At 42.5% G+C, this 67,734-nt stretch overlaps 5 protein-coding genes and 2 pseudogenes across 7 annotated transcripts in view; 6 read left to right on the forward strand and 1 right to left on the reverse strand.

Annotated features, from left to right (window-relative positions):
- Positions 1-5,583, forward strand: part of glg1a (golgi glycoprotein 1a) — a 41,660-nt gene extending 36,077 nt beyond the window's left edge. For all 3 annotated transcript variants that reach the window (XM_030425100.1, XM_030425101.1, XM_030425099.1), the window contains 2 exons: positions 1,122-1,228; positions 2,130-5,583. In XM_030425100.1, the coding sequence (XP_030280960.1) occupies positions 1,122-1,228; positions 2,130-2,297 (275 nt within the window). In that variant the 3' untranslated portion in view covers positions 2,298-5,583. The remainder of the gene's footprint in view (positions 1-1,121; positions 1,229-2,129) is intronic.
- A 1,561-nt stretch (positions 5,584-7,144) lies between these two features.
- Positions 7,145-15,373, reverse strand: LOC115586216 (fibulin-7-like). The gene is made up of 7 exons (XM_030425050.1): positions 15,231-15,373; positions 12,273-12,426; positions 11,599-11,769; positions 11,261-11,512; positions 11,056-11,193; positions 10,831-10,966; positions 7,145-8,657 (listed from the first exon to the last, which is right to left on the reverse strand). Exons 1-7 carry the CDS (start codon positions 15,318-15,320, stop codon positions 8,297-8,299), a joined length of 1,302 nt encoding a protein of 433 aa, XP_030280910.1. The 5' UTR covers positions 15,321-15,373; the 3' UTR covers positions 7,145-8,296.
- A 1,707-nt stretch (positions 15,374-17,080) lies between these two features.
- On the forward strand, positions 17,081-24,447 carry LOC115586548 (tripartite motif-containing protein 35-like; annotated as a pseudogene).
- Positions 24,448-28,701: 4,254 nt separating this feature from the next.
- On the forward strand, positions 28,702-30,911 carry LOC115586061 (nuclear factor 7, brain-like). Its single transcript, XM_030424822.1, has 2 exons — positions 28,702-28,985; positions 29,081-30,911. Exon 2 carries the CDS (start codon positions 29,098-29,100, stop codon positions 30,490-30,492), a length of 1,395 nt encoding a protein of 464 aa, XP_030280682.1. The 5' UTR covers positions 28,702-28,985; positions 29,081-29,097; the 3' UTR covers positions 30,493-30,911.
- Positions 30,912-37,579: 6,668 nt separating this feature from the next.
- On the forward strand, positions 37,580-39,952 carry LOC115586062 (nuclear factor 7, brain-like). The gene is made up of 2 exons (XM_030424823.1): positions 37,580-37,720; positions 37,817-39,952. The coding sequence occupies exon 2, from the start codon at positions 37,834-37,836 to the stop codon at positions 39,226-39,228; it is 1,395 nt and encodes a 464-aa protein (XP_030280683.1). The 5' UTR covers positions 37,580-37,720; positions 37,817-37,833; the 3' UTR covers positions 39,229-39,952.
- Positions 39,953-46,984: 7,032 nt separating this feature from the next.
- Positions 46,985-48,673, forward strand: LOC115586063 (nuclear factor 7, brain-like; annotated as a pseudogene).
- A 3,872-nt stretch (positions 48,674-52,545) lies between these two features.
- Positions 52,546-55,544, forward strand: LOC115586145 (tripartite motif-containing protein 35-like). The gene is made up of 2 exons (XM_030424940.1): positions 52,546-52,720; positions 52,816-55,544. Exon 2 carries the CDS (start codon positions 52,833-52,835, stop codon positions 54,219-54,221), a length of 1,389 nt encoding a protein of 462 aa, XP_030280800.1. The 5' UTR covers positions 52,546-52,720; positions 52,816-52,832; the 3' UTR covers positions 54,222-55,544.
- The last annotated feature ends 12,190 nt before the right edge of the window (positions 55,545-67,734 follow it).

Raw genomic sequence — 67,734 nt, forward strand, 5'->3', positions numbered from 1 at the left:
CCAGTTGAGGTCAACAGCTCCCCACCTCCACTGTAAACGGTGTTGATGGAGGACTGCTTCCCCTTCTGAGGCGCTGGATGGTTTGCCAGAATTTCTTCGAGGCCGACCGGTAGTCCTCCTCCATGGCCTCCCCAAACTTTTCCCAGACCGGAGTTTTTGCTTCCGCAACTGCCCGTGCTGCCGCCCGCTTGGCCTGCTGGTACCCATCAGCTGCCTCAGGAGTCCCCCGTGCCAGCCAGGCCCGGTAGGACTCCTTCTTCAGCTTGACAGCATCCCTTACTTCCGGGGTCCACCACCAGGTTCGGGGATTGCCGCCACGACGGGCACCGGAGACCTTACGGCCACAGCTCCGGACAGCCGCGTCAACAATGGAATTGGAGAACATGGTCCATTCGGACTCAATGTCCCCAACCTCCCTCGGGATCTGGTCAAAGCTCTCTTGGAGGTGGGAGTTAAAGATCTCCCTGACAGAGGGTTCCGCCAGACGTTCCCAGCAGACCCTCACAATACGTTTGGATCTGCCAGGTCTGTTCAGCTTCCTCCCCTGCCAGCGGATCCGACTCACCACCAGGTGGTGATCAGTTGACAGCTCAGCCCCTCTCTCCCCGCCCGGCCGGGTTCCATGGGCAAAGACCTGGCCACCAGGCGCTCGCCTGCGAGCCCCAACCCCAGGCCTGGCTCCAGGGTGGGGCCCCAGTGACGCCAATCTGGGGGGACGTAAACTTCCTTGGTGTTCCATCTTTCATTAGGGGCTTTTGAACCGATCTTAGTCTGACCCGTCACGTAGGACCTGCCTTGGGAGACCCTACCAGGGGAATTAAGCCCCGGACAACATAGCTCCTAGGATCATTCAGGTGCTCAAACCCCTCCATCACGATAAGGTGCTGGTTCAAGGAGGAGCTTTTAACCCCTGAATAATAAAGTGCAATAGAGAAATGATGATATAAAATGAAAATCTTTCTTTGACGGATGAATTTGTAGATCCTCCATAGAAAACATTTGGCATGAAACGTGGCAGCTTAATTAGTTTAAATAAAACCTATGTGTTTATTGAGGGCAGCGTCAGTGTTAAACAGACTAAATGTCTCACAGCCTCGTTTGTGTTCCTGTTGCTTCCTCAGAGATGTCGTGCCTGATGGAGGCGCTGCAGGACAAACGTGTTCGTCTGCAGCCGGAGTGCAAGAAGAGACTTCAGGATCGCATCGACATGTGGAGCTACGCTGCCAAGGTACATGAACCCTTCACCCTTCACCCTGTCAGTAGAAACCCTCTGAACACTGTGAAAACACAGCTGGAGGTGATGTGACAGAGAGGAGACACACTGAGCGCTTCACACCACAGAACCAACTCAACCACTCACCTCAACCTGTAGACGAGTCCTGCAGGTGACCAGCTGAGGAGGCCGGACGTGTTTCCTAAAAATGTTGCTTAACTTTAACAAACATCACTGAACTGTGAACAACTGATTCATACATGTGTTTTTTAAAACGATTTACAGTCAATGAGTGAGAGTTGTTTCTATGAGCTCGAACAATGACAAAACTTTAACCTCAAAATCTGTTTTTTTCTCCTTCTTGTTAAAAAAATCCTTTCATCGTTTTTATTTATTGATCAAAAATTTGTTCCTAAAATCCAGTTTAAATCTTTTTTACTTTTAAGTTGGAGACATGAGATAAATCAAATTGGTTTATTTTGTCATTTATTTGAAAGAGTGAAGCTTTGCTAAATATTTTAAATTTGTAAAAGAAAAGTTTAAAAGAGATCCTTTTATTTTGAAATGGATTTAATAAGCTGCAGGAAATCTGATTTAAAGGTTACTTTCAATTTGAAATGGATGGAATGAGCACCAAACGTCATGTCATAATTTTAGTTTTATTTTGAAAGTGATTCATTGAGCTTGTTTGTACAGTCAATTAATTGAGATCTGTTTAAAATGGTCCTTTATTTTGAAATTGGTCAGTTGTACTTAAATTTAAAAACCTTTTATTTTTCATTGTTTAATGAGCCACATTAAACAGTTAAGCTGTGTAATATCTGCTTTAAAGGGGCTTTTATTTTGTAATTCATTAAGTATGCTACATAAAGTATAATAATGTGACTCACTGCATCCCGTCCTCACTTCCTGTCAGGTGGCTCCTGCTGATGGTTTCTCAGACCTGGCCATGCAGGTGATGACATCACCATCCAAGAACTACATCCTGACTGTGATTGGTGCAGGCGTGGCGCTGCTCTTCCTGATGGGCCTGCTCTGTGGAAGGTTCACCAAACGCGTCACTCAGGAGCTGAAGGACAGGTAGACCCCGCCCACTCTGGGGTCAGGACACACCCACAGGAGAAAAACGACCACGACTGAATAGAACCTCCACCTTCATTTACTCCCTCTCTTTACGGCCCTGAGAGCTCCACCCGCCTCCTCCCATTCGCCACTTCAGTTCTCCTCACCCTTCTTCTCCCATTACTGGAATGACATTACCCACAATCCTACTGCAGAAAGTGGGCTTGATCAGTGACTCACCTGCTCTACTTCTACATGAGGCCGGCCCACTCTCCCAGAGGCCACGCCCACTGTCGCCTCCTCTTCTTCATGTTCTTCTTCTCTTCCTGAGCTTCATTACAGAGCACCGGGTCCTCCTGCAGTTTAACCCCGCTCTCACCTGATGTAGATGCAGATGCAGTATTACACCACTTTATTTCCCCTCCCCCTTTTTGTGGTAGGGTGAGGAGAGGGAGGGGGGTTGTTATGATACGGGGTCAGAGGTCAAGATGTTGGAGCGAGGGAGGCGAATGAAATCATGTTAAGTGTAAATGTGTAGAAAGCGGGACGGGAAATGCTCATGTATAGAGCGGTTTAATGACTCCAGTATTTTAATGACTACAGCTCGTGTGTGTGTGAGAGGGGTGTGTGTGTGAGGTGTGTGTGTGTGAGGGGTGTGTGTGTGAGAGGAGTGTGTGTGTGTGTGTGTGTGAGAGAGAAACTGTCTTTCTACCACCATATTGTTCTAGTTTGTCCGCCTGCTAAGGGTCTTTGGGGTTGTTTGGCTCTGGATTTTTTTTTTCTTTTCTTTCGTGTGTGTTAGTTAGATTTTATTGCCATGGGACTGCCAGGCGGGCGGTGCCAACCAGCCAGCCCTCGACCGAGCCACAGATGAGATGAAGGGGGAGGGGCTAACGCATCACAAACACTCCCAGCCGTCTCGCTCAAATCTCTTCTCCTACAACAGGATTTATTTGTGGTTATTTTATCTTTTTATTTAAAAAAAAAAAAAAGGCAGACCTGGCAACCTCAGCTCTCTCCTAATGCAGTCCGATTCTTTTTCTTTCTTTCTTTCTTTCTTTTTTCCCAGCCCTACCTGTGCCATAAACGCACCACGTCCCCCTGCTGCTCCCAGCCACCAGCAGCAGCAGGTTGGGACGTGTTTTTGGCGTCTCGCCTGCCGCCTGGCGCCGCTGTGACCCAGTGATCCCAGTCTGAAGCAGGACTGGGTGTGGAGCAGACAGACTGGATGAACTGGCTCTTTTTTATTTTTTCCCAGTCATGAGCTGGCAGGGCGGCTGCTGCTGTCGCACTGGTTGGTACGGAGAAGCTGAGAGCAATGCAGGAAAAAAAAAAACAGAATAAAGAGATGAAAAGATTCTAGATTATTATAGAGATGTGAACATTTTGTGTAAAGATGATACTGGAATCATTGCACATTTTTCTTTCTTTTTATATCTATAAATATATATATATTGTTTTGTCATAGCCTTATTTATTTGTTTACTAATGGTCAAAGTTTTTGTTTCTTTTTTTTCTATGATTTGAATGTTCTCCTGTTGCCTTTTCTTGCGAGCGTCCCTCCTTCCTGCAGGGGGGGAGGAGGGAGGGAGGGAGGGAGGATATGGGGGAGGATGCAGGTGGTGAAGGTTTGGCTTCTTCTGAGCATCAACCTACTGCAGCAGCTAGCTGATTTTTAACGTATGGCAGTGAACGCCTCTCTGGGGCTCATGATAAACCGGACCTGATGAGCAGCTGTTAAACTCTGAATGTTCAGATCAGAACCTGGGCGACCCGGGCGATGAGGAGGAACATCCTTATCGTTAATGTGATGATACTTTGGGACGACCACTGGTGCTTTCAGACCCGATCAGTGATATGGATGTGAAGTTCAGACTGTTTGATCGCAGTGTGACGCAGCCTATGAAGACTTTCCTTTATCATGATTATAAGTGTAGTCAGCTCGGCTTCAAAGCTGTCGCTTGACCTCCAACAGTTAACTTTCATGACAGACAAAAAGCAGCAAATTTGTTTCTTTTATCACAATATTGTTTATTTGAAAGATTTATTGGCCACAACCCTCCGGACTGAAATGTGAAAGTCATGGATGATGCCTATCTTATTCATGTAAGATCATCTGGTTACCGTGGTGATGTGTAAGCGCGTCATCGTGAGTTCAGGGAAGAGAAAGCAGCTCAAACAGAAGTGTTGTGAATTTTAGCAGTCGAAACGGATGAGACGTATCGACTGAAGAGTTCCCCCGTAACATGACGTTACTGAATGTCCGCAATCGTTTCATTATAACTTCAAACTGAATCGACACATCAGGTTCAGTAAAGTCCTGCATTAGTTTATAATAATCAGGTGTGAACATGAGAGTTTTCAGAAGGCAGCGATGGATCTCATCGCAGCATGACGTCCCTGTTCAGAGTGAATCTTCTTGGAGCAAAGAGATGAACCAGATTCATGCAAAAGCGAACAAAAGTTAAAAAAATATGATTTAACAAATCATTACGGCTCAAAGGTCCACTTCCTGTCTGCTGCAGCTGACGGCCTTCTTCATGAACGGTTCCGTCGAGGTCTCGGTGTAATCGGACGTCAGAGTCGCGGTGTCGTCGAGCTTTTTGGTCTCGGTGTGACAACAGATAAGTCTTGTTTGAAAAGGTGTTGATGTAAAAACACTGAGACGGTCTCTCTCCCAGCTCGAGTCGATCATGTGTACATGTGTACTATACTGAGTGATGACATACTGTAAACTACGTACCGTGCAGTTAGCCTGTACTCTGGATTTCTTTTCTAACTGTTGAAGCTTGCTGTGGTGAGCGCTGCCCTCCTGCTTGTAAATGAGACGTCCTGATTCGTTGAACTGCCTTCACTTTTTTCTCCATCTGACGTCGGTTTTATCGAAGCGTGCCTACTCACCGTCCCGCCGAGGGATCCCGCTGTACAGAACATCCCAGAAGCCCCTGCAGCACCCAGCAGAGGAGCATGTGGGCGTGTGTGTGTGTGAGATGGACGAGGTGTGTTTGTGTGTGTGTTTGAGTGTGTGTTGCCCACAGACTTTGTGTCGCTGGACGCTGTGTGATCTCCGGTCGGCTCCTCGCTGTTCTCGTTGTCCCGAGCGCTGATGACTAGAACATTTTGTTTTTAAGTTTGTGATGATGAAGATCTTTTTGTAAACAATGTTTTGTGTCTGAATCCATGGAGCTTCTGATCATCTGATTGATTTGATCCCTGTCCACTTTTCTGTTCTCTTTCGGTTTCTTTTTGTTCTGTACAGATGAAAATTGGACAGTTTGTTAATAATAATAAAGTCTGCAAGGTTTCTATTCTGTTGTCTGGTCTGTTTATCCCACAAACATCTTTAAAAACCTGAGAAAAACCTGAGGTAAAGTCTTTAATTCTTATTATCCAGCTTTGTATCCTGGAGGTCCAAAGCTTCTAGCTACAGAATGCACAGAAACCTTATAAAACACAGATTTAAGATGATTATGAGGCTGTTATTTTTGAAGGTCTGTGGAGCAAATGTTGTTTGTAGACGGTTTAATTGATCTCCACATTCTTTCTCTATTGTCTGAAGCGTATTTCTGAAAGAAGAACAGCAGCCTGGAAATCAAAACAGCATTCAGTGTGATTATCAGACTGTCGTCCATCTTTGTTTCTGTCTCAAGAGGAACACAAAGTGCAGTCAGACAAATACAATGATGCTGTCAAGTCTACAAATAAATCTAACTTAGGAAAATGTCTTTAATCCTCTGAATTAATTAGAAGACACGTCTGTGGTTTTGCATATTCGTGTCTCTTAATTACAAATCACACTTGTTACATTTCGCAGCCCCCCATTGTTTCAGCTCTTCTTTACTTCCTGCAGCATTTTATTTATATATCAGTGTTTGAGGTATGAAAGTCGTCTCGTCTGCTCTTATAACTTAGGAATTTATAGGAGCAATGTGAGAGATGTGGCCAGGATTTTAAGTTTGAAAGGTTGAAAACGTGAACTCACATTATCAAAAAGAAACAACCGAGCTGACATGAAATAAACGTAATGAATTTACTCTTATTTTCTAGTTTCCTTCTTAACAGAAAACAGTTTAATCTGCTCGTTAACTCATCGTCAAACACACTTCATTCAAACTGGACACAAACTGAGTCACCAGAACAGTTCTGGTTTGTCTCCACAGTCTCCTCTGGTTCGGTCCAAATCAATCCTCAGTTCACATTAACATGAAGATATTCTGTCTCTACACGCTGATGATGTCCGACTCTCTCTCTCTGTCCTCGCCTGATGTGTCTTCTCGTCCCCGGAGTCATATCCCTGGTCAGAGCGGCTGTAAATCGCCTCTGTAGTGTAAATCGCCTCTGTAGTGGATGTAACTGAGCCATGCGCTAATAAGCTAACAGAAGCTAAATGCAGCAGCCTGCAGCTTCTCAAATGTGGCTCCTTTTTTATTTTGTGACTGTTTGTACGACCTGGCAGACGTAGTTCAGCAGCTCTATTTGACATTTATGTTGTGTCATGTTTATTTAAAGTTTCTTAAGACATTTATCTGGTCGTCTGTTAATCTATAAATCTGACATCACACACAGATGTATGAGTTTGTGTATGTGTGTGTTTGGTCCTCATGTAGACGTCCTGTTGTGCGTTTTCTGTCTTATACGTGTGTGTCAGAATGTGTGTGCAGACACAAAGTGTGACTGTATGTCTGCATGTGTCTGGTCCGTCGAGGCTTCAGGCCGTCTCGCAGATCTGCGCTAAATTCTTCACTCCAACCATCAAAACACGTCGACCTCGCAGGAGAAAACTACAGTTTACAACATGAACGTCCCAAAACATCCAAAAATACCTCCGTGGACGATTTACAGCTTCTGACAGAAGAGACGGAGACCTGCTCAGGACGTAATGTCAGGGTAAACATGTTTATTATTGTAATTTAGCAAAATAATCAGAATACAGACAGAAACGCAGACAGAGCAAACATCCTGCCACAGCCGGCTCCTCATGCATCATTATAAGTTCATCTGACAGAGCGAGCGTCTGCCTCTCAAAGATAAATCCCTCGAGATCTTTTTACCAACAAAACACTTTCTCAAAAACATTTACAAAATCCTCAACAAAATCTAGATTAAAAACATTTTAATCTGTTGCAGAAGATTTAAAACAAATAGTTTTAAATCTCTTTCCAAACGACGGCTGCTGAAAGTGAAACACTATAAACTGATGCTTCCTGCGACTCGACTGTCACGATGATGCATCAGAAGCAGAAATTATTCATTTAGTTATAAAATAAAATCTTTTACAACCCAAACAGCTGCTGGTCGTCCTGAACAACAGAACCAACTCTTTATCGTTTCATTCTTCTGTGATTGTGAAATCCTTCCGTTGGGTTTAACTCGCACATCAAACGTCTACAAGAACACAGATTATAAACAGTTATAGTTGTACAGAAGAAGCTCAACAGATACAGCGAGTCAGAAACACTCAGTGGTTTGTTGCCCTCCTTCTCCTCAACCCCTGAAAGACTTCTCAGTTTTTTCATCACATAATGTCTCTTATATCAACTTTAACTTTAAAGGAACAAGCACAAAGTCACATCTCGGGTGTGATTAATGTTCAGAGAATTCAACGTGTTGATATTGTGTTAAATACAAAAATCAGAATTCATCTTATGGCTCCACAATCAACATTATTCTTAAAGTCCAACTGAAGTTTCAGTGCGTGTTATTTCATTAAGAGATTGAACATTTCTTCTTTTTGCTGGACGTCTTCGTTTACACCCCAAAGATGTTACATTAGATCTGGACACGGTGTTGAGACGGGTCCCGGTCGGTCCTCCTGAAGCTGCTCAGCAGCATTTTGACTATAAAATTACCCAAAAACATCAACAATATATTTAAAAATCACTTTGATGTGATTTAGGAGGATGTGTGATTTCAGTTGGACTGTAAAAGTTCTTCAGGATCTTTAAACTGGTTTAACTGAGTATTGAATTAGTACCGGACCCAGTTGGACCCTGATGAACCCGGCACTCATCGCTCCTCCCTCTAGAACTCGTACGGAGACACGAACAGCGTGACCTTGGTGAGGTAGCGCCCCAGCAGGGAGTTGTGTTCCAGCTCGCTCATCTCCACCTCGGCCTCCAGAGTGGCGGGACCCTTGATGGGCGTCACCAGGAGGAGGGTGCCCGTCTGCCGCCCGGACCGCTGCACGCTGAAGTGGCCCCGCCCACGGCCGCCAGCCAGGCCGAACCGCAGCGTGTCGCCCAGCACGCGAGCTGCAGACACCCTGAAGAGGACGCGAGGTGCTGACATGTTGGACACCACCGCCAGGTAGTGGAAGGAGATGGAGCTCGGAGCCTGAGTGCATCCTTTATCTCCCAGCATGCACGGGTTCCTCTCGCAGCGCCTGGAAACACAACGGGGGGAAAGATTATTGATTAAGGTCAATCAGATTTTCATCCAGCCTCTTTTCTGCTGGATTCTCTGACTCAAGACAATCTCGTCGAGGAGTTCTTTCATCAGCAGCTCTGAGGCGGAGAGACGAGAAAGAAGAGCGAGAGAAACATTAGTCTACACGATCACTCATTGGCTGTTGTAGGCTCTCAGACGGGCGTAGAAGCTCGTATCTGTTCAAATGAGCTGTCAATCAAACGGCTGCCAAATCATTAATACATCAAAACCTTTTTTGCCATTTTGTCATCATTCAATCATAAAATACTGTTTAAGACTAAATGTGTTTATCTGTATGGATCTGTTGAACAATTGGGAATAATACTGGTGAATCAGCAAAACTTAATACGTGCTACTTTGTTAGCTTGTGTGTTTGTTTGTTGATGTACTTTACTGATGTGGTTTTATATTGAGATGGTTTTTATATCAAACTCATAATTTAACACGATATCTTTACTTTTACTGAAGGATGATTGTTGGGTTCCACTGCCTGCACGGTTCATGGGGTGTATTATCCAGTAAAGGGAATGACTGGTTAGACATCAGTCAGCAAAAACTATTTATATCTTCAACGATCTGTGGTTGTGGTTTAACGGGTGGGAATTTATTCCTCCTCCTCCTCCTCCTCCTCCTCCTCCTCCTCCTCCTCTTCTTCTCCTCTACATCTCTGAATCGCTGCAGTTCTCCAGAGACTCTGTTTGTTTTTGTCTCGCCCAGTTTGGAGACATCAAATCAAATCCCAAAGTGATCTGAACAAACCATCGTCTCCTGAAATGAATATATTCTGATATTCTCCGAAAGGGAAACAAACACTGAGAGGAAATGATTCTGTGTATCTGTTGGCTGCTCACCTGGACAGGTGACAGGATTTACATCACCTGGAGCTTTACGGCTTCACAGTTGTCTTGATTTTTTACCTGAGATCCTCTCCAGCAGAATGAACACTACACATGACCCCTAACCCAACATCGTCCTCCCTGCATTAGTAAAACACACAATTATGATTCAGCTGCAGGAATAAATCAGACCCGCTCTGGTAAACACATTTAGCTGCCGTCCTCGCCCACAAACATGTTTTAACGCCTCTGACAGCCAGCAGCTGATCAGCTGGAGACCTCAGCTGGGCGCCTGAGGCCAAACCTCAGACTGACTGTCAGCCGGTCGCTGCTGGAGGAGGGAGGCTAAGTGTCGGGTGGAGAAAGGAAGTGGGCGATATGGAGGTGAAACGTATTGTTTTCAAATCTCTCTCCATCGCTCTCCCTGTCATTTACATTTTATCTTTTGAGGTGAGAAGTTTTGTGGTTTTCATTCTTTCTCTACTGACTTTGTTTGCAACTTCATTGTAGTCTACTCTCTGTTCTCTGTAGCTCAGTCGGTTCTTTAGCTGCGAGCTGGTTAGAAAGTGAACAGTGTTTCCTGTCACAGTGTGAAACTCCTCTCAAAGTCAAACTCAGAGTTCTGGATCTGTTCACACCTGTTGGGTCAGGCTTTCCGAAACATGCAATCAGAAAATTCCGATTTGATACCAGAATCTTATATCGTTACCAGAAATGTCGCCAATATTGCAGAAAATGGAGGTCTCAGTATCAACGCATCCCTGAGTCTACTTCCTGGTTAACTCCTTTAGCTCTGCTTAAAGTCACACAGCAGAAATCAATTCTTCTTCGCTGCTCTAAAAGTGAACACAGGAGAACTGATTTCCAGTTAAGCAGCTAACCAGGAAGTAGCAGGGTCGGACAGGAGCGAGAAACATGTCGGCTGTATTTGATGGATAACTCCACCAGTTAAACAGTCACATGCTCAGTGTGCAGCTGGTGACACGAGGTGATGCTAATTTCAACACCAGCAGCTTTATAAACATTTGAAGAGGCATCACGTGAAAGAACACGATGAACCTGCTCTCCACAAACTGTGAGATGGTGAGACACATTTCAGGGAGGCTGAAAGATGTCTGCACACAAAGCCAGACAAGGTATCGGGAAGGAAAGAATGGCATCAGAACATCCCTACACACGGTGACATGAACCCCGACATTAACAGTTCTGTTTGTCTTTGGAGGGAACATGCAAAACTCAGAAGGAAAGCTGCCAGAAGATGGACAGATGTGAGTCAGGACGGTATCATCTTACATCGGCGACGTCTTGATGTACGTGGCGTTCCTCATGTGAGGACACTCGACCGTCACACACTGGAACCCTCCGAAGGTGTTCACACACAGCTGCTCTGCTGTGCAGTTGTGCATCCGGTTGCCACACTCGTCGATGTCTGAACACAGAAGGACAGACGTGCGTTACAAAGACAAAGTCCAAACGTCTGTAAGGATTCCACTGATGGGACGACCTTTGAACCCTGACCTGTGCAGCTGCGGCCATCTCTGGCGAGGTCGTAGCCGGCTGGACAGAAGCAGTGGAAGCTGCCGGGAGTGTTGACACACTGATGGACGCAGAGCCGACCCGGCTGACCCAGAGGGAACAGACGGCACTCATCGATATCTGGAACACAAACAATCCTCAGCAGAAGTTCTGAGAATCTGAATAGCTGGTCAGAAATATTTCATACCTGTGCAGATGTTGTTGTCCCGGCCTGATATGGTGAAACCCACGTCGCAGGTGCAGCGGGTGGAGCCCAGGAAGTGAGTGCAGTGAGACGGACGGACGGAGGAGGACGGGGAGGAAGTCGTGGGTGATAAAGAGGAGAGAGGAGAAGGTGAAGAGGAGGAGGAGGATGCTGACAGTGCAGCGGAGGCAGGGAAGGAGGAGGACGGAGCTGCAGGAGAGAAGGAGGCCAAGGAGTTGCCGGTGTTGTTGAGGCCTGAAAAGAAAAACAAGACTTAAGTAAAACTGCTGGTGCTGAACCAGTTCTCAGTGTCACAGTGACGGTCCGGTATCAGTACTCACGTCGGCACATTGGCTGCTGTCCGCTCCACCTCAGAGAGTCCAGACACACTCGGGTCCGCGGGCCAATCAGCTCGTAGCCAGGCTTGCACAGGAAGTGGACCTCATGCCCGATGCCAAACACTCGGCCCAGTCTGCGGCCGTGAGCGGGCGGTTCTGGTTTGGTGCAGGATGCTGCGAGCAGACAGAAACATTAACCTGCTGAACGTGAAGGATTAAACCCCCTCAGTGTTAAATGTGCTGGTTTCTATGTTTCACTGAATCTGCCTCAACTGTCTCAGTTTGTGAAGGAAAATGGCCACAACTTTTATAAAAATACCTGGCAGGTGATTGGACGAACCATCTGTCAATCACAGTCTATCGCCAGCTAACTTTAACCAATCAGATCGACAGTGGAAGAACACTTTCTGTGTTCGTCTTTCAGTGAATAGCTGGGAAATGACTGACCTCGAGTCTAGACTTTGTTCAGAGATAAAATTATTCCCAGGTCAAAGTCAGGTTTTATAAATCACTATGGTTTCCTGCTTATGTCACATGATGATTGATTATCTGATGATTGATTATCAGTGTGGAGCGACGAGGAGACTGTAACCCTCCTCACATTACAACACGATGGCACAAACAGAACTTGTGTTTGCAGCAGGATCAACCTCGACACCAGGTGTTCTATTTCTCACCGCCGGTCTTGAAGATGGCCATGGTGCTGTTGTGCAGAGCGCTGATCTTCTTCCTGAGGGAGCGCAGGCCCTGCTGGTACGACGCCTCGTGGACCGCCAACATCTTCTCCACCTGACGCAGCGAGTTCACCAGGTCGTGGGTGGAGGGACACTCCTGTGGAGGAGACGAGGAGACGTTAGAGGACAGAGTGATGCTGCTGGAGAACATCAGGTGAGCAGGGTTAGGGTTAGGTGCTGTGTCTCAGTTCAGGGTCTCCATCCTCTGAAGGACTCGGCCTTTGTGGTCTTTGAAGGCGAGTCCTTCAGAGAGACCTTGTTAACCTCGTCAGCCGTTGTTAAATGTGACGGTCTAGCCTTTGGAGCATTTCCTGGTTGCGTCACCAGATGTTTTACTCTTACGTCAGGATTTCTGCCACCCAGGCCCGCGAAAGTGACGATCTACGCCACGCGATGTTGCCATTTTCTCTCTTTCTTTCTTCTTTCTCGGGCGCACAAAGAATCTTGGGATATGTGAGGCTGCGAAGGATCGTAGCGGTGCATCCTCCAGAAACAGGGAGAAGAAGGAGCATCTGGAGGAGCCTTCAGACTGGGACAGACTTCATGTGGTGTTGTGATGTAATCAGCCTTCAGATGCTCCTCTGAAGGATGCAGACCTGAACTGAGACACAGCATTTGTTTCTGGTGCTCAGGTCAAGTTCTTGTATCCTGATGTTTATCCTTAGAGGCCTTAGAAGACCATATGGTGTGAATTGTGTTTTCTAGTCCTCCTCTCCTCCTGCTGATGATATAAAGTCAGGTGAAGTGTCCACAAAACATTTCTGGAGCTTCACAGAAAAACAGCGTTAAAGCATTCTGCTAAACAGCTGAAGCATCTGGAGACTTGATTTAAAATCTAAAAAACAACCAAAAAATACATAAATGGCTCCACGACTTGGTGTGAGCTAAAAGTGTGAGCATGTACTCTGTCTACAGTGGTTGAATGAGCTCGACTGCATGTTGTTGGGATCTTGAGGTTCTCAATTTTTACGTTTTAGAAGTGGAGCCTCGTCAGATGATGGCACTCTGGGATCGTGCCCTGACCTGCACTGTGATCCCAAAGTGTTTTTGAGGAGTGCTGCGACGCTGTTTCACTGTGAAGCCTCAGAAACGTTTGTGGACCAGACTTCCAACATGGAGGGAGGAGACGATGACTGAACCTTCATATCTTGGTCAACTCTTCCTTTAACAGTTTCCTCAAAACCTACAAATCCTTATATACCATGAAATGATCCTGGTGAATCTGGTGTCTCATGAAGAGGGAAACATTCCCCTCACTGTCTGCACTCGTCCAGTTATCTAACAGAAGAGGAAGAAGCCTCCAGACGACCAGCAGCCGTCTGTCTCCAGTCTGCAGTGTGTGTCAGGTGTGAGTTCTATACATAGAGGTGATGTTTTCAGAGCCGCGGCCCGCTGCGCTGACACCTGACTGATAATTGGCGGTGAGCCGGCCGCTGACCTCACACTGACGGCTGAAACACGGCGCTCAAAACAACACGCCACGACGCCGCCGCCGCAGAGTGAAGCTGATGGTTTGTGTGTTCGGAGGCCTTTGTTTCCCTCAGAGCTGGAAACAGACGAGGTGAACCTGAGTTCAGCATGTTGCAGCAGAAATCTGGTGACTGAACATTATTCTGCAACAGGACGTTAACGAAACCTCAACTTGAAACTGGAGTTTATTAAATATTTCAGCAAATTAAATCTTATTTCACGTTGGTGTTTAGTTTTGATGTCACGGCTGCTGTTATTGTTTAAAGAAAATGATCTAGTGTCAGCAACATAATTAAGATTTAATACAACTTGATTAGATTCACAAAGTTTATTTACTTTTTCTTCTGATTTATCAAAATCATCTGAAATCAAAAAACATTTATTTAAGCCATCAAACTGAATGAAATCTTTCAGAACGACAAGTTTTACCACAAACTGCCTCTCAGCGTTACAAAAGCCATAAAACATATTCTTTTTGTCCCTTCAGTGATTCCGTCCTCTTAACTTGCTGTTCATCAGCGTGTAGCAGCCGCTCTAATAGAGTCATATAACTTTTATAATGTAAGATACAAAACTTCCTATATTCCATTAAGTTATAACTATTAAAACATGTGTTTTTATCTGTTAAAATAAAGACGAAATGTTGGATTTCTGTCACATTTTAAACACATTTTCTAATCAAATTTTTACGGTTTATTTAAAAAGAAAAGCCTCGAAACTGAAGATCGATTTAGCAAAACTTTCCTGAAAAACAACAAGTTAAAGATAAATCACAAAATACTTCACATGATCAGAGAAATACAAATGCAACTGTTAGATTATAAATGAAAATGCCTTTAAAGGAGCAGTCTGAATAAATGTTAATGAGAAGAGAAACAAATAAATAATTAAACTCTCTTTGTTTTCATGAAAAAACAAAATTTGCTTAAATCTGAATAAAATAAATGTTCTGTTTACTTCTGCAAACTGTTTATCTTGATCAATATCAGGTACTTACTGAATTTGTCCATAGTTGACTTGGAAGACTAAATTAAATGAATTAAATTGTACCATGTATGTGTTTTCTAACACAGAAGTCCACTTTGACCTTTAACCTCTCAAAAGAAGAAGAAAAGCCTCGTTGTGATTCTTCATCACACTTTAGTTCAACACATTTTTCTATCAAACATGATTTCATCTGAAGGATTTTAGCATCACGAGGAAGTTAAGTGACATAATCTCACAATAAAACAGGGAAAAGACAATAAATATATACAATTGTTTTAACTTGTGCTTTAATCTACGTGTATCTGAAGTAATGTGATTACTGATTGTTCCTGATAAGACTCAGTTAACTTTTTTGGGTTCTGATGAGATGAATTTCTGGGCCTCGGTCAGTAGAAGCAGCGTAACAAACAGTTACAGTTTGTTGTCAGAGTCACCTGCACTCACCTGAGCAGAAGAGAAGGACATGTGATGAAGACACAGCATCAACACGACGACGCCGGCCGTCTTCATCCGGTACAAAACCTCCATCTTCATCCTGACGAACGCGATCCTGATGGATTCTCAGCAGGCTGCAGATCAGCTCAGTGTGAGTCCTTTGCTGCGTCTCGGGAACTAAATCATCTCCTCTCCTTCTGCGTCTTTTCGAGGGCAGTTGCCAAATTTCTCCCTCCACCTCCCTCCACCTCCCTCCGGCTCAGATTTGTTGGAGGTGGGAGCTGGAGGAGGAGGAGGAGGAGGAGGAGGAAAGAAGCTCCCACATCTGGAACACACTTTCACTTTTTGATCCATCAGCATCCCCAGAAATAGAGCTTCAGATTAGAAGGAGAAGTCAGCTGGCTGCGGCGTCTTTTAATCATCATCCGCACAACAAAGCAGCTTCACTTCTTTCAGATTCACTCCCCGGCTCAGGAATGTGACTTCTGCTCCAATTATAGCGACTGTAATGACCCACGGTTTTTCCTTTTGAAACCCTAAACCTGCTGTCCTGCTGGATGATGTGTTGCGGTGGCTCGATGACAGAGCAGCGGTGTCTGCTGATAGTCTCACCGTGATGATCAGCTCAGAGAACAGAGCTGCAGGGATCCTGGAGATGTTGGAAAGACCCTGAAGTCACCTTCAGGCTGCTGCACATCCAAACTTTATACTCACATAAAAACAAACAGTATGTAAAGTGTGTTGATGGCTGAGGATGCAAGTAGACTGTAATCTCCTCCTCCTGTAGGAATGTATTCTTAAACTTTTGATGTTTGTAAATCCAGAGCAGGAAAATTAAAAGAGAAGAAAGAAAGCGGCGACTTTAAATATACTGATTTTAATCCTTGAAGCAGAACTTTGACACAACGAGTCAAGAAACCTTTATTTTGTTCTTGTTCTGAATGTAATTCTGTTTATTCAAGACAAATAATAATATTAGTTTACCAGTTTAGGGAAAAGTTTTATATAAATGTCAGAATTTTATTAATTGACTTTTTTTTTTAATTCATTGTGGAAAAACATCGGCCAACTTTTCAGTTCAAGTGGTGAGAAGCAGTTAATCTGAGGTAGCAGAAACGTCACAGCATAGGAAAATTATGAGAATAATATAAAATACAAATCAAGAGACAAGTAGAGTATGGAAAAATTAAAATGATGGAAGACTGATGATATAAGACAGCTGTGTACATCAGACGATTATTAAAATAGTTTCCAAAAGTTTTGATTTGCAAACTGACTAATGCTGTCAGATAAATGTACAGTACAGATACGACATGCCGTCAAAAGTCCTCGTAAAACTTCACTTATTCTTAAAAATTAAAGAAATTAACCAAATTAAAATCCAGCATCTTTGCCAAAACTGTTTCTTCACTACAAAACGTCACCAGTGAATCAAAATCTTTTTATTAAACAAATGTTTGTAAAATTATTTTGGATCGAGGCTGGACAAAAAATAAACAGAACATGAAGATGTTGGTGCCAAATAAATGTGACAATATGATCAAGTTTATATATTTTGAGGTTAATATTTTATCTTGAAAATGATTCATCTTTAATTTAACTAACAATATGATAGAGAAAACTACAGTTCAGGCAGTGCTGGCGCTGGTTCTGATTGGACTATAGCCCCTCCAACAACAACAACAAGTGTATCAGATTACATTTCCTGAAATGAATCATTACTTTGGACTGAAACACTCCTCTGAGTCACATGTGAACAGCATTCAGCAGGTCTGATAAAGCTCCGCCCACATCTGACTCACCTGAGACAAACCAGGTAACAGTTTGTCAGTGTGTGTGTGTGTGTGTCTGTGTGTGTGTGTGTCTCTTTAGTACAGAACCACAGACAGACGATCAGATCCACCTTCAGACTGAACTAACAACGTCCTCTGAGTGAGTTCATCTACAGGAGAGAGGAGGAGGAAACTACAACACTGCAGACGCTCCACACACTGAAGGTGAGTCCCACCAGAACCAGAACTGAAAGTTAACTTCAGTGAAGTGAAGGAGGAAGTGGAGCTGTGACTGACTGTACTGTCTGCTGTGTTCATATCGTCACTCAGAGACAAAATGGCTTCCAGGTTAGAGGAGGATCTCTGCTGTCCGGTGTGTCATGATGTCTTCAGAGAGCCTGTCGTTCTGTCATGTAGCCACAGCTTCTGTAAAGACTGTCTGCAGAGCTGGTGGACAGAGAGACAAACACGGGAGTGTCCAGTTTGTAGGAGAAGATCTTCAAAAGATGAACCACCTGTAAACCTGGCGTTAAAGAACCTGTGTGAGACCTTCTTACAGGAGAGAGATCAGAGAGCTTCAGAGGATCTCTGCAGTCGGCACTCTGAGAAACTCAAACTCTTCTGTCTGGACCATCAGCAGCCGGTGTGTGTCGTCTGCAGAGACTCAGAACAACACACCAACCACAGATTCAGACCCATCGATGAAGCTGCACGACAACACAAGAAGAAACTTCAGGAAACTCTGGAGCCTTTAAAGAAGAAGTTAAAGGTTTTTGAAGAAGTTAAAGTGAAGTTTGATCAGACAGCAGAACACATGAAGGTCCAGGCCCGACACACAGAGAGGCAGATTAAGGATCAGTTTAAGAAGCTGCAGCAGTTTCTAGAAGAGGAAGAGGAGGCCAGGATGGCTGCACTGAGGGAGGAAGAGGAGCAGAAGAGTCAGATGATGAAGGAGAAGATGGAGGCTCTGAGCAGAAAGATAGCAGCTCTTTCACACACAGTCAGAGCCACAGAGGAGGAGCTGAGAGCTGAAGACGTCTCATTCCTGCACAACTACAAGGCTGCAGTGGAAAGAGTCCAGCAGCGCCCCCTGCTGGAGGATCCACAGCTGCCCTCAGGAGCTCTGATAGACCAGGCCAAACACCTGGGCAACCTGAGCTTCAACATCTGGAACAAGATGAAGGACATGGTCTCCTACACTCCTGTGGTTCTGGACCCAAACACTGCTCATCCAGAACTCATCCTGTCTGAAGATCTGAGCAGTGTGAGAGGAGGAGAGAGACAGAAGCTTCCTGATAATCCAGAGAGGTTTGACTTATTTCTGGTCTGTCCTGGGCTCTGAGGGCTTTAACTCAGGGACTCACAGCTGGGACGTCGAGGTTGGAGACAATACATACTGGTCACTGGGTGTGTTAGCAGAGTCTGTCCAGAGGAAGGGACGCGTACAGTCTGGATTATGGGAAATAATGTTTTACTATGGTGAATACTCAGTGTGGTCACCATCAGCTCCACCCACTGATCTCGTAGTGCAGAAGAAGCTCCAGAGGATCAGAGTGAATCTGGACTGGAACAGAGGAAAGCTGTCGTTCTCTGATCCTGATACTAACACACACCTACACACCTTCACACACACTTTCACTGAGAGGATGTTTCCATACATTGACACTGTGGATAAACTCCCACTGAAGATATCACCTCTGAAGGTGTGTGTGACAGTGGAACAGAGCAGGTAAAGAAGTATTTAATCTCTGGAAAGATGGCCCTTAAATAAAACTTTCTGTCTCTGCAGTAGAAAGACAAATATTTTTTAACTTGATGCTACATGAGCAGTGGTTGCGGTAGCTGTAATAATAAAGTCAAAGTTTCGGTTTTAGGTATGTTTTGCAGAGTCTGTCGCAGTCAGTGGGCAATGCAGGGATCCTCAACCAGAGCTTTTATTGAAGCTCCCCGAACTACTTATAGGCAAGATTCGCTAAACGCTGATGGCAGGTCTTAGCAAGTTTTCTGGGGGAAACCCTGACTCCAATATCCAAATTGTAATCCACAGCATGATGGTTAAAATGGTTAATCTGTTGTGCTTTTAATTCCCTTGGTCTGTTTCTGCTGAAGATTTCTTGAAGTCCTTTCTGCAACGTTTAGGCTGCTCACATACGTCTCATGTGTTGCTTCAAGGCTGGAGCGAGTGGAAGAACACTCTTTAGCACATAAACTCTTTGGTTTATATACTCTTTTGCTTTGGACAGTGGCTTGGTTTATGTCCTTATTAGGACGTTTTTCCAGCTATCTCTCAGTTCAATGACTAATAATCCCTCGATGATAGTGAACAATTTTGTAATGATCTGACTGTCCTTTGACCATGACTGAGGTGTAACACCTCTTCTTGTCCTCTTGTCAACCGAACAGTCCTGCAACATTTCCTCTTGGCCTCAACTCATCCCAGCGTCTCTACTGATTTAACCTTTCCTTCCTTTAAGTTTCTAAACTTTTAATAAATTAATTTCAATCAAGACTAAACGTTACACATTTTTTTACTGTAATCACAGCAATTTTAATACTTAACTCTATTGTGATCATGACAGAATCATCACCCTCTTGACAGAGCCTGAGTGTATCGCTTCCCCTTTTTATACCAAACAGTGATGTGTCACTTCCTCTTGGCCTCCCAACACTATTGTTTTAACATTTTCTTCATTAAGCTCCTAAACTTTAACACAACGCAGTAGGCAGAGCTTTGATATACTTCAGAATCATTTCAGGACTATGTATGATGTACATTACTTGTATATGTGTTTGGCAGAAGTAAATGGATCTCAACTTGTCTAACATTTTGTGTGTGTGTGTGTGTGTTTGAGTGTTTAAGTCTCCTCTTTGATAGGTAGACGTCACTGAAGGATACGAGTCGCCTCATGGGAATTTCTTCAAAAGAAATTAAAGATCACATATTAAGTAATATTCTGGTAAAACACCTTTAAAGAAGCTCCAGAAACAGAGGTCCCCTCTTAGATAGTGGAGAGATATAGTGCCCTGCTGGCATATAGATGTGTGTGTGTGTGTGTGTGTGTGTGTGTGTGCGAGTGTATGTGTGTGTGTGTGTGTGTTTGTGTGTGTGCGTATTTTTGAAGAACAATATAAAGGATGGGCACAAAGGATCAAATCACTTAATAACTTCCCGTTTCATTGTCAAGATCCAAAAATTGTATTTCAAATTCAAGATCATAAAATTTCCAAACAATGAAATATTTTTTTTAAATATATGAAATGTTTGTAATAACAAATACATTTGATGATCCAAAATACTGTAAATGTTTTTTTCTCCTTTTGATGTAATAAAGTCACAATGATTCTGATTCTGAGTGTTTTCAGTCTCCATCAGTTGAACTCTGCTGTCAGTCGTCCGTTCAGTGAGAGGACGAGTCGTTCTATATTTAAGGTGGACGTTTCAGTTTGGGTTCATGTGATGTTGTTGACTGAAGAACTGAATCTCTATCTGGTGTTTCTCTCTTAATAATGGGGCAAAAATGCAAATATAAATATGAGAGAATAAGTAAAATAACAAACACTGAATAAAGACAATAGAAGAAATGCAAACTGGTTCAGCCTGATGACAAACAACCTTTTCTAACACATGGAGATGCTCCGGAGACAAAGATGGTTTTGAATTTAACTGTTTTTCTTCTGGCAATTACAACTTCGACTTAACTGACTGAAGGCTTGATGTTTCCTCCACACTCTGCATCTAAAAGTATAAAATGGCTGACAACCACTCTTAGTTCATTTTAGTTGTTTATATTCAAACTGTGTTTCTGCAGAAAAATGACCAAACTTTCCTTGAAATCCTGTCAAATGATGAAGAAAGAAGTTTTCAGGAACTTTGCTACAGGATAAAAATTACTTTAGAATAAATTGTAAATCAGATTTCACATCAGTGTGATGAGATGTGAGTCCTGCAGTGTTCCTGCTCTCCACCAGGTGGCGCTTCAGTCCGTCACTCTGAACCTTCGGCTGCAGCTCATTCACAGATGTTTCTATACATGTGGCTGAAGCTTTTAAACGGAGAGAACCACACGGAGACACAGGTACTTGGTGCTTCTTCACTTTGGCATTTACACAAAGACATTATTTTAACAGTTATACAACAGTTATTTCCGACCACGTAATTTGATTGGACAAGAGGCATTCCATGAGTGCTGATATAGAGTACAACCACACTGGGACTTTTTACAGACATATCACTCCGCTGCGCAGGCGTTTCAATTACCATTAATTAACGTTACATCAGTTGCAGACTTGCGTATGATTGTGGCAAACTTTGCACTGGTGTGATTATCTGCGGCCTACGACCGAATCACACCAGTGCTGTTATACAGTACAACCTCACTCCCTCTCGTGTGATATTGCTTAATAATTGTTAGTTTTTGTGAGAAAAAGAAGAATCACATCTTCTCTCAAAATGTGTTAAAGACAAGCAGCACAAAGTTTTACCTCTCAAACAATGCATGCTGGGAACTCTTTGTGTTCACTCACTCTGTGATTATGTTCGTTGTTGATTATTCTCACAATCACGTTATTTTACACCTATTGTGTGTTATTGTGTTTTATTTATGCTCTGGACATCATTGAAAATGAAGACTTGCCCTCAATGATGAGTTGAATTAATGAATTATATTGATCCAACTCATCATTTAAAGTCAAAAGAATTCCAGTAAAAACAAAGTCATATTTTTGACTTCAGAAGTTTAATCAACTTGAAACAAATGAAACTTGTTTTTGTACGTTGAGTTCATTAGAGAAGGAAAGTTGATTCCTCTAAATTCAATAAAGACTTTTTACGTTGAATTTTTACTTTCATCACTGGTGTAATCAGTATTTTTCTATTCAAGGTAAAAAAAGAATCTAATCACGTCTATCCAGTTTTCTATTTATATGAATCACAATCATGTTGTATTTAGTGCCCTGCTGGCAAATTATTAAAACCACCTCAGTTCTCCACCTCCAAAACTACGTAACACCCCTTTAATGCTGATTATTGGGCCCTTGAGTCATAAACAGTTGCATTTGTCTCCAGTCAGTGTGACTAAACTCTCAGTCTCTTACTGAGGACACTCTTTGTAAATATCTGTAGATTTACTTACAGAGTCAAATGAATATTAAGTGAACAAAACAGACTCCGTGTTAAAGTAATTGGTCAACAGAAACACCTGTTTCACTGCTTCCTGTCTCTCAACACAACACATACTGTGATCTAAATATCTCAGTGTGGCTCAATCTGAATCCTTTCATAAAGACTGTAATGATCTAACATTAGTTATGTTAAATAAACATTTGGAGAATGTTTTTGGATCGAGGCTGGACAACAAATAGACAGAACATGAAAATATTGGTGCCAAATAAATGTGACGATATTATGAAGTTAACATCTTTTGAGGTTCATATTTTATCTTGAAAATGACTCATCTGTAATATAAGTAATGATATAATAGAGAACACTACAGTTCAGGCAGTGCTGGCGCTGATTCTGATTGGACTTTAGCCCCCCCAACAACAACAAGTGTATCAGATTACATTTCCACCAATAAATCAGTACTTTGAACTGAAACACTCCTCTGAGTCACATGTGAACCAACAGCATTCAGCAGGTCTGACAAAGCTCCGCCCACATCTGACTCACCTGAGACAAACCAGGAAACAGTTTGTCAGTGTGTGTGTGTTTGTGTGTGTGTGTGTGTGTGTGTGTGTGTGTGTGTCTCTTTAGTACAGAACCACAGACAGACGATCAGATCCACCTTCAGACTGAACTAACAACGTCCTCTGAGTGAGTTCATCTACAGGAGAGAGGAGGAGGAAACTACAACACTGCAGACGCTCCACACACTGAAGGTGAGTCCCACCAGAACCAGAACTGAAAGTAAACTTCAGTGAAGTGAAGGAGGAAGTGGAGCTGTGACTGACTGTACTGTCTGCTGTGTTCACAGCGTCACTCAGAGACAAAATGGCTTCCAGGTTAGAGGAGGATCTCTGCTGTCCGGTGTGTCATGATGTCTTCAGAGAGCCTGTCGTTCTGTCATGTAGCCACAGCTTCTGTAAAGACTGTCTGCAGAGCTGGTGGACAGAGAGACAAACACGGGAGTGTCCAGTTTGTAAGAGAAGGTCTTCAAGGGAACTACCACCTTTAAACCTGGTGTTAAAGAACCTGTGTGAGACCTTCTCACAGGAGAGAGATCAGAGAGCTTCAGAGGATCTCTGCAGTCTGCACTCTGAGAAACTCAAACTCTTCTGTCTGGACCATCAGCAGCCGGTGTGTCTCGTCTGCAGAGACTCAGAACAACACACCAACCACAGATTCAGACCCATCGATGAAGCTGCACGACAACACAAGAAGGAACTTCAGGAAACTCTGGAGCCTTTAAAGAAGAAGTTAAAGGTTTTTGAAGAAGTTAAAGTGGAGTTTGATCAAACAGCAGAACACATGAAGGTCCAGGCCCGACACACAGAGAGGCAGATTAAGGATCAGTTTAAGAAGCTGCACCAGTTTCTAGAAGAGGAAGAGAAGGCCAGGATGGCTGCACTGAGGGAGGAAGAGGAGCAGAAGAGTCAGATGATGAAGGAGAAGATGGAGGCTCTGAGCAGAGAGATAGCAGCTCTTTCACACACAGTCAGAGCCACAGAGGAGGAGCTGAGAGCTGAAGACGTCTCATTCCTGCACAACTACAAGGCTGCAGTGGAAAGAGTCCAGCAGCGCCCCCTGCTGGAGGATCCACAGCTGCCCTCAGGAGCTCTGATAGACCAGGCCAAACACCTGGGCAACCTGAGCTTCAACATCTGGAACAAGATGAAGGACATGGTCTCCTACACTCCTGTGGTTCTCGACCCAAACACTGCTGGTCCAGACCTCATCCTGTCTGAAGATCTGAGCAGTGTGAGACGAGGAGAGAGACAGAAGCTTCCTGATAATCCAGAGAGGTTTGACTTTTTCAGGTTTGTCCTGGGCTCTGAGGGCTTTAACTCAGGGACTCACAGCTGGGACGTCGAGGTTGGAGACAGTACACTCTGGTCACTGGGTGTGTTAGCAGAGTCTGTCCAGAGGAAGGGACGCAAACTGTCTGGATTATGGAGAATAATGTTAAATGAAGATGAATACTCAGTGGAGTCACCATCAGCTCCAGAGACTGATCTGGTGGTGCAGAAGAAGCTCCAGAGGATCAGAGTGAATCTGGACTGGAACAGAGGAAAGCTGTCGTTCTCTGATCCTGATACTAACACACACCTACACACCTTCACACACACTTTCACTGAGAGGATGTTTCCATTCATAACCACTGAGGATAAACTAGAGATATCACCTCTGAATGTGTGTGTGACAGTGGAACAGAGCAGGTAAAGAAGTATTTCATCTCTGGAAAGACGGCCCTTAAATAAAACTTTCTCTCTCTGCAGCAGAAAGACAAATATTTTTTAACTTGGTGCTACATGAGCTGAGAATAATAATAATAATAATAGTAATAATAATAATACATGTAATTTGTAAAGCACTTTACATTTAAATAAATCTCAAAGTGCTACAGGAAAAGCACCAATAAAAGAGAGAACATTAGTAAAAGAAAAACACCTGAAAGTCTAAAGCAACTTAGAGGTCATAGGATCTGCTAAAAAGGAAAGTTTTAAGTCCTTTTTTAAAACATTCAACAGTCTGTGGTGCCCTCAGGTATTCAGGGAGGCTGTTCCATAGACGAGGGGCGGCAGAACAGAATGCTTGGTCCCCTAAGGTGCGGAACTTAGCCCTGGGGGGTGGAGACGGTGAGAGTTGGTCGAGCAGAGGGGTCGAGATGAGGTTTGTGCAGTTAGCGGTTCTTTAAGATAGGAGGGGGCGTTGCCATGGACGCACTGGTGGGTGAGGAGGGAGACCTTGTAATCAATCCTGGCGGAGATGGGAAGCCAATGAAGTGAATGGATGATGTGTGTGATGTGTTCATACTTTAGCACTCTCATCAGGATCCTCGCAGCACTGTTTTGTAAACAGAAAACAGAGTAAAAGGACTGTGGTGTTCACTTCTACTCAAAAGGTAGAAAGACTACAACACCCAGAGTGCACAGCGCTGCACCGGATTGGACGGGGCTCGGTTTTGACCTAGAGAAGGTTTTAAAAAAGATCTGAAATTCTGACACAGAGATAAACAGAACAATTAATTTGGTCCTGACAAACATTTAAAAAATTATTCATTCACAATCATATTAATGTTTTTAGGGAAAAGCTCTGCAAATGTTTCATTTTAAAATGATTTGTCAACATAAAAATGTCGTCAACATGTTTAAATTAAGAATCACAGAATTCCACCTGTTAATCTTCACCTGCTCCTCCTGCTGTCTCATTTCTGGTTCAGCCTGATGACAAACAACCTTTTCTAACACATGGAGCTGCTCCAGAGACAAAGATGGTTTTGAATTCAGTTGTCTGTTTTTCTGGCAATTACAACTTTGACTTGACTGACTGAAAGTTTGATGTTTCCTCCACACTCTGCATCTGAACATGTAAAATGAGTGACGGCCTCTTTTCATGAATTTTAGTTGTTCTTATTTAAACTGTTTCTGTAGAAAAATGATCAAACTTGCAAATCTTGTTAAATGATGATGTTATTGAGATGTGGTTTTAAATAATCTGACATAACAAGGTAATTAAATTGTTGTTAGAATAAAATAATTTAAGTGTCAAACATTCAGGACTTATTGGTGAGTAAATGAGATAGTGAGGTCGTTATAATAAAGTGTTTTCATGTGAGCAGATAATTAAAGCCACTTCAGTTCTCCACCTCCAGACTCTCCTCATGTTTCAATCAGAGGCTGATTTTAAACAAACTAAACCATCAAACTCTATTGGTTTTCATGACTGAATACACTGAACAAAATAACTGCTTTTATTCTTAAAGATGAAAGAAATAAACTAAATTAAAATCCAGCATCTTTGCCAAAACGGTTTCTTCACTACAAAACGTTTCCAGTGAATCCAAATCTTAAAAGTCTTTGAAAGTTTTCAGGGACTTTGTTACTGGATAAAAAATAACTTTAGAATAAACTGTAAGTCAGATTTCACAGCAGAGTGATGAGATGTGAGTCCTGCAGTGTTCCCGCTCTCCACCAGGCGCTGCAGTCTGTCACTTTGAACCTTCGTCTGCAGCTCATTCACAGATGTTCCTCCACATGGGAACTTTGGCATTTATACAAAAACATCATTTTAATCAACTCACACAGATTTACTTGAAGGTGTTGAAGTTCGATAAAATAAGACTGAATTCAGTATGAACCGTTATTGTTAGTTTTTCAGTTTTTGTGAGAAGAAGAAGAACCACGTCTTCTCTCAAAACGTGTTAAAGACAAGCAGCACAAAGTTTTACATTTCAAACAATGCATGCTGGGAAGTCTGCCAACATGCTGATCAAGTTCCTTTAAAATCTTTTTTCTACGAGTTGACTGAACTCTGAACGTTGAACTCTTTGTGTTCACTCACTCTGGGATCATGTTTGTTGTTTCTGATTGTTCTCACAATAACAATGTTATTTTAGCACCTATTGTGTGTTTTTTTATTTTTTTCATTTGTGCTGTGGACATCATTGAAAATGAAGACTTGCCCTCAATGATGAGTTGAATTAATGAATTAAATTCATCAACTCATCATTTGATGAGATGAACGGGTGAGTTCCGGTGACATGGTGGCAGCTTAGAAATAGTTCCTTGTAAGCCCTCAAAGAAACTGGATATACGCTAATAAAAGAGAGAAAATGCACGTCTGTTAGGAGGAAGGAATGAATCTCCGCTCAGGTGGCGCTTCTAAGGAGTTGGCTGAAATCAAATTCAGGGAGAAAACTAAGAAAGAGAAATCTGAATAAAAAAGCAAAAGGCATGGCGGAAAAACACAAGATTCAACAATTGTTTGGTGAGTTAAAAGACTCCCTAACTAAAGAATTTAAAGAACTGCGAGTTGAATTGAAGGAATTTTGCTAAGACACTGAACGAGACATTAAAACAATAATGCAGCAAACAGCAGATTCACACAATAATCTGGATTTGATCGTAACCGGGTGGACAAGCTGGAGACCAGAGTAAGCAGTCTGGATGACATGGAGATAAATAACCAGAAAAGAGCAGGAATGATAACTCGGGTCGAGGAATTAACTGAACAGATGGACTATCTGGAAAATAAATCCAGACAGAACAACGTCTGTATCTATAATGAAGGCACCGATATGACGTCTTTCCTCAAGAAGCTGCTCAGAGAAGCCCTCACAGTTTCAGGTGAACTTCATATTATGAGAGCGCACTGCACCTCCAAAGAGCGACAGGATTCTGCGCGACCTATCATCGTTGCCTTTCTTAAATCTGACACGAAAAGAAGAGTGTTGCAAGCAGCCTGGAGCAAGAAAGAGGTGACTTTCAAGGATACTAGGATTTTTTTCGACCATGACTTCACGTTTAAAGTAAGACAATAGAGATTGCTGTACAAAGACGTCAGAGAGCAACTGAAGACCAAAGACATTAAAGGGATATTCCGGTGTAAGTTCAATCCATGATCTAACACGCCGTGAAACTGTGTTAGACTCCCTCTGGAGAGATCAAGTTAGCAGACCGCTAATTTACGGAGTTTTATCAACCTCAGAAACGACCGCACGACAACAATACACTGCAGTAAATGGATCCAAATATAAACCGCCACCAAAAAGCCACAAATAATGCTCAGAACAGCACCAAACTTCAGCAACAGTACAAATAGGGTCTCAGCACATAGTCCGGGGCATCTAACCTCAGCAGCAATACAATTTCCAGTTACAATGAAGATAAAATAGATTGTATGAAATAGCTGAAATAACAGAGATTATGATCCAAATTAGTAAAGTAGGTGAAATAGTAGCAATGGAATAAAGAAAAAATAAAGAAATAAATGAATAAATAAAAAAAGTGAAAAAGAATTTAAAGACAGCTGTAGTAAAATAAACATAAAAGGACCACATCACATGAAGGCAAGTCTATAAGAATGGGTTTGATAAAAGAATGTAAGGGTTCCTGAAAGCCTCATCTCCTCAGGCAGGCATTCCAAAGTCGTGGGGCCCTTATGTCAAAGGCACGGTCCCCTTTGGTTTTTATTCTCAACTTTGGAACAATGCCCTGTTAGCATATAGATGTGTATGTATGTATGTATATGTGTGTGTGTGTTTAAAGAACCGAATAAAAGATGGGCATAAATAAACAAATCAATTGATTACTACATGTTTCATTGTTCAGATCCAAAAACGTTATTTTAAATTCTTGTCCAGAATATAAAGTTTCCAAACAATAAAATCAAAGTTTTGTTAATATATGAAATATATCAAATGATCCAAAATACTATAACTGTACTTTTTTTTTTCTCTTTTGATGTAATAAAGTCACAATGATTCTGATTCTGTGTGTTTTCAGTCTCCATCAGTTGAACTCTGCTGTCAGTCGTCTGTTCAGTGAGAGGACGAGTCGTTCTATATTTAAGGTGGACGTCTCAGTTTGGGTTCATGTGATGTTGTTGCCTGAAGAACTGAATCTCTATCTGCTGTTTCTCTCTTCATAAAATAACCAAACAATGAAAAAAGACAGTAGATGAAATGAAAACAGAAACAAAGTTACTGATAATTGCAACAAAAAGTAAAGATTAATGTTGAGGATTAAAACCTGATTTACTTTCTCGTGTTCAGACTTAAATGTGAAACACTCCTCTGAGTCACATGTGAACCAACAGCATTCAGCAGGTCTGACAAAGCTCCGCCCACATCTGACTCACACGAGGCAAACCAGGAAACAGTTTGTCAGTGTGTGTGTGTGTGTGTGTGTGTGTGTGTGTGTGTCTTTAGTACAGAACCACAGACAGACGATCAGATCCACCTTCAGACTGAACTAACAACGTCCTCTGAGTGAGTTCATCTACAGGAGAGAGGAGGAGGAAACTACAACACTGCAGACGCTCCACACACTGAAGGTGAGTCCCACCAGAACCAGAACTGAAAGTTAACTTCAGTGAAGTGAAGGAGGAAGTGGAGCTGTGACTGACTGTACTGTCTGCTGTGTTCACAGCGTCACTCACAGACAAAATGGCTTCCAGGTTAGAGGAGGATCTCTGCTGTCCGGTGTGTCATGATGTCTTCAGAGAGCCTGTCGTTCTGTCATGTAGCCACAGCTTCTGTAAAGACTGTCTGCAGAGCTGGTGGACAGAGAGACAAACACGGGAGTGTCCAGTTTGTAAGAGAAGGTCTTCAAAGCAACATCCACCTTTAAACCTGGTGTTAAAGAACCTGTGTGAGACCTTCTCACAGGAGAGAGATCAGAGAGCTTCAGAGGATCTCTGCAGTCGGCACTCTGAGAAACTCAAACTCTTCTGTCTGGACCATCAGCAGCCGGTGTGTCTCGTCTGCAGAGACTCAGAACAACACACCAACCACAGATTCAGACCCATCGATGAAGCTGCACGACAACACAAGAAGAAACTTCAGGAAACTCTGGAGCCTTTAAAGAAGAAGTTAAAGGTTTTTGAAGAAGTTAAAGTGAAGTTTGATCAGACAGCAGAACACATGAAGGTCCAGGCCCGACACACAGAGAGGCAGATTAAGGATCAGTTTAAGAAGCTGCACCAGTTTCTAGAAGAGGAAGAGGAGGCCAGGATGGCTGCACTGAGGGAGGAAGAGGAGCAGAAGAGTCAGATGATGAAGGAGAAGATGGAGGCTCTGAGCAGAGAGATAGCAGCTCTTTCACACACAGTCAGAGCCACAGAGGAGGAGCTGAGAGCTGAAGACGTCTCATTCCTGCACAACTACAAGGCTGCAGTGAAAAGAGTCCAGCAGCGCCCCCTGCTGGAGGATCCACAGCTGCCCTCAGGAGCTCTGATAGACCAGGCCAAACACCTGGGCAACCTGAGCTTCAACATCTGGAACAAGATGAAGGACATGGTCTCCTTCACTCCTGTGGTTCTGGACCCAAACACTGCTGGTCTAGAACTCATCCTGTCTGAAGATCTGAGCAGTGTGAGAGGAGGAGAGAGAGAGAAGCTTCCTGATAATCCAGAGAGGTTTGATTATCACAGGTCTGTCCTGGGCTCTGAGGGCTTTAACTCAGGGACTCACAGCTGGGACGTTGATGTTGGTGACAATACACACTGGTCACTGGGTGTGTTAGCAGAGTCTGTCCAGAGGAAGGGAGTCATACAGTCTGGATTATGGAGAATAATGTTTGTCATTGGTATGTACTTAGTGGAGTCACCACCAGCTCCACCCACTGTTCTCGTAGTGCAGAAGAAGCTCCAGAGGATCAGAGTGAATCTGGACTGGAACAGAGGAAAGCTGTCGTTCTCTGATCCTGATACTAACACACACCTACACACCTTCACACACACTTTCACTGAGAGGATGTTTCCATTCATTGACACTTACGATAATCTCCCACTGAAGATATCATCCCTGAAGGTGTGTGTGACAGTGGAACAGAGCAGGTAAAGAAGTATTTCATCTCTGGAAAGACGGCCTTTAAATAAAACTTTCTCTCTCTGCAGTAGAAAGAGAAATATTTTTTAACTTGATGCTACATGAGCAGAGAAAACAGAGTAAAAGGACTGTGGTGTTCACTTCTACTCAAAAGGTAGAAAGACTACAACACCCAGAGTGCACAGCGCTGCACCGGATTGGACGGGGCTCAGTTTTGGCTCAGAGAAAGTTCTGAAATTCTGACACAGAGATAAACAGAACAATTAATTTGGACCTGACAAACATTTAAAATCATTTATTCACAATCACAATAATGTTTTTAAGGAAAAGCTCTGTAAATGTTTTATTTTAAAATTATTTGTCAACATAAAAATGTCGTCAACATGATGTTTAAATTAAGAATCACAGAATTAAACCTGTTAATCTTCACCTGCTCCTCCCGCTGTCTCATTTCTAGTTCAGCCTGATGACAAACAACCTCTTCTAACACATGGAGCTGCTCCAGAGACAAAGATGGTTTTAAATTCAGCTGTCGTTTTTTTTTTCTGGCAATTACAAGTTTGACTTGACTGACTGAAGGTTTGATGTTTCCTCCACACTCTGCATCTGAACATGTAAAATGAGTGACGGCCTCTTTTAATGAATTTTAGTTGTTTTTATTCAAACTGTTTCTGTAGAAAAATGATCAAACTTCACTGCAAATCTTGTTAAATGATGAATAAATGAAAATGAGATTTGTTATTGAGATGTGGTTTTAAATAATCTGACATAACAAGGTAATTAAATTGTTGTTAGAATAAAATAATTTAAGTGTCAAACATTCAGGACTTATTGGAGAGTAAATGAGACAATGAGGTTGTTATAATAAAATGTTTTCATGTGAGCAGATAATTAAAACCACTTCAGTTCTCTACCTCCAGACTCTCCTCATGTTTCAATCAGAGGACAAAGATTTTTATTGACTGATTTTAAACAAACTAAACAATCAAACTCTATTTGTTTTCATGACTGAATACACTGAACAAAATAACCGCTCTTATTCTTAAAGATTAGAGAAATAAACTAAATTAAAATCCAGCATTTTTGCGAAAACGGTTTCTTCGCTGCAAAACGTTTCCAGTGAATCAGAACCTTAAAAGTCTTTGAAAGTTTTCAGGGACTTTGTTACTGGATAAAAAATAACTTTAGAATAAACTGTAAGTCAAATTTCCCATCAGTGTGATGAGATGTGAGTCCTGCAGTGTTCCTGCTCTCCACCAGGCGGCGTTTCAGTCTGTCACTTTGAACCTTCGGCTGCAGCTCATTTACAGATGTTCCTCCACATGGGAACTTCGGCATTCACGCAAAGACATTATTTTAATCAGCTCACAAAGATTTACTTGAAGGTGTTAAAGTTTGATAACATGAAGACTGAACTCAGTATGAACAGTTATTGTTAGTTTTTTAGTTTTTGTGAGAAACAAAAGAACCTCTCAAAATGGTTTAAAGACAAGCAGCACAAAGTTTTACCTTTCAAACAATGCATGCTGGGAAGTCTGCCAACGTGCTGATCAAGTTCCTCTAAAACCTTTTTTCTTCGAGTTGACTGAATATTGAACTCATTGTGTTCACTCACTCTGGGATCATGGTTGTTGTTTCTGATTGTTCTCACAATCACAATGTTATTTTAGCACCTATTGTGTGTTTTTAATTTTTATCATTTGTGCTCTGGACATCATTGAAAATGAAGACTTGCCCTTAATGATGAGTTGAATTAATGAATTACATTCATCAGCTCATCATTTGATGAGCTCCTCAGTGGCAAAGCACCGGGGGTGGATGAGATCCGCCCTGAGTACCTCAAGTCTCTGGATGTTGTGGGGCTGTCTTGGCTGACACGTCTCTGCAGCATCCCGTGGCAGTCAGGGACAGTGCCTCTGGACTGGCAGACCGGGGTGGTGGTCCCCCTATTTAAAAAGGGGGACCGGAGGGTGTGTTCCAACTATCGGGGGATCACACTCCTCAGCCTCCCTGGGAAAGTCTATTCCAGGGTACTGGAGAGGAGAATTCGGCTGATAGTCGAACCTCGGATTCAGGAGGAACAATGCAGTTTTCGTCCTGGCCGTGGAACACAGGACCAGCTCTATACCCTCCGCAGGGTGCTCGAGGGTTCATAGGAGTTTGCCCAACTAGTCCACATGTGTTTTGTGGACTTGGAGAAGGCATTCGACCGTGTCCCTCGTGGCATTCTGTGGGAGGTGCTCCGGGAGTGCGGGGTCGGAGGCCCTCGATTAAGGGCTGTACGGTCCCTGTACGACCGGAGCAGGAGCTTGGTTCGCATTGCCGGCAGTAAGTCAGACCTGTTCCCAGTGCATGTTGGACTCCGGCAGGGCTGCCCTTTGTCACCGGTTCTGTTCATTATTTTTATGGACAGAATTTCTAGGCGCAGCCACGGGCCGGAGGGGGTCTGGTTCGGGAGCCACTGGATCTCATCTCTGCTTTTCGCGGATGATGTGGTCTTGTTGGCTCCTTCGAGCCAGGACCTCCAGCATGTCCTGGGGCGGTTTGCAGCCGAGTGTGAAGCGGCTGGGATGAGAATCAGCACCTCCAAATCTGAGGCCATGGTTCTCGACCGGAAAAAGGTGGCTTGCTCCCTCCAGGTGGGAGGAGAGTTCCTGCCTCAAGTGGAGGAGTTTAAGTATCTTGGGGTCTTGTTCACGAGTGAGGGAAGGATGGAGCGTGAGATTGACAGCCGGATCGGTGCAGTGGCCACAGTAATGCGGTGTTTGTATCGGTCTGTCGTGGTGAAGAGAGAGCTGAGCCGAAAGGCGAAGCTCTCGATTTACCAGTCAATCTACGTTCCGACCCTCACCTATGGCCATGAACTTTGGGTCATGACCGAAAGAATAAGATCCCGGATACAAGCGGCCGAAATGAGTTTCCTCCGCAGGGTGGCAGGGCGCTCCCTTAGAGATAGGGTGAAGAGCTCTGTCACCCGGGAGGAGCTCGGAGTAGAGCTGCTGCTCCTCCACATCGAGAGGAGCCAGCTGAGGTGGCTCGGGCATCTGTTTCGGATGCCCCCGGGACGCCTCCCTCGGGAGGTGTTCCTGGCATGTCCCGCCGGGAGGAGACCCCGAGGAAGACCCAGGACACGCTGGTGTGACTATGTCGCCCAGCTGGCCTGGGAACGCCTTGGGGTCCTCCCGGAAGAGCTGGAGGCAGTGTCCGGGGAGAGGGAAGTCTGGGTGTCCCTGCTCAGGCAGCTGCCCCCGCGACCCAGCCCCGGATAAGCGGACGAAAATGGATGGATGGATGGATGGATGGACTTGCCCTTAATGATGAGTTGAATTAATGAATTACATTCATCAGCTCATCATTTGATGAGATGAACAGGTGAGTTCTGGTGACATAACGGCAGCTTGGAAATAGTTCCTCGTAAGCCCTCCCGCAATCCCTCAAAGAAACTGGATTTACACTATCAAAAGAGAGAAAATGCCCGTCGGTTAGCAGGAAGGAATGAATCTCCGTTTGGGTGGCGCTTCTAAGGAGTTGGCTGAAATCAAATTAAGGGAGAAAACTAAGAAGGAGAAATCTGAAAAAAAAACAAAAAACGCAAAAGGCATGGTGGAAAAACGCCAGATTCAACAATTGTTTGGTGAGTTAAAAGACTCCCTAACTAAAGAATTTAAAGAACCGCGAGTTGAACTGAAGGAATTTCGCTAAGACACTGAACGAGACATTAAAACAATAATGCAGCAAACAGCAGATTTACGCAATAATCTGGATTTGATCGTAACCGGGTGGACAAGCTGGAGACCAGAGTAAGCAGTCTGGATGACGCGGAGATAAATAACCAGAAAAGAGCAGAAACTATAACTTGGGTCGATGAATTTACTGAAGAGATGGACTATCTGGAAAATAAATTCAGACAGAACAACATCTGTATCTATAAAGTAGCTGAAAAAAGCAAAGGCACCGATATGACGGCTTTCCTCAAGAAGCTGCTCAGAGAAGCCCTCGGAGTTTCAGGTGAACTTCATATTATGAGAGCGCACTGCACCTCTAAAGAGCAACAGGATTCTGCGCGACCTATCATCGTTGCCTTTCTTGATTCTGACACGAAAAGAAGAGTGTTGCAAGCAGCCTGGAGCAAGAAAGAGGTGACTTTCAAGGATACTAGGATTTTTTTCGACCATGACTTCACGTTTAAAGTAAGACAACAGAGATTGCTGTACAAAGACGTCAGAGAGCAACTGAAGGCCCAGGACATTAAAGGGATATTCCGGTGTAAATTTAATCCATGGTCTAACACACCGTGAAACTGTGTTAGACTCCCTCTCGAGAGATCAAGTTAGCAGACCGCTAATTTACGGAGTTTTATCAACCTCAGAAACGACCGCACGACAACAATACACTGCAGTAAATGGATCCGAATATAAACCGCCACCAAAAAGCCACAAATAATGCTCAGAACAGCACAAAACTTCAGCAACAGTACAAATAGGGTCTCAGCACATAGTCCGGGGCATCTAACCTCAGCAGCAATACAATTTCCAATTACAATGACGATAAAATAGATTGTATGAAATAGCTGAAATAACAGAGATAATGATCCAAATTAGTAAAGTAGGTGAAATAGTAGCAATGGAATAAAGAAAAAATAAAGAAATAAATGAATAAATAAAAAAAGTGAAAAAGAACTCAAAAACAGCTGTAGTAAAATAAACATAAAAGCACCACATCACATGAAGGCAAGTCTATAAGAATGGGTTTGATAAAAGAATGTAAGGGTTCCTGAAAGCCTCATCTCCTCAGGCAGGCATTCCAAAGTCGTGGGGCCCTTATGGCAAAGGCACGGTCCCCTTTGGTCTTTATTCTCGACTTTGGAACAATGCCCTGTTAGCATATAGATGTGTATGTATGTTTGTATGTATGTATGTATGTGTGTGTGTTTAAAGAACCGAATAAAGGATGGGCACAAATAAACAAATCAATTGATAACTACATGTTTCATTGTTCAGATCCAAAAACGTTATTTTAAATTCTAGTCCAGAATATAAAGTCTCCAAACAATAAAATCAAAGTTTTGTTAATATATGAAACTAGTGCAGTGCCCGTAAGAAAAGTGTATTCCTATAAAAAAAGTGGGAGGTTAAGCAGCTTTTTCATGGATGGCCAAATGAGGCTGTGTTTGAAGGTGGGACGTCAGGGATATTTAGGTTTGCTGTGAAATCCGATATTCCAGGGTATAATTGGCCGTTTTTGACTATTTTTGATTTTGCCATTATATTTCATCTTAAAAGCTATTTACTTGGTGTCATTATTTTCAGCACAACCTCACATGTGTGACTGTACAGTTATTTTTTTATTTTGACATACTGTATTAACACAATGGACCTAAAATCACAAAAAAAAACATGAAATCCGAGTAGAAAAAGTTAGATTTTTTTACTGTGAAAACCACAAATATGTTTAACAAACCATTTTTTTTTTTTTTTTTTTACTTATGATGCAAATATAAATTGTTGTTTATCTAAATGTGTGCATACATTTAAAAAATTTACAAAGTTATATGTAACTATTTACATTTAAATGCAGGCAATGCTCCGGTCTGCCTGAGCTCCTTCCACCTGAATGAAGAGCTGCACTGCCTGCTCCACATTCAGCTTCTCCTCATTGTTCTGACTCATTAAACAAAAAACCGACTCCACTACACGCTAAACACACTACACCAAACACTACATAACACACTAACTACACACTCCTAACACGCTAAATGTCACAAATCTCTCAACTCTCACACACACCGACCGTCGTTGCATGTCAATCATCCGCCTAGGTCCCTCCCACAACTTCCTGTTCCTCAACAACCAAACTTGCTGCTTGGACACTTTCGTGACAAAAGCCCGTTTTTACCGTTTCTTCCTGCACCAGACACAAAGCAAACGTGACGGCAATGTTCGCGAAAAAGCGTGGCGGACATTATTTACCCTAGGTCCGGTTTTGGACATGCCGATGCTTCCGGTCCGTCGCTTAGGGAGGTGGGCCGTGTAGCTAGCCGCTAGCAGCTAGCTAGCGGCTAGCTACACACGAACATCCACAGATTCCGATTCCACTTTGTTGTCCGCGCGTCCCCGGATCTCCTCAGACCCGAACAGACTCGGTCCGGACTCATTTAATCTCATTCATCCACAACAGTCAGTTTAGATGCACAGTAACAGAACGGGACCGAACCGCCGGCAAAATCCCGGTCCAGCTCACGCCGCTGCAGGTATAAATCCGCTTGTTTCTTCAGGTGGGGGGTCGCGGTGGGCTCTGCAGTGATTGGCTCTGGTGTGCGCGTGGCCACGGTGTGCAGTGATTGGCTCTGGTGCACATGTGACTGTAGTGGCTCATGTGGACATGCTCGTGGAATTTGTAAAGCATTTATGAAATAATTTATTAACGGTATCATTGCAGTCCAAACAAATGCGAAATAGCACATCCTTGAACCTCGCAGCCATGTTGAAACCCTCAGGTCAGTCTGATCCTGATCTGCAGAGATATTTGAGGAATACACACACACACACACACACACACACACAGACAGACAGACAGACAGACAGAGGTTATTTGCTTTTATAGATAGATATATCAAATGATCCGAAATACTATAACTGTACTTTTTTTTTCTCTTTTGATGTAAAAACGTCACAATGATTCTGATTCTGAGTATTTTCAGTCTCCATCAGTTGAACTCTGCTGTCAGTCGTCTGTTCAGTGAGAGAACGAGTCGTTCTATATTTAAGGTGGACGTCTCAGTTTGGGTTCATGTGATGTTGTTGACTGAAGAACTGAATCTCTCTCTGCCGTTTCTCCCTTCATAAAATAACCAAACAATGAATAAAGTCAGTAGATGAAATGAAAACAGAAACAAAGTTACTGATAATTACAACGAAAAGTAAAGATTAATGTTGAGGATTAAAACCTGATTTACTTTCTCGTGTTCAGACTTAAATGTGAAACACTCCTCTGAGTCACATGTGAACCAACAGCATTCAGCAGGTCTAACAAAGCTCCACCCACATCCGACTCACACGATTCAAACCAGGAAACAGTTTGTCAGTGTCTGTGTGTGTGTGTGTGTGTCTCTTTAGTACAGAAACACAGACAGACGATCAGATTCACCGTCAGACTGAACTAACAACGTCCTCTGAGTGAGTTCATCTACAGGAGAGAGGAGGAGGAAACTACAACACTGCAGACGCTCCACACACTGAAGGTGAGTCCCGACCAGAACCAGAACTGAAAGTAAACTTCAGTGAAGTGAAGGAGGAAGTGGAGCTGTGACTGACTGTACTGTCTGCTGTGTTCACAGCATCACTCAGACACAAAATGGCTTCCAGGTTAGAGGAGGATCTCTGCTGTCCGGTGTGTCATGATGTCTTCAGAGAGCCTGTCGTTCTGTCATGTAGCCACAGCTTCTGTAAAGACTGTCTGCAGAGCTGGTGGACAGAGAGACAAACACGGGAGTGTCCAGTTTGTAAGAGAAGATCTTCAAGGGATGAACCACCTTTAAGTCTGGCGTTAAAGAACCTGTGTGAGACCTTCTTACAGGAGAGAGATCAGAGAGCTTCAGAGGATCTCTGCAGTCGGCACTCTGAGAAACTCAAACTCTTCTGTCTGGACCATCAGCAGCCGGTGTGTCTCGTCTGCAGAGACTCAGAACAACACACCAACCACAGATTCAGACCCATCGATGAAGCTGCACGACAACACAAGAAGAAACTTCAGGAAACTCTGAAGCCTTTAAAGAAGAAGTTAAAGGTTTTTAAACAAGTTAAAGTGAAGTTTGATCAGACAGCAGAACATATGAAGGTCCAGGCCCGACACACAGAGAGGCAGATTAAGGATCAGTTTAAGAAGCTGCACCAGTTTCTAGAAGAGGAAGAGGAGGCCAGGATGGCTGCACTGAGGGAGGAAGAGGAGCAGAAGAGTCAGATGATGAAGGAGAAGATGGAGGCTCTGAGCAGAGAGATAGCAGCTCTTTCACACACAGTCAGAGCCACAGAGGAGGAGCTGAGAGCTGAAGACGTCTCATTCCTGCACAACTACAAGGCTGCAGTGGAAAGAGTCCAGCAGCGCCCCCTGCTGGAGGATCCACAGCTGCCCTCAGGAGCTCTGATAGACCAGGCCAAACACCTGGGCAACCTGAGCTTCAACATCTGGAACAAGATGAAGGACATGGTCTCCTACACTCCTGTGGTTCTGGACCCAAACACTGCTTATCTAAACCTGATCGTGTCTGAAGATCTGAGCAGTGTGAGACTAGGAGAGACACAGAAGCTTCCTGATAATCCAGAGAGGTTTGATAACCTCTGGTGTGTCCTGGGCTCTGAGGGCTTTAACTCAGGGACTCACAGCTGGGACGTCGAGGTTGGAGAGTGTTTAGACTGGGAACTGGGTGTGTTAGCAGAGTCTGTCCAGAGGAAGGGACGCATACGGTCTGGATTATGGAGAATAATGTTATACAATGGTAAATACTCAGTAGAGTCACCATCAGCTCCACCCACTGGTCTGGTAGTGCAGAAGAAGCTCCAGAGGATCAGAGTGAATCTGGACTGTAACAGAGGAAAGCTGTCGTTCTCTGATCCTGATACTAACACACACCTACACACCTTCACACACACTTTCACTGAGAGGATGTTTCCATACATTGAGACTTATGATGAACTCCTAGTGAAGATATCACCTCTGAAGGTGTGTGTGACAGTGGAACAGAGCAGGTAAAGAAATATTTCATCTCTGGAAAGACGGCCCTTAAATAAAACTTTCTCTCTCTGCAGTAGAAAGACAAATATGTTTTAACTTGATGTTACATGAGCAGAGAAAACAGAGTAAAGGACTGTGGTGTTCACTTCTACTCAAAAGGTAGAAAGACTACAACACCCAGAGTGCACAGCGCTGCACCGGATTGGACGGGGCTCGGTTTTGACTCAGAGAAAGTTCTGAAATTCTGACACAGAGATAAACAGAACAATTAATTTGGACCTGACAAACATTAAAAAATTATTCATTCACAATCATAATAATGTTTTTAAGGAAAAGCTCTGTAAATGTTTCATTTTAAAATGATTTGTCAACATAAAAATGTCGTCAACATGTTTAAATTAAGAATCACAGAATTCCACCTGTTAATCTTCACCTGCTCCTCCCGCTGTCTCATTTCTGGTTCAGCCTGATGATAAACAACCTTTTCTAACACATGGAGCTGCTCCAGAGACAAAGATGGTTTTGAATTCAGCTGTCTGTTTTTTTTTTTCTGGCAATTACAACTTTGACTTGACTGACTGAAGGTTTGATGTTTCCTCCACACTCTGCATCTGAACATGTAAAATGAGTGACGGCCTCTTTTAATGAATTTTAGTTGTTTTTATTCAAACTGTTTCTGTAGAAAAATGACCAAACTTCCTTGTACACCTGTTAAATGATGAATCAATGAAAATGAGTTTTGTTATTGAGATGTGGTTTTGAATAATCTGACAAAACAAGGTAATTAAATTGTTGTTAGAATAAAATAATTTAAGTGTCAAACATTCAGGACTTATTGGTGAGTAAATGAGATAGTGAGGTCGTTATAATAAAGTGTTTTCATGTGAGCAGATAATTAAAACCACTTCAGTTCTCCACCTCCAGACTCTCCTCATGTTTCAATCAGAGGACAAAGATTTTTATTGGCTGATTTTAAACAAACTAAACAATCAAACTCTATTGGTTTTCATGACTGAATACACTGAACAAAATAACTGCTTTCATTCTTAAAGATGAAAGAAATAAACTAAATTAAAATCCAGCATCTTTGCCAAAACGGTTTCTTCCCTACAAAACGTTTCCAGTGAATCAGAACCTTAAAAGTCTTTGAAAGTTTTCAGGGACTTTGTTACTGGATAAAAAATAACTTTAGAATAAACTGTAAGTCAGATTTCACATCAGTGTGATCAGATGTGAGTCCTGCAGTGTTCCTGCTCTCCACCAGGCGGCGCTTCAGTTTGTCAGTCAGTGCGTTTACATGACACTCAAGAAAACCGAATTACTGCGTTAGTCTGACTATGATCGGATTTATGAGATGCATGTATACACCTTAGTCTGACTAAAATCGGACCGGATCGGATTTCTCATAGTCGAATTACACCACGTAGATTATTCGATTGAAAGTCGCATCACTCCTGCATGTATACGTTTCCAGCGGATTGGATCGGACTTTGCGTTCTGCGCAGGCGCGAGATTTTTCCCCGGGGCCGTGAGCCGGAAGTAGGCGGACAGCGGCGGCGGCGTCTTTCCTCCAAAATCACCGCAAGAAAGAGCTCCATTGTGCATCTAGTTTGTGTAATTATCATGTACACCATATACGAAGTGTACAAAGATGTAGCTTCGTCTCGCTCTTCGTACGCCATCTTTCTTGAATGCAGAGGCAGCAGGTGACGTAAAGAGGTCAGCCGGAGGTGGCCCCGTTAACACTGGTTGAAATGGGTACAGCGCCACCTAGCGTACCGGGGTATGACATGCTTTGGCCAGTAATTCGATTTTCTCACCGGCATGTATACTCAGATATTTGCAGTTGTCCGATTGAGTAGCATCGTCGAACTATGGCTGTAATCTGACTAAGCTGTGCATGTAAACGCACTGACTTTGAACCTTCGTCTGCAGCTCATTCACAGATGTTCCTCCACATCGGAACTTTGGCATTTATACAAAAACATTATTTTAATCAACTCACAAAGATGGTTATGTGAGGTTATTGTTAGTTTTTCAGTTTTTGTGAGAAGAAGAAGAACCACGTCTTCTCTCAAAATGTGTTAAAGACAAGCAGCACAAAGTTTTACCTCTCAAACAATGCATGCTGGGAAATCTGCCAACATGCTGATCAAGTTCCTTTAAAACCTTTTTTTCTACGAGTTGACTGAACTCTGACGTTGAACTCTTTGTGTTCACTCACTCTGGGATCATGTTTGTTGTTTCTGATTGTTCTCACAATACCAATGTTATTTTAGCACCTATTGTGTGTTTTTTATTTTTTTCATGTGTGCTGTGGACATCATTGAAAATGAAGACTTGCCCTCAATGATGAGTTGAATTAATGAATTACTTTCATGAGATGAACGGGTGAGTTCCGGTGACATGGTGGCAGCTTAGAAATAGTTCCTCGCAATCCCTCAAAGAAACTGGATTCACGCTAATAAAAGAGAGAAAATGCACGTCTGTTAGGAGGAAGGAATGAATCTCCGCTCGGGTGGCGCTTCTAAGGAGTTGGCTGAAATCAAATTCAGGGAGAAAACTAAGGAAGAGAAATCAGAAGAAAAAAAATGAAAAGACATGGCGGAAAAATGCGAGATTCAACAGTTGTTTGGTGAGTTAAAAGACTCCCTATCCAGACAGATCAACGTCTGTGTCTATAACGTTGCGGAAAAAAGCGAAGGCACCGATATGACGGCTTTCCTCAAGAAGCTGCTCAGAGAAGCCCTCGGAGTTTCAGGTGAACTTCATATTATGAGAGCGCATTGCATCTCCAAAGAACCTTCTGCAGGACCTATCATCGTTGCCCTTCTTGATTCTGACATGAAAAGAAGAGTGTTGCAAGCAACCTGGAGCAAGAAAGAGGTGACTTTCAAGGATACACTGATTTTTTTCGACCATGACTTCACTTTTAAAGTAAGACAACAGAGATTGCTGTACAAAGACGTCAGAGAGCAACTGAAGGCCCAGGACATTAAGACACGTATTCTGGCACCAGCAAAATTGAAAATGTTCAACAAAGACGGGACAACTACAACGTGTCCAAACCCTACAACAGCAATTAAAGAACTGAAGGAGAAAGGCTTATACCAAGCAGATAGAAGAAAATGAACTGTGGATTAACGAATTGGATTGCCCTTCCTATCTCTCTCTCGTTCTTCTCCTCTCCTCTTCTCATCTTACTCTCTCTTTATTGTTATGATTTTTCTTTTAATTTTCAAGCAAAGCTAAAAGATGGAGATGGTGGGAGGCATCCAATGGAAACTATTGGTCTAAATAGCTTATGGTTAAATTAACTTGTTTATTCGGTTAAGATAAAAATGGAGATATGGAAGAATATTTTTTTGGTTAATCCTTGTATTGCCTGAGAGCAATGGCTTGTTTCTTTGTTGTATCTCTGATGGATTACTTTACCAACAGTGATCGTTTTCAGTAGTGTTTTTTTTTTTCGCTGAATGTCAATGAAACAAATAATTTCATAAAAAGGAAAATGATTTTGTTGGAGATGAAGACAGAAAAAGTCAACATAGTTTACTTGCAAGAAACTCACTTGGAAAAACAAGAACATGAAAAATTAAAGAAAATAACAAAGAGCCAGGTATATTATAGCACATACAACTCAAAACAAAGAAGAGTAGTAATCGTAATTAAACCTCATGTGAGCTTTGAACTAGAAGACTGTTATATGGATAAGGATGGAAAATATGTTCTAGTAGTTGGAAAAACAGAAGGATTAGAAATGTATTTTTTGAATACTTATTATCCACCTGACATGGGCCCTGAACTTATGGTACAGCTGATAGACCTACCAGCTACAAAGACAAACAGAGTAGTGATGATGGCGAGGGACTTAAACCTGGTGATGAATTCAAAACTAGATTCATCAAGGACCAAGGTACGTAGAGCAGAGAAAAACACCAGTCTACTGAGGAAAGCATGCTCTGAATTGGGACTTGTAGATATATGGAGAGAGCTCAATCCAGATAAAAAGGAATACACCTGCTAATCTGTGAGACATTCAATCTATAACAGGCTTGATTATTTCTTTATGTATAAAAAAAGGTAATGCTAGTTAAAACATGCTACATCAGCTCGATAAACATGTCAGATCATGCAACGATTTCTCTCACAATAACATTACAAACTCGTAAGGGCAAGAGCCTGTGGAGACTAAACAATTCACTTTTGCAGGAACTAGAATTTATACAATGAATAGAAAAAGAACTAAGCGGTTATGTGGAAATAAATGACACAGAGGATATAGATCCAATTACATTATGGGAAGAAGCCAAAGCAGTCTTGAGAGCATATATTATTTCATATTCCTCAACTAGAAAAAAACAAACAAGAAGAGCACAAGAGAAACAGCTAATTGAGGACATAAAAATAATAGAGAATAGACACAGTAAAATGGATAGCAATGAAGATAAGCTCCAATTAAAAGAAAAACGGACACAATTAGAAAAAATACTCATGTTTGAGATTGAAAGGTTAATGACATTTACAAAGCAGGAAAGCAATGATGGTAGGCCAAAGTTCTTAAAAATACTGACTTACAAACTCAAGAAACAAATGAAGAAAGCGCACATTACAAATCTAAAACCAGAACAAGCTAGAATAATAACTGACAAGGACCAGATCGTAGAAGAATTTACTAGTTACTATGAAAAACTGTATACGGCAGAGTCAAGTGCAGATCGCGAACAAATTCAGGCATATTTAAGAAAACTGGAGCTACCGAAAGTAACACAAGTAAATAACGTCAACATGTTTTTTAAATTAAAAAACCCAGAATTCAACCTGTTAATCCTCACCTGCTCCTCCTGCTGTCTCATTAAAAACAAAACATGGATGATTATTTTTCTGTTCTTGTTTTTTAGTTTGACCGTTTGCTTTGTGTTGCTTCTATTGTCAACTTTTTCATGGCTAAATTTTTTTCTCAGTTTCTGACGGTTATTCAAAATAATTAAAAGAACATATTTGAAGTAATATTCCGATAAAAGACCTTGGGAAAAGCTTTTCTATTCGAATTTTGTCTTTTCAAAATGATCAGAAACAGAGGTCCCCTCTCAGATAGTGGAGAGATGTAGTACCTTGTTGGCATATAGATGTGTATTTATGTGTATTTGTGTACGTAAGTGTATGTGTGTGCATGCATGCGTGCCTGGGTGTTTGAAGACCCGAATAGAAGTTGGGCATAAATAAACAAATCACTTAATAACTAAATGTTTCATTTTTCCAATCCAAAAACATTATTTGAAATTCTAGTCCAGATTTTAAAGTTTCCAAACAATAAAATCAAAGTTTTGTCATCATATAGAATGTTTGTGATAACATAAATACATTTAATGATCCAAAATACTGCAAATGTAATTTTCTATCTCTTTTGATGTAATAAACTCATAATGATTCTGATTCTGTGTGTTTTCAGTCTCCATCAGTTGAACTCTGCTGTCAGTCGTCTGTTCAGTGAGAGGACGAGTCGTTCTGTTTTTAAGGTGGACGTCTCAGTTTGGGTTCATATGATGTTGTTGACTGAAGAACTGAATCTCTCTCTGCTGTTTCTCCCTTCATAAAGTGTCAACATTTAAACATAAATATGAGAAACTAAGTAAATAAAACAAACACTGAGCAAAGACAGTGAAAGAAGTGATGAATCAATGAAAGAAGAAATGAAAACAGAAAGATAAATGAAGTGACAGTGAGCTCCAGACATGTTTGATAGCTGCCTGAATGAGTTCTGCAGGTTTTCTTTCTGCAGCTCTGGGTTGTGCAGCCTGCAGGAGGCAGTAAACATCAGCTCTGGTTACATTTACTGCTCAAAATTATCTGTTAGACAACTTGTTGATGTTTTTTAGGTTGAGAGATGCAACAAGGATCCGAGTCAGAGTCAAACCGAGGACGATGAGATGGTTTCTGGTTCAGCCCGATCACAAACTACCTTTTCTAACACATGGAGCTGCTCTGGAGACAAGGATGGTTTTGAATATAACTGTTTTTGTTTTTTTTCTGGAAATAACTTTGACTTGACTGACTGAAGGTTTGATGTTTCCTCCACACTCTGCATCTGAACATGCAAAATGAGTGATGGCCACTCTTAATGTATTTTAATCATTTTTATTCAAACTGTTTCTGTAGAAAAATTACCAACATTCTCTGCACATCCTGTTCAATGATGAAGTAATGAAAATGAGATTGATTACTGAGACCACCTCAATGGTATCAGCAGCTAAATCTGCTGTCTTCATGTCAAAGATCAACTCTTCTGCTTCCAACCCCAGGAAACTATTCTCTTCTCTCCTCACCCCCCATCCTCCCTCACTGCTAATGACTTTGCAACTTACTTTACCAAGAAAGTAAAAGATAACAGCTCCTCATTTTTTCCTATGCCCAAACCACATCCCCAAACCATCACCTCCATTGGCCTTACCTGCTTCAGCCCTCTCTCCTCTGAAGATGTTCTCACACTAATGACGTCTAACAGGGCCACCACTTGTTGTGTTTTGGTTCTGGTCTATGCTGTTTTTTCCAGCATGGTACAACAAGTGTATCAGATTACATTTCCTGTGATGAATCATGACTTTGGACTAAAACACTCCTGAAGCAAACTTCAGTGAAGTGAAGGAGGAAGTGGAGCTGTGACTGACTGTACTGTCTGCTGTGTTCACGATGGTAGAAAGACTGCAACACACAGAGTGCACAGTGCTGCACCGGATTGGATGGGGCTTGGTTTTAGCTCAGAGAAGGTTCTGAAAGAGGAGACAGCGAGGTGGCTGGATGGTGACGAACAATATTGTGCTGCAACTGAACAGTGGAAAAATAGAAATTCCATAATGTTTGGTTGATAAACCTAAGCCTGGGAGCCGACGGAAGGACACTGGAAGCGGTCAGCCTGGTAGCCGAAAGAGAGACATTGGAAGTGGTTGGCCTTAGCAATGACGGAGAATCACTTGAAGCGGCTGGCCTGGGAGCCAACAGAGGATCACTGGCAGCAGTCAGCCTGGGAGCCAACAGAGGATCACTGGCAGCAGTCGGCCTGGGAGCCGACAGAGGATCATTTGCAGTGGTTGGCCTGGGAGCCGGCAGAGAGACACTGGAAGCGGTCGACCTGGGAGTCGACAGAGGATCACTGGCAACGTTTGGCGTCCAGCTGGTACCCCAATCGCTGAGAGCAAATAAAGCCCAAATTAATATTAAGTGAACAGAACAGACTTTGTGTTAAAGTAACTGGTCAACAGAAACACCTGTTTCACTGCTTCCTGTCTTTCAACACAACAAATATTGTGATCTAAATATCTCAGTGTGGCTCAATCTGAATCCTTTCATAAAGACTGTAATGATTTCAAATCAGTTTTGTTAAAACAAACATTTTTGGATCGAGACTGGACAACAAATAAACAAAACATGAGGATATTTGTGCAAAATAAATGTGACAATATTATCAAGTTAATATATTTTAAGGTTAAAATGTTTTCTTGCAAATGATTAATCTATAGTATAAGTAAAAATATAATAGAGAACACTACAGCTCAGGCTGCCACTGATTCTGATTGGACTATAGCCCCTCCAACAACAACAACAAGTTATCAGATTACATTTCCAGCATTAAACTAGTACTTTGGACTGAAACTCTCCTCTGAGTCACATGTAAACCAACAGCATTCAGCAGGTCTGACAAAGCTCCGCCCACATCTGACTCACCTGAGACAAACCAGGAAACAGTTTGTCAGTGTGCGTGTGTTTGTGTGTGTCTCTTTAGTACAGAAACACAGACAGACGATCAGATCCACCTTCAGACTGAACTAACAACGTCCTCTGAGTGAGTTCATCTACAGGAGAGAGGAGGAGGAAACTACAACACTGCAGACGCTCCACACACTGAAGGTGAGTCCCACCAGAACCAGAACTGAAAGTAAACTTCAGTGAAGTGAAGGAGGAAGTGGAGCTGTGACTGACTGTACTGTCTGCTGTGTTCACAGCGTCACTCAGAGACAAAATGGCTTCCAGGTTAGAGGAGGATCTCTGCTGTCCGGTGTGTCATGATGTCTTCAGAGAGCCTGTCGTTCTGTCATGTAGCCACAGCTTCTGTAAAGACTGTCTGCAGAGCTGGTGGACAGAGAGACAAACACGGGAGTGTCCAGTTTGTAAGAGAAGGTCTTCAAGGGATCATCCACCTGTAAGTCTGACATTAAAAAACCTGTGTGAGACGTTCTCACAGGAGAGAGATCAGAGAGCTTCAGAGCATCTCTGCAGTCTGCACTCTGAGAAACTCAAATTCTTCTGTCTGGACCATCAGCAGCCGTGTGTCTCGTCTGCAGAGACTCAGAACAACACACCAACCACAGATTCAGACCCATCAATGAAGCTGCACGACAACATAAGAAGAAACTTCAGGAAACTCTGGAGCCTTTAAAGAAGAAGTTAAAGGTTTTTGAAGAAGTTAAAGTGGAGTTTGATCAAACAGCAGAACACATGAAGGTCCAGGCCCGACACACAGAGAGGCAGATTAAGGATCAGTTTAAGAAGCTGCACCAGTTTCTAGAAGAGGAAGAGGAGGCCAGGATGGCTGCACTGAGGGAGGAAGAGGAGCAGAAGAGTCAGATGATGAAGGAGAAGATGGAGGCTCTGAGCAGAGAGATAGCAGCTCTTTCACACACAGTCAGAGCCACAGAGGAGGAGCTGAGAGCTGAAGACGTCTCATTCCTGCACAACTACAAGGCTGCAGTGGAAAGAGTCCAGCAGCGCCCCCTGCTGGAGGATCCACAGCTGCCCTCAGGAGCTCTGATAGACCAGGCCAAACACCTGGGCAACCTGAGCTTCAACATCTGGAACAAGATGAAGGACATGGTCTCCTACACTCCTGTGGTTCTGGACCCAAACACTGCTCATCCAGAACTCATCCTGTCTGAAGATCTGAGCAGTGTGAGACGAGGAGAGAGTCAGAAGCTTCCTGATAATCCAGAGAGGTTTGACTTTTTCAGGTCTGTCCTGGGCTCTGAGGGCTTTAACTCAGGGACTCACAGCTGGGACGTCGAGGTTGGAGCCAGTAGATTCTGGTTACTGGGTGTGTTAGCAGAGTCTGTCCAGAGGAAGGGAGGCATACGGTCTGGATTATGGAGAATAATGTTAGACAAAGGTAAATACTCAGTGTGGTCACCATCATCTCCACCCACTGATCTGGTAGTGCAGAAGAAGCTCCAGAGGATCAGAGTGAATCTGGACTGGAACAGAGGAAAGCTGTCGTTCTCTGATCCTGATACTAACACACACCTACACACCCTCACACACACTTTCACTGAGAGGATGTTTCCATACATTTACACTGTGGATAAACTGAAGATATCACCTCTGAAGGTGTGTGTGACAGTGGAACAGAGCAGGTAAAGAAGTATTTAATCTCTGGAAAGACGGCCCTTAAATAAAACTTTCTCTCTCTGCAGTAGAAAGACAAATATTTTTTAATTGATGCTACATGAGCAGCGGTAGCGGTAGCTGTAATAATAAAGTCAAAATTTTGGTTTTAGGTATGTTTTGCAGAGTCTGTCGCAGTCAGTGGGCAATGCAGGGATCCTCAACCAGAGCTTTTATTGAAGCTCCCCAAACTACTTATAGGCAAGATGTGCTAAACGCTGATGGCAGGTCTTAGCAAGTTTTCTGGGGGAAACCCTGACTCCAATATCCAAATTGTAATCCACAGCATGATGGTTAAAATGGTTAATCTGTTGTGCTTTAATTCCCTTGGTCTGTTTCTGCTGAAGATTTCTTGAAGTCCTTTCCGCAACGTTTAGGCTGCTCACATACGTCTCATGTGTTGCTTCAAGGCTGGAGCGAGTGGAAGAACACTCTTTAGTACATAAACTCTTCGGTTTATATACTCTTTTGCTTTGGACAGTGGCTTGGTTTATGTCCTTATTAGGACGTTTTTCCAGCTATCTCTCAGTTCAATGACTAATAATCCCTCGATGATAGTGAACAATTTTGTAATGATCTGACTGTCCTTTGACCATGACTGAGGTGTAACACCTCTTCTTGTCCTCTTGTCAACCGAACAGTCCTGCAACATTTCCTCTTGGCCTCAACTCATCCCAGCGTCTCTACTGATTTAACCTTTCCTTCCTTTAAGTTTCTAAACTTTTAATAAATTAATTTCAATCAAGACTAAACGTTACACATTTTTTTACTGTAATCACAGCAATTTTAATACTTAACTCTACTGTGATCATGACAGAATCATCACCCTTATGACAGAGCCTGAGTGTATCGCTTCCCCTTTTTATACCAAACAGTGATGTGTCACTTCCTCTTGGCCTCCCAACACTATTGTTTTAACATTTTCTTCATTAAGCTCCTAAACTTTAACACAACGCAGTAGGCAGAGCTTTGATATACTTCAGAATCATTTCAGGACTATGTATGATGTACATTACTTGTATATGTGTTTGGCAGAAGTAAATGGATCTCAACTTGTCTAACATTTTGTGTGTGTGTGTGTGTGTTTGAGTGTTTAAGTCTCCTCTTTGATAGGTAGACGTCACTGAAGGATACGAGTCGTCTCATGGGAATTTCTTCAAAAGAAATTAAAGATCACATATTAAGTAATATTCTGGTAAAACACCTTTAAAGAAGCTCCAGAAACAGAGGTCCCCTCTTAGATAGTGGAGAGATGTAGTGCCCTGTTGGCATATAGATGTGTGTGTGTGTGTGTGTGTGTGTGTGTGCGAGTGTGTGTGTATGTGTGTGTGTGTGTTTGTGTGTGTGTTTGTGTGTGTGCGTATTTTTGAAGAACAAAATAAAGGATGGGCACAAAGGATCAAATCACTTAATAACTTCCCGTTTCATTGTCAAGATCCAAAAATTGTATTTCAAATTCAAGATCATAAAATTTCCAAACAATGAAATATTTTTTTTAAATATATGAAATGTTTGTAATAACAAATACATTTGATGATCCAAAATACTGTAAATGTTTTTTTCTCCTTTTGATGTGATAAAGTCACAATGATTCTGATTCTGTGTGTTTTCAGTCTCCATCAGTTGAACTCTGCTGTCAGTCGTCCGTTCAGTGAGAGGACGAGTCGTTCTATATTTAAGGTGGACGTCTCAGTTTGGGTTCATGTGATGTTGTTGACTAAAGAACTGAATCTCTATCTGGTGTTTCTCTCTTAATAAAGGGGCAAAAATGCAAATATAAATATGAGAGAATAAGTAAAATAACAAACACTGAATAAAGACAATAGAAGAAATGCAAACTGGTTCAGCCTGATGACGAACAACCTTTTCTAACACATGGAGCTGCTCCGGAGACAAAGATGGTTTTGAATTTAACTGCTTTTCTTCTGGCAATTACAACTTTGACTTGACTGACTGAAGGCTTGATGTTTCCTCCACACTCTGCATCTAAAAGTATAAAATGGCTGACAACCACTCTTAGTTCATTTTAGTTGTTTTTATTCAAACTGTGTTTCTGCAGAAAAATGACCAAACTTTCCTTGAAATCCTGTTAAATGATGAAGAAAGAAGTTTTCAGGGACTTTGTTACAGGATTAAAATTACTTTAGAATAAATTGTAAATCAGATTTCACATCAGTCTGATGAGATGTGAGTCCTGCAGTGTTCCTGCTCTCCACCAGGTGGCGCTTCAGTCCGTCACTCTGAACCTTCGGCTGCAGCTCATTCACAGATGTTTCTATACATGTGGCTGAAGCTTTTAAACCCAGAGAACCACACAGAGACACAGGTACTTGGTGCTTCTTCACTTTGGCATTTACACAAAGACATTATTTTAACAGTTATACAACAGTTATTTCCGACCACGTAATTTGATTGGACAAGAGGCATTCCATGAGTGCTGATATAGAGTACAACCACACTGGGACTTTTTACAGACATATCACTCCGCTGCGCAGGCGTTTCAATTACCATTAATTAACGTTACATCAGTTGCAGACTTGCGTATGATTGTGGCAAACTTTGCACTGGTGTGATTATCTGCGGCCTACGACCGAATCACACCAGTGCTGTTACACAGTGCAACCTCACTCCCTCTCGTGTGATATTGCTTAATAATTGTTAGTTTTTGTGAGAAAAAGAAGAATCACATCTTCTCTCAAAATGTGTTAAAGACAAGCAGCACAAAGTTTTACCTCTCAAACAATGCATGCTGGGAACTCTTTGTGTTCACTCACTCTGTGATTATGTTCGTTGTTTTTGATTATTATTTTACACCTATTGTGTGTTATTGTGTTTTATTTATGCTCTGGACATCATTGAAAATGAAGACTTGCCCTCAATGATGAGTTGAATTAATGAATTATATTGATCCAACTCATCATTTAAAGTCAAAAGAATTCCAGTAAAAACAAAGTCATATTTTTGACTTCAGAAGTTTAATCAACTTGAAACAAATGAAACTTGTTTTTATACGTTGAGTTCATTAGAGAAGGAAAGTTGATTCCTCTAAATTCAATAAAGACTTTTTACGTTGAATTTTTACTTTCACCACTGGTGTAATCAGTATTTTTCTATTCAAGGAGAAAAATAGAATCTAACCAAATCAAACCAGTTTTCTATTTATATGAATCACAATCACGTTGCATTTAGTGCCTTGCTGGCAGATAATTAAAACCACTTCAGTTCTCCACCTCCAAAACTACGTAACACCCCTTTAATGCTGATTATTGGGCCCTTGGGTCATAAAGAGTTGCATTTGTCTTCAGTCAGTGTGACTAAACTCTCAGTCTCTTACTGAGTACACTCTTTGTAAATATCTGTAGATTTACTGACAGAGTCAAATGAATATTAAGTCAACAAAACAGACTCTGTGTTAAAGTAACTGGTCAACAGAAACACCTGTTTCACTGCTTCCTGTCTCTCAACACAACACATACTGTGATCTAAATATCTCAGTGTGACTCAATCTGAATCCTTTCATAAAGACTGTAATGATCTAACATTAGTTATCTTAAATAAACATTTGGAGAATGTTTTTGGATCGAGGCTGGACAACAAATAAACAGAACATGAAGATATTGCTGCCAAATAAATGTGACGATATTATCAAGTTAACATCTTTTGAGGTTCATATTTTATCTTGAAAATTATTAATCTAAGTTATAACATGATAGAGAATGGTGGTTCTGATTGGACTATAGCTCCTCCAACAACAACAACAAATGTATCAGATTACATTTCCTGCAATAAATCACTACTTTGGACTGAAACACTCCTCTGAGTCACATGTGAACCAACAGCATTCAGCAGGTCTGACAAAGCTCCGCCCACATCTGACTCACATGATACAAACCAGGAAACAGTTTGTCAGTGTGTGTGTGTGTGTGTGTGTGTGTGTGTGTGTGTCTCTTTAGTACAGAAACACAGACAGACGATCAGATCCACCTTCAGACTGAACTAACAACGTCCTCTGAGTGAGTTCATCTACAGGAGAGAGGAGGAGGAAACTACAACACTGCAGACGCTCCACACACTGAAGGTGAGTCCAACCAGAACCAGAACTCAAAGTTAACTTTAGTGAAGTGAAGGAGGAAGTGGAGCTGTGACTGACTGTACTGTCTGCTGTGTTCACAGCGTCACTCAGAGACAAAATGGCTTCCAGGTTAGAGGAGGATCTCTGCTGTCCGGTGTGTCATGATGTCTTCAGAGAGCCTGTCGTTCTGTCATGTAGCCACAGCTTCTGTAAAGACTGTCTGCAGAGCTGGTGGACAGAGAGACAAACACGGGAGTGTCCAGTTTGTAGGAGAAGATCTTCAAAGCAACATCCACCTTTAAACCTGGTATTAAAGAACCTGTGTGAGACCTTCCTACAGGAGAGACATCAGAGAGCTTCAGAGGATCTCTGCAGTCGGCACTCTGAGAAACTCAAACTCTTCTGTCTGGACCATCAGCAGCCGGTGTGTCTCGTCTGCAGAGACTCAGAACAACACACCAACCACAGATTCAGACCCATCGATGAAGCTGCACGACAACACAAGAAGAAACTTCAGGAAACTCTGGAGCCTTTAAAGAAGAAGTTAAAGGTTTTTGAAGAAGTTAAAGTGAAGTTTGATCAGACAGCAGAACACATGAAGGTCCAGGCCCGACACACAGAGAGGCAGATTAAGGATCAGTTTAAGAAGCTGCACCAGTTTCTAGAAGAGGAAGAGGAGGCCAGGATGGCTGCACTGAGGGAGGAAGAGGAGCAGAAGAGTCAGATGATGAAGGAGAAGATGGAGGCTCTGAGCAGGAAGATAGCAGCTCTTTCACACACAGTCAGAGCCACAGAGGAGGAGCTGAGAGCTGAAGACGTCTCATTCCTGCACAACTACAAGGCTGCAGTGGAAAGAGTCCAGCAGTGCCCCCTGCTGGAGGATCCACAGCTGCCCTCAGGTGCTCTGATAGACCAGGCCAAACACCTGGGCAACCTGAGCTTCAACATCTGGAACAAGATGAAGGACATGGTCTCCTACACTCCTGTGGTTCTGGACCCAAACACTGCTGGTCTAGAACTTATCCTGTCTGAAGATCTGAGCAGTGTGAGACGAGGAGAGACACAGAAGCTTCCTGATAATCCAGAGAGGTTTGACTTTTTCAGGTCTGTCCTGGGCTCTGAGGGCTTTAACTCAGGGACTCACAGCTGGGACGTCGAGGTTGGAGGCAGTACAGGCTGGAGACTGGGTGTGTTAGCAGAATCTGTCCAGAGGAAGGGATTCATACTGTCTGGATTATGGAGAATAATGTTAGACGAAGGTAAATACTCAGTGTGGTCAGCATCAGCTCCATCCACTGATCTCGTAGTGCAGAAGAAGCTCCAGAGGATCAGAGTGAATCTGGACTGGAACAGAGGAAAGCTGTCGTTCTCTGATCCTGATACTAACACACACCTACACACCTTCACACACACTTTCACTGAGAGGATGTTTCCATACATTTACACTTGGGATAAACTGAAGATATCACCTCTGAAGGTGTGTGTGACAGTGGAACAGAGCAGGTAAAGAAGTATTTCATCTCTGGAAAGACGGCCCTTAAATAAAACTTTCTCTCTCTGAAGTAGAAAGACAAATATTTTTTAACTTGATGCTACATGAGCAGAGAAAACAGAGTAAAGGACTGTGGTGTTCACTTCTACTCTAAAGGTAGAAAGACTACAACTCCCAGAGTGCACAGCGCTGCACCTGATTGGACGGGGCTCAGTTTTGGCTCAGAGAAAGTTCTGAAAGAGGAGACAGTGAGGCGGCTGGATGCTGATGAACAATATTGTGTTGCAGCTGAACGGTGAAAAAAATGTAATATCCAGGATGTTTGGCTGACAAACCTCATTAGAAGCTGAACTGTCCGAATTCTAACAGAGAGATAAACAGAGCAATTAATTTGGACCTGACAAACATTTAAAAATCATGTGTTCACAATCATAATAATGTTTTTAAGTAAAAGAGAGACTTTTATTCTGCAGCGTTCTACGAGCTCTGTAGATGTTTTATTTTAAAATGATTTGTCAACATAAAAATGTCATCAACATCAATCACAGAATTCAACCTGTTAATCTTCACCTGCTCCTCCTGTTGTCTCATCATTCAGAAACACAGATGGTCATGTTTCTGTTCTTGTTTGTTTTAGTTTCACAGTTTGCTTTGTAATCTGTCATTTCAAACTGGGATATTTCCCACTAAAATGAAAGTTGCCAAAGTTGTGCCACTGTTTAAGAATGGTGACACACACGAGTTTACTAATTACAGACCAATCTCAATACTGCCACAACTGTCGAAAATCCTAGAGAAGCTATTCAACAATAGGCTAGATAACTTCATCAACAAACACAAATTGCTATATGACAGCCAATATGGATTCAGAAGGAACCACTCGACTGCCTTTGCTCTAACTGAGTCTGTGGAAATCATTACTGACGCTATTGACCAAAAACAACATTCAATAGGAATTTTCATAGACCTGAAAAAAGTTAATCATGATATTTTAATAGCTATACTGGAGAGATATGGCATCAGAGGTGTAGCACTGCAGTGGGTCAAGAGCTATCTACACAAGAGATCCCAATATGTCAAAATGGGTGATAACACATCGACTAGCTTGGACATAGTCTGTGGGGTCCCACAGGGGTCAGTTCTGGGTCCAAAGCTGTTTATACTATATATAAATGATATATGCAAAGTGTCAAATATTCTGAAATTAATATTATTCGCAGATGATACAAATATTTTCTGTTCTGGGACTGACTTGAACCAACTTGTGGAAACAGTAAATCACGAAATGGCCAAACTTCATGTGTGGTTTAATATAAATAAATTATCACTAAATCTTGAGAAAACTAAATACATGCTATATGGGAAAAAAGGCTGCAACAACAGTACTAACATTCAAGTAAACGGAGTGAATATTGAAAGGGTACATGAGAACAAAGTACTGGGAGTAATCATCGACGACATGTTAAGTTGGAAGCCACACATAAGACAGCTAAAAAGGAAGTTGGCCAGGAGTGTGTCCATACTCTGGAAAGCACAAAAGATATTAAATCAAAAAGCACTTCATCTGTTGTACTGTGCACTCGTCTCTCCACACCTGCAATACTGTGCAGAGGTGTGGGGACACACATATAAAGGCTCCACACAGCCTTTGTTAATACTCCAAAAAAGAGCTTTGAGAATCTTACATTATGCCAACTATAGGGCACACACAAATCAGTTATTTATTGAATCAAGAATACTTAAACTATATGACTTAATAAACTATCGCACACTACAAATGATGTACAAGGCTGCTAACAAAAGCCTCCCTCATAATTTGCAAATACTCTTCCTAGACAGAGAGGAGAGACACAATCTCAGATGGAACATGATTTTCAGGCAAAGTAAAGTACGAACTACGTTAAAATCCTTTTCTTTATCGGTCAAAGGTGTTAAACAATGGAATGTGCTAGAAGAAGATGTCAAAAAATCAGCAACACTAAGTGGCTTCAAGAAAAAGTATGTACATTCAATCGTTGATCAGTACAGATCAATACAGGAGGGTTGATAAAGGTCAGAGGCACGAATCAACAGACACTGTGCAGACACTGTGTTGAGACGGCATGTGAGCATAACAAATACCATTCTGTACCCAAACAATAAGTTGAACCTGAGAAAATTGTATGGTCCAAGGCCAATGCCAGTTGTACATAGCAGGATGTTGTTATAATGTGCATCAACAATGTGAGATAACTTAGGTACGAACACTGTGCCACTATTGTGAGTTATCACAAGTTCTTCTGAGCTGTGAAGGACTCAACCCTGTAAATCGGCACACAACAGTCATTCGATTGAGATTCGTCTAATATTGTACAACAACGTTCTTAACCAATCAACCAATCGATCAATCCACGATGGAGTTGCTGAGCTGGTCAATGAATGCCATCGACAGAGTGTTCTCAACACGGCGTGCTGGTTCTGGTGAACCGACATGCCCGGACGGGACCTTCATGTCCGGCTACGTTATGGATGGTTGGGGAAAGTGGTGAGTCATCTGCCTTGCCGCACTGGATGTGGAGGATGTCGAGGACGTGTACATGTTACGTTCATGACAATTGGAATGATCGCTTTGGGATTTGGAATCTTTATGCAATATCGGAAAATGAGAAAGATCGCTACTGAGCAGACCAGTGCGAGGGCGGACAACGCCAATACTCGGAGTGCTGTGGTCGGGATACGCTCTGACATCTCAGCAATTCGCGAGTTCGTGATACAGATGCGAGTTGATGTAGCCACCAATCGGGAGGACATGGCGAAGCTAACAGTGATGAAAGCTGCAGAGGAGACTGATGAATAACATAAAAAGGCATTAAAGGGCTCTTACACCATCCCAACACCATCTCAACAAATAATAAATACACTGGACTTTTGCTCTCTGTCGATTGGACATTCTGACCTTGTGGCAAGCCTGGCTATAAGATGAGGCCATAAGATGAGACTGTTGTTCACTCATGATGGACTAATATGGACACATGTGCAGACACACATGTAATCTGTATGTACTGTCTAGAGCTTGAATTCAGCTCTGTATGCTACTGCTGTAATATGTTTTGTCAAAGGTCATAACAAAAGAAGTTGTTAGGTAAAACAAAAAAAACAACAAAAAGAAAATGTAAAATGCAAAAGACAAGAAAAGATCAGGATGAAGATTTTATCCTGTGGGTAATGGGGGCGGGGCTTGATAAGCTTTGGCTTCTCCCGCTTTTCCCTTTCGGCCATGTGTGTTGTATTATTTGAACAATGATGAAATCTGATGTTTATGAATTGACATGCCCGAAATAAACAACATAAATAAATAAATAAATAAATGTGTTTGTATTGTCGACCTTTTCATGAATTAAATGATTACTTAGTTAATGTAGTGCCCTGTTGGCAATATAAATGTGTATATGTGTGTTTGTGTGTGTGCATTTGTGTGTGTGTGTGTTTATACAGGTGTTATATCCCTGCATATATTCACATGTGTTTTATGGATAGAAACCCTCTATAAACCTCCATTAGGTGGAGGGATTAGCAGCTGGGATGGTGACAGTTGAAGTAAACCGAACAGAATACCTCTCTGTAACACTGGAGCCAGTTACCACGACAACAGGGTTGACGGTTCGAGTCCCTTGGAGTCTGTGCAGGAACACGTTGAGCTTCTGGTGGATGCTAATTCAGTTTCTCTCAGATACTGTACGATTTTTGTGAGGTTACAATCTTTTTAACACAATGTGGGGGAAAATTGTGTAGGTTGGTCTTGGAAAACAGAAAAGGGTGATTACAAAGGTAATGAAGGTATGCCAAAAAAGAAATGTAAATGAATGTGGAATTAAATATATAAAGCCAACGTGTTTCAACTGTTAGGTCTTCATCAGAGAGGACACGCAAATATAAGTAAACACAGAAACTGCAAATCACAGCAAAGAGATAAAAACAGATTTCAAGAATTTAATTTTATATTCATGTGTACATATTTGTTTTACAGTGAGAGGAGTAAAAATTTAATTTGTGTAAGAATGATCTCAGAATAAGAGTTTTAAGTCAATTATCAATAATTCCGAAGCACATCTAAAAACACGTGAGTGCTTTACAAACAACGACAAAAGACAATAAGGTGGAAAGAGGAAACAATAACAGAGGTCAAGATAAAATCCATCATGAGAGACCAGAACGTAGGAGTTTCTGATGTGGTGTGGACCGGAAGACACTGGTCGGAGAAGCTGAGTGGTCTTGGTCGGGTGTTGGGAGTCAAACTGTGCAGTGCTTCAATATCAAAAGAATGAAAAGAGGGATGATCACGCTTACAAGAACCAGGTTTTAAACCTTGCAGCATCGTTCTGTAACTACAGCAGATGTGAGAGTGAAGCCGGACTCACTCCCTCATACACAGACTTTTAGTATTCGAGGCAGGAGAAGATAAAAACATCGACTACGTTTTCAGAGACTTCAGATGATAAGAACAGTTTTTAGGAACAAGCTGCCTCTCAGCACAGAATCTGAAAGCATCTGTAAACTGTTGTTGTGTGTTTCAGTGACCCTGTGGTCTGATGGATACACCTCATTGAAATGCATGCTGGGAAGCTGTTCGCCGGCTGCTGACGGAGGTTAACTCAGAGATAAATACAGAAGCCCGGGAGAGGGCCCGGCTCTCCTCATCAACATATCTTAATGAGATAGGACAGCTTTAATTAAAATGAAATCATTTAATGGATTTTGTAATTAAAGCAGAGTGAGATGACGGCTGGTCGGTCGGGCCGGCAGAACCTCCCCTCTCTCTGACCCGGGTCAATTTATTAACACTGACTGAACTTTCATCAGCCAATCAAAGCGTCCTGGATTCTGGAGGTAAACACGTTTATTCTCTCCATCGATATCCAGAAATCCTGCTGCGTTTAGACGTGAACTGAACCGGATCTGAGATAAATCAAGAGATTACAGCTAGTCTAATCTAAAAACTAAAAGATATATTTAAAGGTTTAATTCATGCAGATAGTTTTGGTTCTGTTTGTCAAGGTTTTGAGATACATGATGTCTTCCTCTGCCGCAATACAATAAAGATGTAAAGATTTATTTTGTACAGCAAAAGAAAAACATATTTAAAAAGGCAGATGCTTGACAGGCTGAGCAGAAGATAAAAGACAACAAACAGTTACATGAGCCGACCTTGTGACGTGAAACAGACCAAATTATCTCCTTGTACCTACATATATATGACAATATGAATATGTATAATTATATAAATTCTTCAGCTCCTATTTTACCCGCATGCTGATGGAACAGTTGTAAAATGGTGTTGCATCATTCTCCTGAACATCTGAAGCAGCTGGGGACTGAAAAAACCAAACTACAACAGCTCCATACAGCTCGTCCAACAGACTTAAAGTCTCCTGAAGTCCCGAAGATCCAAAATGTATTTGAAAAGACACCTTCCCCCCTTTTTCTTTTTGGGTGAACTGTTCCTTTAACCTTCTGTCCTGCAGGTTCAGCAGTGAACTATACCTCGGTGAGTGATTGTTTCGTGGCACGTTCAACAAGACTTGTGTTCATGTTTCTGTGTCAGATGAGATGAAGACTCTGTTCTCACTGTCTGCTGATGATGGAAGAGTGACCTCACTGCTTCCACCGAGGATTTGATTGGCTGTATAGAAATACGTTTTCCATCTTCGCTCCGTGTTATTAAAGCAGAAACATGCGTCGCTGCCATGAAAACAAAAGATGTTTTTTAAAAAAAATCTCCTTTTTGTTGATTTTTGATTTTTTCCTCAGAGGAGATCAGGGTGATGTTTTCGTCCAGTAGGGGGCGTCACACCTCCACAGGACGAATACTGAGGACTACCTGACTGTGTGTGGACCTGGAGGTGCAGGATAAGTGGAGAAACTTCACCACAAAGGTTCAGTGTGTCATCACCTGGATGAACGAGAGGACTGAACCATCTCTTCTTTTCTGTTCTGTCCTACTGCTTTACACCACCTCTGTCTCCCTCAGCAGATTACTGAGCCGGTCATCCCTCCTCCTCCACCCCTCTCAGTGGAGTGTTGGATGGTACGACCCACTGCCATGCTCAGCAGTCACCCCTCCCTCTCTCCTCCTCCTCCTCCTCCTCCTCCTCCTCCTCCTCTCAGTGAGGGGAGCATCAGTCAGACACTCACACTCTGAGTCGCAGGGTTTATTCCTCTCCTCCTCTTCTTCTTCTTCTTCTTCTTCTTCTTCTGCTTCTTCTGCTTCTTCTGGTTCTGTTATGACCCATTTCAGGAGCGACTGCCACAGAGACAGACGTGAGTACCACACACACACACACACACACACACACACACACACACACACACACACACACACACAGTCAGTAAGATCAGTGTATCTGAGAAGCTCTTGTGACTGAAGACACATGTGGTGATGTTAGCGAGACTACTAAAGAAGGTGCAGGTGTGTGTGTGTGTGTGTGTGTGTGTGTGTGTGTGTGTAAAGTGACAGTTCTTGTGATCCTGTGAGGAAAAAGTGAAATAAGAACAGATAATTGGCAGAATCGTCCTTTAAGCTGCGAGCCGTCGGTGTAATTCATTCATCATTAACAGCAGGAGGGGATTTGAGTTGCATGTTAACTGTTAAGGCAGGTGGTGTGTGTGTGTGTGTGTGTGTGTGTGTGTGTGTGTGTGTGTGTGTGTGTGTGAGTTTAACACCTGGGTGAATTGAGGTGATGCTCCGCTGATTGCAGGGTTGGCGGTTCGATCCCCGGCTCCTCGAGCGAGATGAGGAATGATGATGCTGCCACTGCTGTGTGTGTGTGTGTGTGTGTGTGTGTGTGAGTGTGTGTGTGTGTGTGTGTTTGTGTGTGTGTGTGTGTGTGTGTGTGTGTGTTTTTGTAAAGCCCTATTTAAAGAAGAAACCTTGAGAGGTGAAGTAATTTTCTCTGGTCCTCGTCTCTTCAAAGGGGCTGTGTGAGGGTCGAGGTTAGAATCAGAGTTTTTTCCTTGAAAGGATTCTGGTTTGTTTTGGTGAAGCTCCTCTTTTTGTGGCTCGACTGTAATTTCCAACACGATAATAATAAAAAGTGTTTTCACCAGGAGAACAGCTGCAGTTTGGGAACACAGCTGTCAAGTTTTCATCTCAATTTAATGCTTAATTAAACTGAATATCCAGGATAAAATGCAATTTAATGCACATTTTCACAAACGACTTTTCATTTGAAATATTTGTTTGTGGTATAAATGCACAATATTGAATTCCTGCTGAAATCCAATATGCTTTATTTCCCATCGAGTGTCTTTTGCAGTAGAATAAACATATGTCGTCTCTTATTGTGATGATTAAACAGGCAGAATAACAAAACTCATAACAGAACTCAGTCATCCTGTCCTCGCTCCATGCTGATTCAGTCAGGAGAAGTTTCATAGTCGACAAAACATTTCTGGAGCTTCACAGTGAAACAAACGTCGCAGCATTCTGCTAAACAACTGAAGAAAAACAGCCAATAAGATAAAACGGCTTATCCAATGTAATTAAAATACTCCTGATGAGCCAAAAAGATTTTAAAAGATGTTATTTACATCATTTTTCTCTTCAGATCTTGTGTGTGTTGACACTGTTAGTCTGCAGCTACAGTGAAGAATTCAGCTTTAAAAAGGGTGTAAATAACAAATCAGTTTGGGATCTGGTGGCTTCTGGAGACTTGGACGAAGCTGGACGAGCTGCATGGAGCCGTTTTATTTACATCTATTTTGGCTTTTTACATTTTATAACAAATCCCCCGACACCCAGAGAGAAACAGTTCGACTGTGAAGCTCCAGAAATGTTTTGTTGACAACGAGACTTCAGCTGACTTTCATCAGCAGACAGGTGAGGACACAACGACTGAATCTTCATTTCTTGGTCACTTGTTTCTTTAATAGCTTCTTTAAAACGTACAAATTTCCTCGTTACACCGTGAAGAATCCTGGTTAATCTGGTGTCTTCGTAAATCATTACCCCTCGGACAGGTGAGGAGATAATGACTGACTCTTCTTCATCAAGTTGTCAACAGACGCAACGTTTAGTGTCGCAAAAAACACTGCAGAGAGAGAAAACACAACCGCACGGCCGACAGATTGTCACACAGAACAAAATGGAAATTATCTCAGAGAAACTAGATAAATAAATCTAATTTATTAAATAGAAAAAAAAAATAGTTTACAAAATGTTTTATATTCAAATTATGTGATCAGAATTAAAAATCTCATCTCAGGTGTGTTCATGACTGTTCAGTGTTCGCTGAAGCTTCTTGTGTTCGGTAACGACTTCAGTGTTTCTGTATTTCATTGTGATTTGCCTCTTTGTGTTTTCTGAAAGGGTAACTTTAATTTTCTTTCCTTAAAACATTCCACCCTCCATCATTTGTTTCTGCGCTGTGTGACTTCAGCTGTAGTGTCGTCACTACACTTTGGAAAATTTTACGCGGAGAAATTGATGCAAATTGATGCTTTGGGCACAAAATGTCAGATTGTAATGAAAATATAAAGATAACAGGGCTTGTGTACTGTGTGTTCAGCAAAACAGCCATGCATTTGTCAGGAGAAGAACAAAAAAAAAGCACGTACTGTGAAAAATAACTATTTCAAATCATTAGTACTGATATTTATCATTATTTGAATACTTTTGATGACACTAGTTAAGTGGATGAAGACTGAATTGTAATTGTTTTGGTGAACTGTCCCTTTAAAGTATCTTCTTATCGTCCAGTCATATCAGCAGAAATTTTAATTTCTGGCCGTATTATCACAAATTATTATATTTTCCTACATTGTGACTCAGTGATGTGCACAAGGGGGTGGCTCAATTGTTGAAAAACGCACGCTAAAGTGCCCTCCTGGGAGCTAAAACGTGTGCTAAAGTGCCCTCGTGGGAGCCAAAACTCGCGCTAAAGTGCCCTCGTGGGAGCCAAAACTTGCGCTAAAGTGCCCTCTTGGGAGCCAAAACACGCGATAAAGTGCCCTCGTGGGAGCCAAAACTCATGCTAAAGTGCCCTCTTGGGAGCAAAAACTTGCGCTAAAGTGCCCTTGTGGGAGCCAAAACTCGCGCTAAAGTGCCCTCTTGGGAGCAAAAACTTGCGCTAAAGTGCCCTTGTGGGAGCCAAAACTCATGCTAAAGTGCCCTCTTGGGAGCCAAAACACGCGCTAAAGTGTCCTCGTGGGAGCCAAAACTCGCGCTAAAGTGCCCTCTTGGGAGCCAAAACACGCGATAAAGTGCCCTCGTGGGAGCCAAAACTCGCGCTAAAGTGCCCTCTTGGGAGCCAAAACACGCGATAAAGTGCCCTCGTGGGAGCCAAAACTCGCGCTAAAGTGCCCTCTTGGGAGCCAAAACACGCTCTAAAGTGCCCTTCTTTTCGCCCCTGCCCTTCAAAAAGTCTGTGCACGCCACTGTTGTGTAGAGATGTGAAATCCTGACTGATTATTAGAAACCTCTCTGCAGTGCTGTGATGTCACACACTGATCACACCTGTCTGTCACACCTGGATCGTTTCCTGTCTCACCTGAACGCAGCTCCACGTGTTGTTTAATGTCTGAACGTCTGCTGACACTGAAGGAGCAGCCGGATCGTCTCAGATCTGTTTTAAATCGTTTCCTGCGTCCTGACAGAAGCGAGCTGGTGTTTGTGGTTTGTTTTTGAACGTTTGATCAGCTGTTAAACTTCACGACTGTTGAAGAGTTTTTCTGACCTGACTCACCTTCGTGTTTCTCACCATCAGATTAGAGGCATTTCCTCCCCGCTGCATCGTGTTTGTTTGTCCGGTGTCTCTTTAAGGCGTCGGCTCAGATGACTCAGGTCTTTTCTGTAATGAGAGCAGCTCTCACCCTGATGAAGACCAGAATCCACTCCAGCCTCCACACTCATTTACTTGTGAGTCAAGTTCAAGGTTTTGTTTATTCATCCGTGAAATCATGGAAATGTCAGCGCTCACATCCTCGCCACCGTCCGCGGTCACGGATGAGAGGAACCATCAGTGTTACAGTTTCTAAAAACTGGTGTGAACGTGGCTGCTAACATTTCAGCAGCGGCAGAGAGCAGCCGGGTGTGAAGACTGACCCTGAAACTCTAATATGACTCGCTGCTCTGATTCACACCTGGAGTTTGGTTCATTCGGTCCAGACGGAGAGAAAAACACAACACATTTTTTAGTTTTTCAGTTTTGGTCTGATTGCTGTTCACGCTGACTTTCTGACAAACAAACCAATGACAGCAAACATGAAGTAGAGCAGGCCGACAGGTGACTCACTGCCGTCCTGCATCATCGCGAACGACGTGGAAACACCAAAATCTGACAGTTTTTTTGCAGTTTTATTTACGTTCTGTTGTGTCACAAAGGAGTAATGAGCTCGCGTGGAGTGGCAGATTCTCGATAGGTGTTTTTAAAATCGTTATGAGTTATTCTCTGTGATCCGACTGCAAAAAATGGATCAAAAGTGTGAGAGTTCGACCTGAATTCAAACGCACACACCGTGTTAAACAACCACCACCGCTGATGAAACTCCGACGAGACCCGTCACAATATCTGAGTATTAAATCCGTCCTCTGAAACATTTGGGATAACATACAAACTCAACTCGACTAGATATACAACAACGATTGAGTCAGGAGCTCCAGTCGAAGACCAAACGATGGAAAACACGAAGACATTTCTGTCAGCTTCATGTTTTAATGAGCGGAGGGTTTCAGTCTTACAGTCTTATAGTCGTTCCACACAGACATGATGTTTCAGTCACAGACAAACTTTTCCTCCTCAGATGAGTGTAAAAAAAACATTTGACATTTCTGCTTCTCACCCGTGTTCTCACTCAGGGCACAAATATAAAAACGCACATACAAACAGCTGTTCGGGTTGAAACCCACTAATTGATGACGAGCCGACATCCAACCCGTCGTCGGTCCTCTGAAATGAGCCGTGAGATGCATCGTTTCCTCCGGTTGCATGAAACACGATCTCGGGCTTCGGAGTTATTGTGTCGGGAGTTTTACTGCTGAACATGCAGTCGAGTTTGTTCTCAGACATAATTCGGGTGAACAGACGGACGGAAAGTAATGAAAGCAGGATGTGGAGGAGATGAACCGAGTTCTGCAACAAGAAACTCAATAAATGCTTCTGTTACTTCCTCTCTGATGAGACAGAATTAGAAGCAGAACCAGACAGGCGCTGATCCAAAGCTCATGTTGGGCAGTGACTCTTCACTTAGTGCTGCTTTTATTTTGAAGATACACCAGCTGCTTTTATTCCTTTACAGAAAGACTGTTTTAAGGTCACCTGACAGGAAGTAGTGATGATGTCATCAGCAGCTCACCTGGATGTGTTTCCTGATGAAGGTCTGAGAGTCAGTCTGATGTTTGTCGGACAGTTTATTGTTACACAACCAACAAAAAGACACACAGGAGTGGTGGTGAGTTCATTTATTTGACTCAGAAGTCTCCTGATAAATGTTTTTACAGCTAATTAACATATAAAACACACAGTTAACATCCGTAACATGTTAAATAACAATCCAGAAATAGTTTTGTGATCGTGGTGTTTGATCGTCTGATCCGATGTGAGTGCCGTTCTAGTGCTGCATATTGATTTAAATCATCAATCACTTTGAGTCTAAAATGTATGTGTGGAGAAAAGTGAACTTCCGACAGCTTTCAGCTTCATATTTTGGGAGAATAATTAAACATATTGTTGCTTCACTTACATTTGATAGCTGCACTTCCTGTTCGTCTGCAAAAATGTGATATATTTGGAGATCCAGACCGGAGTATACTGACGCAACATCGCCCTCAAACTTCCCAGCAGTTGAAGTAATACTGCGACGGTAAAATGGCTCGTTAACTATCTAAATTAACAAAGCTAACAGGGGAGGTGTGCTGTGTTTTCCCTGCCCTGGTTTTTTTAATAGCATGAAGTAAATTTTCGCGGTTTGGTTCAGAGAAACGTGACAGCTGGGTGCAACTTCTCATCGATCTTGAACGCATTTGAACGAGTCGATCAATTTGTCTCCCGCGATTAAAGTAACATTTTCAAACACAGAAGCGAAGTCTGAACGTGTCCTACAGAAAAAAAGACGATAAGACAGGAATTATTGAGTTCAACCACCAAGAAGATGTTGACGCAGTTTTTGTGAGATCAAAATTCATTGAAGAAAACAAACTCTGACGACTCTGAAACACATCCATCCGCTCTGAACTGACACAAACCTGACGGAGGCGGACACATCATCATCCCTCCGCAGCGATATCTCCTGACAAACAGGTAAAAACAAAGATAAACTGATGGACTGAAGCGACCGCTGCGGCCTCATCCAGCAGCCGGCCTCCGCTCCGCTCTGCGCTGGATTTCCTGCCAAACTTTGAATAGCCTGTCCCTGAAAACCAATAACCATGAGGGTGTGAAATTGTCCTGTCATCACTCTTTCTTATTCCCTCCTCTCTCATTTTCCCTTCTCTTTCTCCTCCAGCCCCCCTCCATCTTTCCCCACCTCTCTAAAGCTGATGTGTCGTCCAAACAATGCGAAGCAATAAGCAAGCAAATAGCTGTAATCACTCAGTCGATGATGCACAATCACCCGCTCAGCGCGCGGCGGGAGTCGTAGCGACCTGGCAGCCTTATCGATCTCGGGGGGGGGGAGGGGGAACAATTAAAGGCACCCCGGCAGTTAACAGATGGTGAGTGACGGCGCTCATAAACCTCGCACTAAAAGACTAATGTCCTACAAGCTGCAGCCGGCGTGAAAGCCATAAACAACCCCGCCGCCGACTGTCAGCGCTGCGGGTGGGGAGCGGGCGACGATGGGAGGCGAAGGGCCAGCTGCTGCCTTCCCAAACACGGCTTGACATGCGGGGGGTCCTCGCAGCCGAGCGCCGAGCTCTGATGGAGGTCGAGGAGAGACAGGCTGCTCTCAGCTCTCAATTACAAAATCCAAATGGTGGCTGAACGCTTCAATCTGACTGAGGAGATGGAGGCGAACAGAGAAGCAGAGAGGACGCCGGGACGAGTTTCTTGTGTGACTACGAGAACTTTCTGATCTCGTGTGTCGTCTCAACATCACAAACTCATTTATCTTCACTTGAGGAATATATAAATGTCAGTCTGTTGGACATTAACGGAGACCTGTTAGTCTTTTTGAGTTATTTCCTTCCCTTCAGTGTTTCATGTCGGTTCTTCTGTATGTAAAAGATCTTGAAAGTTAAAGAAGACGCTCCTCTCTCCCACAGAAAACACTGCACCTTGAACGCCTCATCAGTAGCCCCGCCTTTAATTAAGCGACATTATGACATCACAACTGTTTCTCCACATAATTGCTGTAGCAGCTTCGGACTTCAGTTCTCGTATTCTGATAAAAAGTGCAGCAACAGAGACGTGAAGAGAGCGATTCAGAAAACTGAAGCTCAGAAACACGTTCTAGTAGCAACAGGTGGAAAACTACAGGTGGAAACTGATATTCCAACTGATTGATGGCTGTCGGCATCGCGTCTAAAGATCATCTATCTGAAGGTGATCCCATCAAT

The sequence above is a fragment of the Sparus aurata genome, chromosome 8 (assembly GCF_900880675.1).
Source record: "Sparus aurata chromosome 8, fSpaAur1.1, whole genome shotgun sequence".
Classification (NCBI taxonomy): Eukaryota; Metazoa; Chordata; class Actinopteri; order Spariformes; family Sparidae; genus Sparus; species Sparus aurata.

Coding starts and splice junctions, on each gene's coding strand:
- LOC115586216 (XM_030425050.1), bottom strand. CDS start 15,320: ATGAAGATGGAGGTTTTGTACCGGATGAAGACGGCCGGCGTCGTCGTG. Junction 11,770..12,272: donor GGCCATCTTCAAGACCGGCG/GTGAGAAATAGA, acceptor GTCTGCTCGCAG/CATCCTGCACCAAACCAGAA. Junction 11,194..11,260: donor GGACAACAACATCTGCACAG/GTATGAAATATT, acceptor TTTGTGTTCCAG/ATATCGATGAGTGCCGTCTG.
- LOC115586061 (XM_030424822.1), top strand. CDS start 29,098: ATGGCTTCCAGGTTAGAGGAGGATCTCTGCTGTCCGGTGTGTCATGAT.
- LOC115586062 (XM_030424823.1), top strand. CDS start 37,834: ATGGCTTCCAGGTTAGAGGAGGATCTCTGCTGTCCGGTGTGTCATGAT.
- LOC115586145 (XM_030424940.1), top strand. CDS start 52,833: ATGGCTTCCAGGTTAGAGGAGGATCTCTGCTGTCCGGTGTGTCATGAT.